The following is a 72,089-nucleotide window of genomic DNA, read 5'->3' on the forward strand; positions in this document are numbered from 1 at the left end:
CCAACAGAAAACAAAGCTATTTTTGAAATGGCAGAGGAGTCATAGTGTAACCCTCCAAGCCTTACATGTATGGTCTTAACTGAAAAGTTCTATTGCTGTATTTTCTGCTGAGCAAATGCCCACGTCTTCCATTCAACTGAATATGTGTTTCTGGTCATGTTGAATGAGTCCATATGAGAAATTAACCAAATTCCACACTTTAACCTAAGAGTATGTTTTCATTACATTGGAAACTCATGTGAGTAAAGGATACAACTCCACATAGCTGCCCAAAGTCATCCTAAACTCTCTTCCAGGATGCTGGTCACTGTCCCTATATAGAAATTAGAGCTCTCCAGGACACGTATTTCTAACGATGCTTATTATAGCACAGCTCTTGTGATTATCATATGTGTAAGAAGGAACCTATGATTTAGTAGAAAGAACTCTCAGAGCCAGGCCATCTGAGCCACAGGACTTGGCTAGCCTTCATCCCTGAGAAGTAGGCACAGAAAACCTGCCCAGAGCAGCAGTGAGAGAATCCAAGGAGAAGATGGGTGATATGTATAAAAAGACTTAGTATTGGTCTCATATGACGCCTTTTTTTTGTTTTGTTTAGAGGAAGATTAGCCCTGCGCTAACATCTGCTGCCAATCCTCCTATTTTTTGCTGAAGAAGACTGGCCCTGAGCTAACATCACACCCAGCTTCCTCTACTTTATTTGTGGACGCCTGCCACAGCATGGCTTGACAAACGGTGTGTAGATCCACACGCAGGATCCGAACCGGCGAACCCCGGGCCCCTGAAGTAGAATGTGCAAACTTAATTACTGTGCCACTGGGCCAGCCCCTGCCAATGCCTTTTCCTCTTGAAAACATCAATGATGTAACGATGTGGGCAAATGATTAAATTTAACTTACATTTATACATACACAGTAATTTATACCTTGAATCAAATGTAAGGTATAATTTTCTTCTAACTATTTCTCCTAAAATAATTCTACAAAAATATAAATGGCAATATCAGTAAAAGATTCAGAAATTACTAAGTCACTATGCTTCAGCTTTTGAAACGGAGCTTGTGGTATCTCCCATCTTCTGTCTCAAGAATTTGACCCATGCTGCAATCACATACACAGACACACACACACACACACACACACACACACACACACACACAGGCTCCTGCAAACACAAGCCAAACTGTACTGCTAGCAAAATACGCAACAGGGAAAGAATGAGGTAATGAAGAGGGGAAATAGAAAGACTAAGATGTTTCCTTATGCTTCTTGTCTCCATTACAGCAGAGCATTCCTTCGTGACACAGGCATTCATTTGGAGGATGCGGCCACGAGAGCCTGAAATGAATATTGGGTCCCATCCTGGACCAGTCCTCTCTGCAGCCAGGGGCGACTCACCTCATCTCTTTGGCTTCTGGTTCTTTGTCTGTAGAAACTGGAAAGGGGAGACTTGCCTCCAAGATCTCCATCCCATCCAGAGCTGGCATCGTCAATTCTACCAGCAGAGTTTTGGGGACCCTCTCTGGGCACTCGTACACACCCCTTCCCTCCCGTCCAGGACCTGCTCCACGATGTCCCTTTTTCTGCAGCATCCCTTGCCTTCCCACAGCAAATGTGCTCCAGGCTGCACGCTTTCTGCGCTTGCCACAGGCACAGCAGCTGCTTCACTGTCAGCCTCGAAGGTGGGTGCTCTTATCTCTGCGCTAAAGGTGAGCAACAGAGGCCCCCGAGACTTTCCTTCCCGGCACCGCCTGGCCCCTGAGATGCCGACCAGGTACTGCCTCCAGGGCCAGGGATTCTAGCTCCTCATCACCAGTCACCACCCAATTTCTCATGGCCTTGGCTCCACACTCCAGGGACAGCTCAGTCCATGGGTCTTGGACGCAGTGACCTCATCAAAGCAGGCACCAAGGGCACACACTGCTTGTCAGCCCTGCAGGAGCGGGGTCTTTGGAGCTGACGTGAGGATCATGCCTTACTCCCCAGAGTCACTGTGTTTGATGCCCCAGTTCAAGCCCGGTTGAGGGTTAATTCCTAGGAGGGGGTCCCTGTTCCCCCTGAAACAGCATGTGGGCCAGGCACCCTGTGAACTCTGCTGGCAGGTGGCCAGAGTGAGTTCACGGGGGCAAAGTTTCCTTGAGAATAATGTGGATATCAAGGTTGTGGCGGAAAGAGACTCACTAGGGGCTATGTGCCTGTACGGCATCCTCAGCACCGAGCATCCATTGCAGCATGTGAGTGACAGGCAGGGAAACAACCCCTGAGAGCCAAGCCTCACAGCTTTGCCCCCAGCTCTGTGTGGGCAAGATTTGGTGGAAAATAATTAAAATTAACCAAGGAGGGAAGGCTTTAAAATTAGGATGCTTTCTGACTTTCTAGAAATAGAAACAAATGTAATTTATTTTCAAAAACTTGGGCAAGGACTAATGTGAATAGCCCCAAGCAAAATGCTCACGACTTCTTTTTTGGTCCCTCAAATCCTTCATCTCAATCAGTGCAAGCCAATAGGCTATTGCATGGCAGGCGATTGGAGACCATTTATGTCAAAGTTGTGGCCTTGAAGGCCTGCTCTAAATATTCAGAAGTTATGGCACCCAGGTGCTGCCAGCTCTGTTAAATGATTTAAAACAAGAGCAAGCCACACCCACAACTCCTAGATAAGGTACGGGGCGGGGGGCGCAAGCATGGTGAAGAGAACGCACCCCCCACATGCAGATACAGCAATGCTGGGGGTAAAGCGCCACCACAAACTTTCTACTCAAAGATGGGAACATAGCTCTATTATCAAAAAGTGTTTGCTCCAAGAAAGCTGCCAGCTTAGAACAAAAACGTTGGTCTAGTCAGCAGACTATACCAGAAACTAAATTCAAAATGACAATGCTATTGCCATACCATCACTCCTGAAGAAACACACCTTTCAATTCATTTTCTCACAGTCCACGTGATGGGTATAAAATAGTGAGGGAGAAAAGATAATCTAGAGAGGAAGAAACATTTTAAAACGTGTACACCATGTCATTAGGATCTAAGTTAAACTTATGAAGGAAAAAAAAAGAATCTGTTGGAACTTTTAGCAAAGAACCATGATTAAATATATAAGCATGGGTAAAGGTATATACTTGTGTGTGTGTGTGTGCGTGTGTGTGTGTGTGGCTGAGGGCTTTTTAAAACAAGTTAATAGTTTTTAAAGACCACTCTGGCCATATGTGGGAATGGATCAAAGGCGGGGTAATCCTGGGATAAGGTGGTCAGTGAGGGACTATTGGCAATTGGGGCACTGAGGTGAAGGATGACAGGTGCATAGCCCAGGATGGAGGTAGTGGGGGTGAGGTAAGACAGAGCGAGTTGAGAGATTCTTAGGAGGAAAATCGACCGGACATGATCACGGCTGGATATGTGATGTCCTGTGTGCCTCTCAAAACTCTGAGTGGAGTATCAGGTGCACGGGATGCTATCATTGATCAGGAAACCACAGGTAAGGACCACATCTTGGGCAGGATGTCATGAGACTGATGATCTAGAGCAGTCTTGGAGAAGTCCAGGTGAGGATATCCAGTGAGCGTTGGCCGGATGTGCCCTCGTGGGGCTCAGAGGAAAGGTGCAGGCTCTGCACACTCACCCAGAAGTCACTGTCTCCTCATGGTAAGTGAAGCTACCAAAGGGAAGGATGGGGGGACACTTCTTGGGGATCTCAAAGTGGGCAGAGATGGATTCAAAGAAGCCCCTGAGAGTTAAAAACAAAGCCAGGAGCATGTGCTGCAATAGGAGGAAGTCCAGCCTTGAGGGGAGCTGGAAGATGCAGTAGGACCACGACCCAAAAATAGCTAATGGACTCCTGAAGTCAGTGATAGATGAAGAGATATTTAAGTGGAGGGAAATAACCACCAGAGTGCAGTAAGGGAAGGTGATGAGTAGAGGAATCTCATTCTAGAACATTCCACATGAAAGGGGACCCAGAAGTCCCCTGGCTTGAGGGAATGTGTATTGGATGAGGGGTTTTAAAATAGAAGAGGTTTGGAGTGCTCAAATCCCAGAGGGAGAGTGAGGTTGGAGATGGAGTAGAAAGACAGGGACAATTGATACCCTATGATCTAGGCCCATACCTCCAGCCCCCCAAGGAGAACCCCCGAAGAGCATATCCTGCAACGAGTCACAAGTGACAATTCGACTTTTGCATGATGAAGCTTGGGCAGGGCTCCCAAATTTAAAGCGTACCTCTGTGAGTGTTAGTGGGCTGAAAATATTAATCACCACTGGATTTCAAAGATAACATAATTTCAAAAAGAAATTATTCCCAAACAGCACTGATTTTTACTGAAACTACAGGAAGCTGTCATCCTGTCTTCAAGTCCCACATTGGTCCAGGCTCAGCTGCCTTCCAGGCTGGGCTCACCCCGCACTTTTGCGTTGGGCTTCACATAAGTAGAAGAAACAATCGACTCAGCCATGGACTCCTTCTTCCTGAGATGCCAACAGACAGCGCGATCATGGTCATCCACTCCTTTCTCTTCAACAACCCCCGACTGAGCACGCGCTGTAAGCCAGGCACTGGTGACGCAAAGTCAGTTAAGATGTGCTGAACCTGGTGCAAAAAGCCACTCTATGCTGATTTTGGGAGGGCCGGGGCCAGAAGGGGTGATAAACTGACCAACCGTGTGACAGAACCATCTGGAGATTCCGCCCAGAGCTAAACAAGGCAACTGAGAGATTTGTTTCCATCCAGAAACAATAAAAATGCATTATTTGCGCTAAGTTTTTGAAATTGCAAAGCCTTGAAACTGAATCTTAGCGTTATCTAATTTCATCAAACGAGGCATTTGAATACCAGATTCACAAATATTCTGTCTGATTTTCAATTTCTTTAGTAAATTTTCCACAGAAAGGCAATGGAGCACAAACATAATTTCTACTGAAAAAGCAAGCAAAGCGTTATGAGAAAAAAGTTACCAAAAAAAAATCTGCAAAGATCACATTTCTTTGCAGATTCAGTTAACTAATTTTTAAAATTAAAGCAGAATGGGGTCGGCCCGGTGGCATAGTGGTTAAGTTCACGCACCCCGGTTTGGCGGCCCGGATTTCCCTGGTTTGCATCCTGGGCGTGGACCTATGCACCACTCATCAAGCCACACTGTGGCAGGCATCCCACATATAAAATAGAGTAAGATGGGCACAGATGTTAGCTCAGGGCCAGTCTCCCTCAGCAAAAAGAGGAGGATTGGTGGCAGATATTACGTCAGGGCTAATCCTCCTCAAAAAAAAAAAAACCACAAAAAACAGAAATTGCTGTCTTTTGACAGAAGTTTTGAAGTATGGAGGAACCATGAGAATGGACATGTATCCATTATTCTGTGAGGAAGACATGTTTTCACATATGTGACTTGGCTTTATAGAAGAAGATACTGAATTAAACTAAGGTGCTATATATAGAATGTTTGCCATCTGGAAGCAGCCTTCCTCTGGGCTCCCACTCTGTCAGCTTTGAGGGTGATTTTCCCTTCCATTCTTCCTACCCAGTGCCTTTGTTGGCACAGACCCCATCCCACGCAGTGCTCTCCCTTCCTTCAAAGCTGTTCTCTTGAAAACACCTCCTTTCCCTTCCATGTTGCATCAAAATTGGGGAGTACTTCATTCAAAACTGCCTCATCTCGACCTACAAAGCTAGCAAATGTCTAACAGATGGGATGTTAGTAAGGGCAGGCAGATTCTGACCAGAACGCCGTGGTGCTGACTTGCTGACAGGAATAAGAGAAAAACATCTTCCCTTTCCACTCACTCTTACCCTCACTGGAAGTTGATTTCTTGTCAGACCTGGTCCTGCTGTTTTGTGCCCCCAGAAGCATCACGCTGCCACGTGCCTGTGAAAAGGGGTCCGTGCAGAAGCATCAACAGCTGTGAGGACATCCTGGCACATCCTTCACTGAGGGGTCCCTTCCAGCTCCAGGGTCTCCTACTTCATAGGTGGCTTTTGCTATGTGTTCCTGACTGCGCGGGTCAGCCCCGGCCTCACTGAAGGGGCAGGTTTATACCAGCAGGACTTGGGCCCTGGCACTAGTAGTGGGAAGGAAGTCGTGCCAGCCTCTGTGTGTGAGCTGGTGTCAAAGCATGATGCACCTGAGAGCCATCCCCCACCCCAAACTCTTTGTCGGCTTTGTCAAGGGCACTAACCCTTTGAGAGAAGCAATTCACTTTCTCTCTCTTTTTTCACCTTCAATCTAAAGCACAATTCTTTATAAATGAACTTTCTTTAAAACCGCAGAGGCTTATTTTAAATCATTTCTTGGAAAAACAGGAACACATTCACAGAAGTGGGTTGTGTGGCTGCGTGCCCTGTGTGTGTTCGTGCCTGTGAACAAGATAGATAGACAGATAGATAGAGACAGATGGATAATAGACAGGAAGATAATAGGCAGATGATAGACAGTCAGCGCTTCAGTGCTGCCCTCCCCAGCCCCAAACCTGGGCCCTTTCCTGCCTCACTTGACAGTCAGTCCAAACACCAGCCATCTTGGTTCCGTGGCCCCAAACACACAGTCCCACAAATAAAGCTGTGCGCTTCCCAAGGTCCAAACTGTTAGTGCTTTCTGTGGTCATCATGTTAAATACACAAAGAGTTTTTAAATGACATAGGAAAATGCTTTTGATATAATGTTAAAAGTTAAAAACAGGATAAAAAACAGATGCAGATATAGAACCAGCTGTAGGTACAGATGCTCGCTTTATTCCAGAGTGAAACTGGTAAAATGTCACTTTTGTCCAGACTCTGCCCTGGGCCCTGGTATCAGGTAGAAGAGCTGAGTCCTCAGGATGGTCTCCCAGCCCCTGACTCCTGACCTCTTTGCTCTCTGCCCGGCTCCCTCGGCTGCCCTGAGCCTCCCTGAGCTCCTCCCCTGCCTGGTGCCCTCCCCCACACCTGCTGGGCTGGCCCCTCACCTCCCAGGTGAGGCCCATGCTGAACACTCTAGGAAACTACACTCTGTTCCCCAGGCACCCAGGCCCTATGGCAGCGCTGCCCCGCCTGTTCTCCTTCTGACCCACATCGTTTACCTGCTCGTCATGTTTAGCGTTATTTTCTCCCCTCAAAAGTTCTAAGTGCAGGGGCTGGCCCCGTGGCCGAGTGGTTGAGTTCGCGTGCTCCGCTGCAGGCGGCCCAGTGTTTCGTTGGTTCGAATCCTGGGCGCGGACATGGCACTGCTCGTCAGACCATGCTGAGGCAGCGTCCCACATGCCACAACTAGAAGAACCCACAACGAAGAATACACAACTATGTACCGGGGGGCTTTGGGGAGAAAAAGGAAAAAATAAAATCTTTAAAAAAAAAAAGTTCTAAGTGCAGGAAGGCAGTGATCTCTGCCTCTCTTGCTCATTGATGGTGTCGGAACACCTAGAACAGAGCCTGGTATCAGGCAGAAATGCCTGCATGCTGAACCTGTGCAAATGCACGGAAGACGTACAATGCCACATGGAAGATGATACTGTCTTAGAAGCTGTTGGCACCAGGATGTTGGTTTCATCGTTGATTTTTTTTCTTTATGTATCACTTGGCTTTATTTTTCCATGTATATAATGTTGAACTTTCATTTATTGATCAAGAAAATAGAATAATAATTGTCTTCTTACCTATCTCATATGCCTTGTTTCATTGAACAAATATACACTATATATGTAATTAAGAGACATAATTTTAAGATTGTCAAAGTTACATGACTATCCATTGACTGTTGGGGAGCGGGCTTGTTGGGACAACTTTAGACAGAGGATTAGGGAAAGAGAATTCAGCGCGAAGACCTGAAGGAATCGTGTCCAGGCAGTGAAAATAACTTGGGCGACAAAGAACCGAAAAGAAGGCTGGGGTGAGGGGATCATGACTCATGCATTGTTCTGAGTGCTTCTCCGATTCCTACAGGAAGCTTGCACCTCCCCGCCTGGTGGTTCTGCACCCAATCTGAGTGTGCGTTGGGTTTCCCCACACTACCAAGGAATTCTCTGACACCAGCTGGGTGTCCTACAATTCATCTCAATTCTGACACTATCTACCTGGAGAGATCAGATTCACAGGTTAAGGGCACCGTCCCACAAGACCGCCTCTTGCCCTCACTTCAAGCTCCAATCTCAAGTTCAAGTTGTCACCTGCTGTTCTGGCCAACTGGCTATAGATGGGAGGTCTCCACCACCCCCTCCTTGGGTTTATTTAATTTGCTAGAGGGGCTCACAGAACTCAGAAACATTTTACTTACTAGGTCACCAGTTTATTATAAAAGGATATAACTCAGGAACAGCCAGATTGTGGAGATGCATAGAGCAAGATATAGGAGAAGGGTGTGGAACTTCCATGCCGTCTTTAGGAGCCACTCTCCCTGAATATCCACGTGTTCACCAACCTGGAAGTTCTCTAAACCTCATCCTTTTGGGTTTTTATGGAGGCTTCATTAGATAGGTGTAATTGATTAAATCATTGGCCATTGATTATTGATTCAACCTCCAGCCCTTCTCCCCTCCCCAGAGGTCAGAGGGGTGGGACTGAAAGTTCCAACTGTCTATTCATGTGGTTGGTTCCCCTGGCACCCAGCCCTCATCTCTAAGTGAGGTCCAAAAGTCATTTCATTAACATAACAAAAGACACATTTTTCACTCTCGTCACAGGATTCTAGGAGCTCTGTGCCAGGAACAGTGAGAAAGACCAAATATACATTTCTTATTATAAATCACAATTTCACATTGCACACGGCCTGTTGCTTGCACGTCCAGGCGGGAGGAGACTTCCCTGCCCTCTGGATGATGGATGGTGGGCGTGGTCATGTGACTGGCATCCCTAGCGGATCAGGCCATGAAAGTTCCATTTGCCATCCCGGCTGAACTATTCAGAGCTACACTGTGCTTCAACCACTCTCTCCTCCCGTGTCTGGGTAAAGCATCTCCTATGTAGGGCCTGCCCCTTTGGCCTGGGTCCTGGAGGAAAGAGGTTCATGGAGCAGAGGCACCACACCCTTGCAAAACTGGCTAACTTGAGCCCAATGAAGATCAGAAGCTTAATGATGCTTTGAAAACTGTCCTGTACTCTACAAATGAAAGTGCTTGTTGAGAATTCCAAACAAAATGCTAGTTGGGATGCCCCCTCCCACATGCCTCTCAGAATGTGCACCCTTGCTTAGACCCCTTCCATGTTGACTCTGGGCTTAGTCAGCAAACTGCTTTGGCCAACGGGCCATGAACATCCGTGATGTCAGCAGAGGCTTCAAGGACCTTGGACATTGGGGCTCATCTCCTCTCTTGCTGATTTTTGAAGTCAGCCTCCATGAGAAGAAGACCAGGCCAATCTGCAGAGATCCGTAGTCCAGGGGACAGCCAGCACCAACCAACAGACACAGGACAGAGGTCATCTTAAACCACGTAGCCCCAGGCAAGATTCTAAGTCATTCTGTTCAGTAAGACTCCCTGTGGTGACTGAATTGTTCTATAATTGTGCTTTGTTACACGGGTCTTGTAGCTAGTGAGCATTCGAAATGTGTGTAGCGTAGCTTAGGATGTGAAATTTTATTTTTTAAATAATTCAAATTTAAATCTAAATAGCCACATGTGGCCAGTGGCTACTGTACTGGGCAGCAGAGTTCCAGATGACTGTAGCTGCTCAAGTGACCCCATGCAAGACTAGCAAAGAGACACCTGGCAGAGCACAGTCCACACTCCTGACCTACAGGACAAAGTGAATGGCTGTCGTTTTAAGCCACAGAATTTTGGAGTCATTTGTTACACGTTACCTGATGACTGATCCACTGTCCCCAAGTATGTAACTAAAAAATCTTAACTCATCGTTTTCCGTAAAAGTAGAGCCAAACTTATGTCTGGAAATCATGTTATTTCAATATAGAAATCTCCACTTATTTCGTTTTTAGGTTCCACTTTGAAATAGTACAAATTCATATGTAAAGAAATTTATTCTCTATCTTCCCGAAGCTTCATATGCTTTCCGGAAAGTTAATGGCATCCATTCTTTGGCCAAACAAAATATATTTGGATCCAGAAACCAACAATGCAACCTAGACTAGAAATTATGACTAGCGCCTATCGGTTACTAAGAATACATTCAGACAGTGCAGTCAGATCCCCAAACCTATGTCCAGTAGCTTCACCTTTCAAGTTTAACGTCTTGGAGTTAAGGACTCAAGTGAAAATCAAGTGAATACAGCTGTGAAACAAGATCATAAACAAGATAAAGATTTAAACATACAATTCAAGTTGAAGACCACCCAGAAGCTTCCCTTAGGACTAAGGCAGCAGTCACATGTCCCCATCGGGGTAACTGAACAGGCTTGTCTGCGATCTTGGCTGTCCCTTCATGGATCCCAATAGGGCTGAATATATTGATGTTAACCAAGAGACCCTTTCAAGCTTGAACCCATTCTTCCAACAGAACTCTCTCTAGGCACCACACGACAAATGGGATAAAGCTGATCGCTCTTGCAGGCACCATTAAGAAGGGTTGACACAACATCTCTCCAGAACATTCTCCTTCCCATCCACCCATCCACCTGAGAGGAGTGGGCATGTCAGGGCTGAGAGCCACAGGGGTTGGGAGGTACCTAGGGTTTCCGGTGAGGTTACGTGCTCTGAGCCTCAGTTTCTTCACTGGTAAGATGGGAGGAAGGCCCATGCTGAGTTCAACCTCAGGCTGGCTTTGGGTTTGAAAAGAGAAAATGAGCAAATTCTTGAAAGTATAGTGAAACATCTAAGATTATTATTAATGGCACTTCTAACTAAATTATCTGAGCCAATTCAGAATTTTCTCAAATTTCTACTACATATACTATAAATGTATAGTCATAATGGCCATGACTGTGCTGCATATGTCGCTTTAAAAGAAACAGTAACAACAATCCAGCAATCACACTCCTTGGTATTTACCCAAAGGAGTGAGAAACATGTCCACACAAAACCTGCACATGGATGTTTCTAGCAACTTTATTCATAATTGCCAAAATGTGGAAGCAACCAAGATGCCCTTCAGTAGGTGGGTAGATAAATAAACTATGGACATCCAGATAATGGACTATTATTCAGCACTGAAAAGAAATGAGCTCTCAAGCCATGAGGAGACATGGGGGAAACTCCAGTGCATACCACTAAGTGAAAGAAGTCAATCTGAAAAGGTTACATCCTGTGTGATTTCAACTCTATGACATTCTGGAAAAGGCAAAACTACGGAGACAGTAAGGTCAGTGGTTGCCAAGGGTGGAGTGGGGGAAGAGATGAATCAGTGGAACACAGAGGATTTTTAGGACAGGAAATCTATTCTTTATGACACTATAATGATAGATACGTGTCATTATACATTTGTCTAAACCCAGAGAATGAGCAACACCAAGAGTGAACCCTAGTGTAAACTACGGACTTTAGGTGATTATGACGTGTCAATTATAACGATGCACCACTCTGTGAAGGCGGGAGATGTTGATAATGGGGGAGCCATGTGGGGGGGCAGGGAGTGTATGGGAAATCTCTGTACCTTCTGCATAATTTTTTTGCCATCCTATAATTGCTCTAAAAAAATTAAAGTCTTGGGGCCAGCCGGGTGGTATAGTGGTTAAGTTTGCATGCTCTGCTTCAGAAGCTTGGAGTTCATGGGTTTGGATCCGGAACACAGACCTACATACCACTCATCAAGCCATGCTGTAGTGGCATCCCATATACAAAATAGAGGAAGATTGCCACAGATATTAGCTCAGGGCCAATCTTCCCCACCAAAAGAAAAAAAAGAAAAAGAAAAAGTAAAGCCTTAAGTTTAAAAAGCAAAAATAAATCAATTAGTTAATTAAATAAAAATAGTCCCAGACAGAAACAAGCCTTGTACTTACATGGCAGCAGTTTTCCATTTGACGTCAACAGTGAGTGATTTTCCCAGGCACAAAAGAAAAAGAGCCTCCCTAGGCTTCCTCATTCCCAGTCTCCCTTCACGGAATTTTTGCCTGTGGGTCCAAGTACCGCTCAGAATGGTAGACTGAGGCAGAGGCCTGGCGGCCCTCCACATCAGGCACATTGAACAAGCAGCACAAGAAGCCTAGGGAGACCATGGAACCCGGAGCTAACAGACGAACCACGGGCATGGGCATTCCTGCTGGTTCACAGGGCAAGGAGCCACAGCCACAGGCCAGGGAGGGTATGAATGTGATTGTGTGAGTGTGAGTGTGTGCACGCACAACACCAGCTCTGCAGACGCCCAGGGAACACTAGGCCTTTCCCCAGGAAGCCCCCATCTCTGCCCCACAGGAGCACAGGGGGAGGACCCAGAGTGGGAAGAAGCAGCCGGGGCCCCTGCCCTGTCTCTGGGTGACTCAGCTCTCTTCTGTCCTCTACTTCTGCACCCATAAATGAGGGTGAGCACTCTAGTTTCCTCAGTCATTTCTGTTTCCTCAAAAGTGTCAGTATTAAGACACATGAGTCTTTTAACTGCTTTCTAGAGACCAGACAAGAAAAGGCCAGGACCAACAGACCTGATGCATGCTCCCCCACCCCCCCACAGGTTCTCCATGTAACATGTTGTCCATTTCCTGCCGAATATATTAGAAACCCTTTTCCCCGCTTCTGAGCAAACTCAGGCAGGAGAGCAGGGGGTTCCCATAGCAGGAATTGAGGATGAAGAGACAAGAAGATGAAATGTGTTTTCCCAAATCAGCAACAGCCAAGAGCAGCACCTGACACCCTTTCTGGGCTGTGCTGGGCTTTTTCCCTCTGTGTCCCAGAGGAGGAAAGGAGGCAGCACTGGCATTTGCCCTGATGTCACCCATGGCTGGCATTGTCCATTGTCTCGACCGCGTGGCCAGGAGATCATGGAGGGGGGCCAGTGATGCTGCTTCCCTGCCTCCAAGAGCGAGCCACCAGAGGGCAGCCCTCCTGGCAGTTGCCAGGCCCAGACTTGACGTCCAGGACATTTGACCCTTCCTTCACGCCTCACCCTTCTACAACTCTTGCAGCTTTGGTTGGTCCCACTGATCGCTCCTTGCTTCTGGAAACCCTCCCACTCTGGCACTCCCAATACATTTCTCTCCAGACACTCCTTGGGCAATGCTTCCTCTTGCCCAGCCCCTCTGTATGGGGACTCACCCAATTCAATCCTCAACCCTTTTTCATCCACTCTCAACACTATCTTCCTGGCCAAGCTCATCCAGACCCACAGCTTTAACTGTCGGGCACTAATGGTCCACAAACTCTAAACACCAGGATGCTAAGACGCTGCCCTGGGGACCTCTTCCCTTGAGCGATCTGCAAGCTCAGCACATCTAACACCTGGCTAGCCAGTGCCTGCTGCTCCTGGTCTTCCTCCTTTCATCTCCTTCTCCTCCAATATCATCAGGGTAGCCTTAGAAAATACCCCAACCCGCTGAGCCATCCTTAACTCCTTCCTCTCCGCTTGACATATATCCAAGCTGTCACCTGGTTCCCATGCCTGCAAAGCCAAACCCTCGTTCAACTCTGCGCAGCAGCCCCTCCTTTCAATTCTCACTCTAGGTCACCCTCTGTCTTGCCAAGATTGTTACCATGTCACCTGCTTTGGGGTCTTACTTCTCTTGATGCTCCTACCTCCATTTAGCTCTGCCCAAATATTCAGACCAATCTTCCTCACCTGCACACCAGGTCAAAACCGAGATCTCCTTATAAAATTGTGTTAAAGGTCCTTTCAAGTGAGAGAGGGTGGCCTTGTTTGTCCTCTCACCTTTGTATGATCTGCCCCATGGGATGGCCACTGTCCCTCCTATCTGCTGCCCTCCCTACCTGCAATGTCTCCACAGACTCCATGTCACATCCCTTCGAGGCCCAGCAGACACTGCTCCTCATGAAGCTTTAGGCAATAACGGCGTGTGGCTGTCACATCCTAGTAACAGAAGCATGGGTCATTCAGACATTACAGCAACATTCAGAATCCTCCCCCAAATGTTAATCCAGTGTTCTTGGAAATGGGCTGAAATTATGTTTAAGAAAAACAACAAAACTCCAGGGATGATATTGATGGACTTTCAGAAGTAAAACACAGAGACGATGATTGGGAAAAAGGAGTTTCTTGTCGTATATATCAGAGGTCAAATTTAATACTGTTGGCAAAGGATACACCACAATTTCCGTGGGAGTATGTCCTCGTGGACTCTTTCTCATCCAGTTCAATCCTCTGGGGAGATATAAAAATGAGCGTACTTTATTAAATAAACATAAAACACTAATATTTCATAATAGTATAGCACTTTAATGTTAACCTTTGTCCTCTGTGACCTAATTCAAATTTTCATTGTCTTTTAGAAAAGCTCGCCTGTGGTTATAACCAGTATTTCTCAGTATTTTCTAATAGGACTTATTTATCGTGTGTCATGTTTCTTCTGTTTCGCGCACTGTCGCCGATGTTGAAGGGGTGCATGCCCTGCGCGGTGGGGAAACTACCTACACCTGCCGAGAGACACAAGGACTCTGAGGTCCAGAGAAGTGGCACTAGCTCCCCGAGGCACACAGGAGTCCTTCTGGGCTTACTTGTCCCTGGCCATATCTTCTCCCTCTTGTCCATGCACTCTTTTCTCTTTTTATCTCTAAGAACAAAAATTGTCTTATTCTACAAAGTGTTTACTTTGACAATCCATGACACATCTCTCAGTGAGCGTGCTAAGTGCAGAGCCATTGACTTCTGGAGAGCAGGCTTGTGGGGACAACATTAGACAGAGGATTAGAGAAAGAGAATTCAGCACAAAGATCCAAAGGAATCGTGCCCCAGGCGGAGAAAAAGAACCTAGGTGGCAAAAGAACCGAAAAGAAGGCTGGGGCAAGGGGAACCTCACTCACTCATTCTGAGAGATCTCCCTCTTCCTGCGGGAAGGCTGAGCCTCCGGGCCACAGTGTGTTGCTTGCAGAGCCCCCAAAGGAGGAGGTGTCCCAGTTGAACATTTCTGTGGCCACAGCAATCCAATTCACTTCTCAGAATCATGCTGCCTCCTCAAGAACCAAGAATTTTGTATTTCAGTAATTCTCCACATCTTGGCAGGAAATAAAACCCTGCCATATGGGTAATATGATCTCACAGAAAATGTCTTCTCCATTCTTAAATGGTCGTGTAGTACATACTCACCTATAGCTTCAGAACAAACTGACATTCCTTCAGAACATTAAAGAGTGTGGACATCAGATCGTGGCAGTGAGGACACCCCTGTGTGGTCTGAGTGGACTTCTCATAGCCCTGCAGAAACAGGATGGCAGTAGGTCGAAACCCAAGACGCAGTTATGGAGAAACTCTGAGCGGTTCCCGTTGGCCCATTCTCTACCATGACTGTCAATATTGAGAAGCTCATAGATCAAATGGATTCCCGTTTTATAAACTCTGCCAACTACACCAGACACCCTCTTGTAAGGGCACACAGAACTTTCAAAGGTTATGGGCTAGATTTGGACTTCAAGTAAACCAAGTTGGGAGTGCTAAAAGTTTGTAACCTCGATCATTTTAGGTCCATGCACCTAAAAGTATTCTTGAGCAAAATATTATACCTAGAGACAAAAGAGACATTAAAATATTTGCAAGGCTGAATCAAGGCGCTCAGTCTAGACTTGGTGGCCCTGTAGCAGGTGCCTCCAGTGCACTCAGATCCCTTCTTGAGCTCTGAGCACCGTCCCTGGCTTCCACGGGTGCTGCTTCTAGTGCCACCTGGGCTTTCTTCAGCAGACTGCCCTCGGGCTGGATGGAGTGTCCCACTGGAAGCAGAGAGGGGACATGTCTGGGAGTTGATGTCCTCAGATGGCCCTGCCAATGTCTGACTCCAGCAGGAGAAGGAGAGCCCAGCTCCTTGCTTCAGTGGTAAACTCCTCTCAGCTCCTGGATCTTTGTCTGAATCTTGCTTGGTTCCTTCCCTTACATCCACCCCTCCCCAACTCCTTTACCAATTTCTTCTTAGAGCAGCTCCTTAATAGATCTCTTGCACAGCAAACCTTGGCTCAGCACATCTGCTTTGGGAGAACCTGACCCAAGACAAGGCCCACAGGGAAGGACCAGGACCAATGTGAGGGAGCTGTAAGAAAGTACAGTGTGTTTTACTCAATGTGATGAACTATCTTTCTCATGGACACATTGATGAAAGGACTAGATTTTTCTCTATCACTGGAGGCATTTAAAAACACTACTAAGGGACCATCCAGTCTACTATGATTGGATCAAACATAGAATAGTTAGTTCAGAGGATTTCTAACTTGACCATGGGCAGTGCCTTGGGTGACTTCAATTGTTGGGGGTAACTGGTCTCTAACTCAGGTGTAAACGTATTCTTGACAGACTTCTCAGCTTTTATAAGAGAATACCAACCAGAGACATCAAATAAGGCTCTCGCATCTGAAAGGGTTGCATTAGATGTCCTCAGGGTCTCCCTGTCTCCAGGGGACAAGCTTGCATGATCTCCAGCCTTGTGAAGATTAACGTGTCACCCTGACTCACAAATTCACCTTCAGAGGAGGATTCTGATTACACGTGGAGAACCCACCGGCAGGTGTTCTTGATCCTCCCAGCAGTGCTGAGCTATGAGAAATGACAGCTTTTCTAATGTTCTCAGATAGCATATCTTTCTTGGCATTTACCCCTGCATAGGTGTATGGAAAGGAGCTCTGGGATCCCCAGCACCTGCCGAGGCCTGAGCCAGGCTGGGCTTGCCAACTGTGCCTGCGGCTAATACATGGATGGCTCAGAGCAGTAAGTAATAGCTGTGTGTCATAGCTAATTGAGGCCAGGATAGAACTCACAAGTTCTGACAACAGAGCCATGCAAATTGGAAAATACCCCTGGCTCACCGATTAACTCTCCTCTATTCTCTCCATCTCATGGAACGTGGGATGCTAAAACTCCATATGATCACCCAATCACAGCACTGAAGGAGATTGCCCAGATTGAAGTTGGCCAAAATCTGAACTGCTCTATGTAGCGCTAGCTGTGTGTGAGCGACTCATTCAGCAAGAGCTGCCCAGGGAGGTTTCAGAACGAAGCCTCTCCTCAGGATAGATGGTGTAAAACTTCAGGGCCGAATTTCCTGCAATAATTAAAGATGTAGTAGCTCCATTTACCATTACTTAGATTATCAAAGACCTCCTTGCTTCACCTTTTTAGAGTCAAAGATGCAAGAAACCACAATGCAGAAAAAGTTTCCTCTGCTCATGCAGTGTTTTTTCTCGTGACAACACTTTGTGTAAGCCTATTCTGAGCAAAAGTTCTTCCAGAAAAGACTTCAGAAATGTTTGCAGAAATTCTCTGATTGAGTTGGGAGGCAATGAAAAAACTTGTACCATTTTTGGTGGAGATGATACAAATTCACATTTGGTGGATGTTTGCATAAAGGTGCAATGCTTATCCAAAGTTGAAGGAAAGCGTGAAAGATTTCACGGAAGGGGTCGCTGTCCTGCCTGGATTCTGCCTAATGCTGCTCGGACAGCATCTGACGTTCTTTCTGCTGACATCAAAATTACTGTCACAGAATCAATCTCTGACTTCAGCATTTATACTGCTGGAACTGACCAATTAAAGGACATTATGATTTTGTTGGCATTTAGTGTCCAGTTCTCTCTCACTCAAAACCCTTTGGATCTCGTCAACAAATTCAGTGGAGAGAATCTTCAGTTTATTTGAAGCAGTGAAATCATCCTTTAATTCTGAAAAAAAGCCCCAAAATTCACGGTCATTTTTTAAAATAATCCATTGGGTAGAGCTTTCTCCTGTCTTGTTAATAGTTTTCAAGATCTCTTCAGCAACAGGACTAGGCAAATCGAAAGAAAAATAAGCAACTTTGTTATACTTAAAGGGAACCTGTTGAATGCATTAAAGATATAATTGAACAAAAGCACATCCCTCTAAGTGTCAAGGTTATTCTTAAAAGGGACAACATTACTTAGAAAAAGAAGTCCCGACACGAAGTAGATCACTCTTAGGGCACTTGCCATGACAATATTTGAAATGGATTTCACCCCTTCAAGGATTCTCCTCTTTCACATGAATGTTACTAAATACCCCTCCTATACAGGGAGAAATAGAGCATCATTGTAGTGCCGAAGAGGAGGGAATAAAAACGGACCATAACGCTATTTTGTGTGTGTGTCAGTGAACAACATTTTAAAGTCATTGAGCAAGAGATGCAATGGAATCTGGCGGAACGGAAAAGCCAGCGACACCGGAGAAGGCGGTTTATGCGCCTCCAGAAATCCAATCCCCCTGGGCAGTTCTCAGAGCTGCCCACTCTTTGCCCGGATGTGGTCAGTAGAACCAACTCATGACGCTAATGCTGAGCGTGTGTTATCAATGCCTGGTCAGCGGGCACAAGGATGAAGTAGGGGCCTGTGGCCACTGTACAAGATGCATTCCAACAGAAATGAAAGATGGCTGTGACTACAAGGAGTTTTATAGTCATAAAAACAAAGGACAGCTATGAAGAGCCAAGTCATCGGGGAAATAGAATTAAAGTATGAAACTGAGACATGTATCATTTATTTTAGGTAAATAAAAAGTAATTTTCCATATAAGTATGTTCCATGCAATATTTTCCTTTTATTTCGATGTACACATGCATAGGTAATTAGAAATCATGTAAGCACGTGGAATTGGAGGGCGAGGGCTCAGCCCCCGGTCCAGCCTCTCACAAGCTGGGAGCCCTTTGGCAGAGCTCTCGTGGTCTCTGATTTCCTTCTTCATTTAAAGACTAGGGGCAGACATACATTTAATAGGACTGTCATGTTGATTAAATGAGAATGCTTATGAGAACATTGTGTAGAAACAAAACTACAGGTAAACATGCACCGAAGTGTGAATGTAAAAGCGAGTTACTTACTTGCCTTCCTCCTCATTTCTGTGGGCCTCACAAGTCCACTATTCTCTAACACATTCCTAATGTCTCGACTTACTCGCCTAAATGTTCAGCTCCGTCATTGTCTACTTCACAATCATCTTTTAAATTTATTCTTCATATTTTCCTCATATTCCGTTTTGAATCCATTGAGTGAATTTCCCAGGGAACCATCTTCATAAGTACCCCCTCATCCAGGTAACCCTTGGCATTTCAGATCTTCCTCAGGCTCCTGAATGGAGAGGCTGCCTCCCTGGGGTGGGGGTGCCCTGGCCCCACAGTGGTACTCACTGAGGAAGCCACACGTGCCCTGAGCTACAGCCCTCAGTGGGGTTGGGGCTGGACCCCACCCTTCCCCAGGCATCTTGCCCCATTGTTGGGGAGGTGTCTGGGAGTCACCTGCTCCCCGGGGGGCCTTATCCAGGCTCAGAAGGCCTGCACTCTCAGGTAGGGCTTCTCCCCTCTCATCAGGGATAAGAGGGGGCCCCAGAAGCTGCCTCCTACCCCGAGCCCCTCACATCTGGGATTTGCTGAGGCTCACGTCTGTACCACGGTCCGTCTTGCAAAAGGCCCCAAACTCAGCTCCCAGCTCGCCCCTCTGCATGCCTGTCCCCTAGCCCTCCCCACCTCCCCAGGCCCTGCACTGTCTCCCCGGAGCACTTCTGCGGTAGCCTTGTACAGACTCCTACTTTGTTTGGGTCTATTCCCCACAGAGTGGCCCAGTGCCATTTCCCCAGGAGCTGGGTGGGTGGCCACTCCTCTTGCAATGCACCTGCTGTAGGCTCCAGCCTCAGCCCCACAGTGCCTGCCACCATGGCTGTGGCCTCCTCATGCTCCTCATGCTCACCTGAGGCTCTTTCTGGTCTGTCTGCCTGGGATCCCCGTCCCATAGTGCTTTCCACCCACCTGGCTCCCTCTGTCACCTCCTGCAAGTATCTGCCCCCAAACTGGTATTCTTAGGAGAATCAGTCGGGCCACCGTCCAGCAATTACACCTCACACACCCCACCTCCCCGGCTCACACTCCTGTTCCGTTCAGTTTCCTTTTCACCACAGTGCTCAGCACCTGCCAACTTCTTTGTGATTCACTCATGTATCATGTCTGTGGTTTTTGGGTTTTCTTTCCCTGCTAGAATCTAATCTCTGTAAAAGCGGGGGTCTCTTCTTCAACAATGCGTCCTAAGTCCACCAACAGAGGCCTCAGTAAGAATGTGTTGAAAGGATCAGTCTACACCACAGGAGGGATGTGAGTGTGAGCTCTGAGGATGCTGTGAACTCAGCCCTGGTGGATGGTTGGACTTGGCATGTGGAAAGCAGCCCCACAGTCCAGACTCTGCAGCTGTGCCTCTGGAGATGCTTCGTGTTGCAAACCTGGGGAGATATTGACAATAGCGATGCTGGGCTTCCGGGTCACTCTGCTGCCCCGTGAAGGTGAACACGGCGCTGGACACTCGTGTGCCAAACGCGCAAGCAGCCACCCAGCATCTCCTTCTCATAAATGTGCCCTTTTGACCTTTGTCTCTCTCCTTCCCCCGTTTTCTGAAATATCTAAGTGTTTTAGGGTAACAATTGAAAAATATATCGGGAGTAAAAAATATCCCTTTCCTCTAACTGCTCACAAATCCACTTCCCAGGGGAGGGAATACGTACATTTTCAGAGTATTGGCTTTGTTAGCAATGAATAATTGATAAATTAAATCACAAAGAATTCTCATTTGCCCATGTCAAGAAACAAATCTGAATTATAACAATTTTTTTCAAATTTTACAGAAACGTTACTTTAAAAAAATTAAATAAAATCTGGTTTCTGGCCAAGACAGGAAACGGAAATGTCAAACCTCCCCAAGAAAAGAATATTTGGCTATAACTTGGTGTAGTAGAGCCAGAAATTCCATGAGAAAGCCTGTTTTCATGGGCCCCCCAGCTTGGTCCAGACTGAAAACAGCCTGATTGTGAATTTACATCTGGGTGACGTACACCCCAGCTGAATCCCTAGCCATTGGCGTGCTGCACTCTGTGCTGGCCCCTCTTTTCATGCATCCATGAGGGAGATGCCAGGAGCATCCGTCAGACAGCCATGTAGGCAGGCATAATCACCCTGAGTGTCATAATAACGTATGAATTAATTCCAAGGGTAAAACATGGTTAGGCTGACATGCCTTTGAACTAACTGTGGAAATGGAGACCATGGAAAACAAGATAGGTTATTATTGCCCAAGAAAATACTGTCTTTCCCTTTCAACCTCCATGTTCTAAGAGCTCCGAGAAGAAGTCCACAGCTATGCTGGGTAAAGAGATCAGAACGATGCCCAAGCAGGGAGGCACAGATGCAAGATGAGATTTGGTAATGGGGAAATACACCCTGAGATCCAGTCAAAGCAAACCGGTCTCTCTGCAGAGGTTCAGGTAGGCTCCAGCCAGGGGGAAGAAGGGGCAAGAGACAGACTGTTGGCAGGAAGAAGATGGCGGCAGATCCCAGGTGAAGGATCTTGACCCAATGGGCAGGCTGAGCAGGGAAAGGCTCTTGCTGAGCCCAGCAGCCTGGGGGAGCCTGGGGGAGCAGAATCACTCAAGGTTATGGCTGGTTAGCAGCGCTGGACACCACCGACTCTGCTTTCATCAACTCCACTGACGAAGCGTGGGCCATTCCCCTTGTGAACACGTTGTGAACCCATCCACGTCTTTCATACCCTGGTCTAGGTTCTCCTGTTCTCTTGTCTGAACAATTAACCTCTGAATGGGTCCTCCTGACTTCAGATGCCCCCTCCCAGCTTCCAATCCTCCCTACACTCAGCTGTGAGTTCAGGAGTTCTCAGAATCACCTGCATTGAGTCACAGGAGGACTGGCCAAAACCCAGATTGCTGGGAGCACCTCCAGAGTTTCAGATTCCAGGCCTGGAGAGGAGCCCAAGAATTTGTATTTCCAAAATGTTCCCAGGTGAAGCTGCTGCTGGTCTGAAGACCACACTTTTAGGACCGGTGAAGAAAGGCTAAGATGCCAGAGCATTGGGCCCTTGGAAAGCCAAACAATCAGCACAGAACACAGAGAAAATAGCTCAAGGTCTTCAGGATGCATGTACACAAAGCACCTTGTGGAGCAAAGAGCCCAGCAATGCCTGCTGAGAGTTCGTGTGATGGAGCATAATGGGACTGATCAAAATAGAGACAGCCCCAAACAAACCCACTGATGAGGAAGTGGTGAGGGAGGTGGCTATGAAATGGATTGGTTGTAAGGAAATGTGATCACTCAACCTATCCCTGGCTTTCAAGGGAGAGAGCAGGTGGGGGATGCATTGGAGAGGAAGGTTTGGTGCGGTGGCCCAGGCTCCACGAAGACTCAGCTCACGCCACCCAGCCTGTGGGCCCCCCTCCCTCCAGCCTGAACTCTGTACTTAGTCTTCACCGTGATTTGTCCTTGTCTCCCTCCCTTCTCAGACTTTGAGCCTTTGAGAGAAGAGACCACGTTGTATTCAGCTGAAATCTCTGGTCCTTCATCACAGAAGAGGAAGACGATGTAAAAGCAGATGGACACAATCTATGAGGCGGCCACGTGATTGTGGTACCGGAGCTTATGAGCTGGAGTTCTTCATTTGATCAAGAAATACTTATTGTGCTTCTACAAAATTCCTGCTGTCTTATCCTAAGTGCTGGGAAACAATGGTGAACGAATCAGTGGAGGCTCAGGGCCAAGTAGACTTTGATGAAAAAGAGGTCACTGAAAGGCCACATGTTTGAAATGATGGCGGTAAATGCTAGAAGGGGCACAGGATGTGAGCATCAGGGCCAGCAGATGGAGGTGAAAGGAGAAAACCATGGATGTGTGTGAAAGCCAAGAATAAAGAGGCAATCCCCAGGGCACGGGAGGAAGGAGTGAGACAGGACTCCAATGCTCTGACTGCAGGAAGGGCAACTGTGAGACTGAAACAGAAAGAAAGCTGAGTGTGTTGGCCACAAAAACACAAAGAAAGGAAGAAAGTGCCTGCGAGGACGCAAGGAGATGACGACCTCTCCCCTGCTGGTCTGCGGGGCTGGAGGAACCCCTGGATCCCACTGGGAATTAACTAGGATGCAGCATCGCTCAGCTGGCAGAGACACTAAGAGACAGAGTCTACTGCCGGGCCACCGTCACCCCCAAGCCCACAGAAAATTGGATCCCAGTGGAGATAAGGATGCTGTACTCTGACCCTAGTGGGAAGAGACAGACAAAGGCAGACAAAAGAGTCTTTGTGAGCGGAATTCCTGCTCTTGGCACCTGTCCTTAGAGTTATTTCTAAGCTGAGCCACTTCCTACCAGGTGCAGAACTGGGGATTCCCCTTAAACAGGATGCTAAGTGCACTCTCCTAAGCCATTCTAAGTCATGAATGCATTTCTCTAAGCCAGAGCTTCCTCAGAAGCCCCAGGATTAACAGCTGGGACTTCAGGGTAATTGGACATTTTGGTTCTGGGTTTAAATGCGAGCAGCCCAGCATCACGTCCAAGCCTTTGGTGGTCCTGCCCGGGCCCAGCTCTTGCCTCAGCCTCCCCTCGCTCCCCAGCGTGACTGATCCATTCTCTACTCCAGGAGACAAGACTTTCAGTATTTTTCTTGTTACACCTGCCTGTGCATTTGCACATTTCTCTCTCTCTTTTTATTTTGTCCCTTGTGCCTGACCTTGTCTGGCATGAAGTAGCTCTTCAAAAAAGATTTAAGGAAAAGAAAGGGAGCGAGGGAGGGCAAGTTCACCAGCACCAAAGACTTTAAAACAAAGTCAAGAGGAGCACTTGGTGGGGAGTAGTGTGAGGACTCCAGTATTGGATAGAAGAGTTACTTACAAGACACGTTAAGTTGCTTCCAGCCTAATTTTTCATATCTTTGATTTTAAGCCCTAACTGGGGCTTGAACATTTTTCTGGGACCTTTCATGGGGAATTGCCTGCAGACTTGGTAGCAAGTAAGATCCAGCCAAGTGACACACCCAGGGCTTTGCCAGGAGCTGGTTGTCACCTTGCTCAGCCCTCCCAGTAGCCCTAGAGGTTTGATGTCCGCACTGTGACAATGAAGAAATGAGGCTCTGAGATTTAGGCAACGGTGCCCAGTGTCACAGCTGAGAGCAGAACCAGAATTGGGCATGCTCCACACCTCCAGGTCTGGGACTCCTTCAGTGCCTGTGATGTGCCAGGGGTCGCCTTTGGAGACTGGACTCAACTTTGTAAAAACAGTCAATTGGATGCAGAACAAACTGAAGGAAAATAAAATTAAATTGTCCCGGTTACATGATAGCTTCCCCTTGGTGTGTATTCACCTTGATCTTGACTTAAACCAATTCCCAGGACCAAGATCCTGACTCCGGGACCTTCACCCCCTGTCTGGCTTCCCTGCGGCCCCTCTAACTCCAGGTCTGTGCCATCAAACCATGGCCGTGCTCCTGGCCAAAGGCTTCCTCCCGCAGGGCCTCCTGGGTCAGTGGGAGCCAGCGGGCAGGGGGGAGGCTTCTCGTGAGAGATGAGTCATTGGCACGCAAGGGCTGCTCCCGGCCCCCTGGCCAAGGCACAAGCTGGGGCAGGACTGGATTGTGCTTGTCTCATTAATCGTGATCTCAGAGGAAAAGTCTTTAGATGGCTATTTCAGCACACCACAGATTAACCGAAATTTGATGAAATGAGCCCAGTTTCAGATAGTGAGGAAGGCAAACTTGAAGAAGTAGAGTAACCACTTTGCAGTATGTTGCCATCTTTCACAGACACCAGATGCCGAAGAAGGGACAGACCTAAACCTGGTCTATTGTTCTAATCCTTCATTCTAGTTCACAGCTTGAACAGCCAATGGTTCTTGTCACTGCCTTGATTCCAACTCCAGGCCGGTGTGCCCTCCTCCTCAGTCCTTCCAGGTAGTATTTTAGCTGTCTCAGTGGAAACTAAACTTAGTTTTGTATTGTGTTATTGCCACACAAAATTGGGGGTTTCTGCCCAAGGTGCATAAACAAGCCAATTATTATGGCACCAGCCTTTGAGGGCAGAAGTCCACTTTTATTCCACGAGATCAACCTGCAGGCAGATGGGAGCGTGTGCCCGCAGATCTGTCTCCCCAATTCGGGATTTGGGACAAAATTTAGGAGGTTAGGGAGATCAGGTTGACACACGGAAATGCTGGTGGGACAGGTTTTCATAGGCATTTATGGTAAGGCTTTAAACATTTATGATGAGGTTCTAAACATTTATGATGGGGTTCTAAACATTTTTGCATGAGATGGGGAAAGAATTTTAACACCAGATTTTCCTGAATGAGGGACCCCTCGCTTCTGATAAGAGTCCGGCTTTCAAGTTCTGGTTGTGTCCCGTCCTTGGGTTCCGAGGGAGGACTCTGGTTCCGCAGTCATTTCAGGTCACGATTTCTTCCTTTTCGCACGCATGCCCTGGCTACGTGACTTTGCAGTTTTTTCTGAAAGACAATCCTTAATCACTTTGTTGATAAGAGATGGAGGTCTGTTCGAACTGGCTCTAAATGGGCCCTTGGTTACAGTGTCTCCAGTTGTTTTCACTCGATTCTTGGCAACCAACCTCTACCCTGTTCCTCAGGGGAAAGGGATGGCAGAACCTTTTTTTTAAAAACTTCAATATTGTAGTCCTTCTGACACTAACCTCATAGCATGAGTGCAATGGGACAGCACGGGTTTCAAGATCAGTGTTAACAGTTGTGCTGATAAGGGAGCCCTGACACTTGGTGAATTGAGTTCATGTCTGATGCGCCAGGTCAGTCCGCAGAGAGGTGGAGAAACCCCTGCACAGGTCACAGGAGTGTCATCAGTGATTTGCTGCCGAGTCAAGGCCAAATGCAGATGAAATCATAGTGAACCAGGAGTCAAAGATTTGGCTTCCTCACCAGTGCGGTCACCAATTCCCCTGTGACTTTCCTGTCTGTAAATTGAGGGCCTGGAATCCCCAACCACGGCTGGCAATCCATGGTAGTTATTTAGTCAGCATCTGTGTGGTGTTCTGTATGGCATTCTATGTAGTGTTCTGTGTAGCTGTGATATTGTGATTTATAATGAGAAATATATGTTTGGACTTTGTCCCAATTTCTATCACAGAGGCCCTAAAACCCTTGGAATTTCCAAAGTGATGAGAGCCATAAAAGTGTCTTTTGATACGTGAATGTTGTGGCTTTTGGAAGTATCTAAGCATGGAGGCTGGTTGTCAGGGGAACCAACCATGTGATTAGAGGGTTGGAGCTTTCGGTTCCACCTTACCCCCCATCTCTGACCTCCAGAGAGGGGAGAGGAGCTGGAGGTTCAATCAGCCATCAGTGACCAATGATTCAATTAGTCATTCCTATGTAATGAAGACTCCAGAAAACTCCCAAAAGACAGGGTTTGGACATCTCTCAGGTTGGTGAACGCGTGGAGGTTTGGGGAGAGTGGTGCCTGGAGAGGGCATGGATGCTCCTCACCCTTTCACCGTACCTTGCCCTATGCATCTCTTCCATCTGGCCTTTCTGAGTTATGTCCTTTTATAATAAACTGGTAATCTAGTAAGTAAAATGTCTCTCTGAGTTCTGTTAGCCGCTCTAGCAAATTAGTCAGCCCCAAGGAGGGGGTCATAGGAACCTCTGATCTACAGAGGGAAGGCCAGAGGCATAAGTGACAAGTGACTTGAGATTGGCATCTGAAGTTGGGAGGGAGATGGTCTTGTGGGATAGAGTCCTTAACCTGTGGAATCTGATGCTATCTCCTGGTAGATAGTGTCAGAATTGAATCATAGGACATCCAGCTGGAGTCGGAGAATCTCTTGGACACATGGGGAAACCCCCTCCCACCACACGTAGGAATTGGATGCAGAACTTTTTGGTATCATTCTGTGTGGCGTTCACTGTAGTGTTCTGGATGGTGTTCTGTGCTTTGGAGAAAAACGCTGACGTGTGTTCAACACCTTTGAGAGCAATAACAGCATTTTCCTACTTCCAAATAAGGAAACTAAGGCACAGAGTGACACAGTGACCACTGTCCCCTCTGGCTAGTGCACTGTTCTCCAGTATAACGGGGGGATGGTCAAAGCTTGGACTGTAGGAAAGAGCAGTGCTGTTGGAAAAATACCAGCTAACTGGAAGTTAGCTGTGATGATTAATTTCATGTGTCAGCATGGCTGGACCACAGATATGCAATCAAACAGGACTCTGGATGTTTCTGTGAGGGTATTTTTGGATGAAATGAAGATTTAAATCAATAAACGTAGTAAGGCAGATCCCCCTCCCTATGTGAGTGAGCCTCATCTAATCCTTCAAAGGCCTGAATAGAACAAAAACTGACAGCCCCCAAGCAAGAGGGAATTCTTCAGCAGACGGCCTTCAGACTTGAACTGCAACATCCGCCCTCCTGGGTCTTCAGCCTGCTGGCCAACCATGCAGATTTTGGACTTCCTAGCCTCCACAATCAAGTGAGCTAATTCCTTAAAATAAACCACTCTGACTAATATGCCCAGCCAGCAATCCAGCCATCTCAGACCTGATTGAATGCACAGAGACTCTACCAGCAAGTTTACCCGACAACATATTGACCAATAAAAAAGGCAGAAATAGCCAGTGATGCTCCAGGCTTGAACCTGCCTCCTCGGGGTATGAATGGTCCCCAAGATCCCTTGCCGAAGGCAAGCACCGAGTTAAAGACAGTGACATTCCTTGGTTACTTATCTGCTGACATGGAAGCCCTGTCCTCGTACCACAATTGAAGGAGCTGACCCTCCTACTGTAGTCCCACGTGATGGAGCTAGGACTGAAGCCAAAAGTGAGCTCATCAACCAGGAGTGAGGGAAGCAGGACAGATGCCAGCCTGTCCCACTTATGTCCCTGACGGGCATCAAGTTCAAGGAAGGAAGGGCAGCGTCACCGTGAGGACGAGGCCTCAGCGCAGGCGCCTCAGACAAGGAGTCTCTCCTTCATTGTGGTTCAGCAAAATCTGACGCCAATTCCCCCGAGTGTTTGATTCAAACCTGGCAAAGTGCTTTTAAATACGCAGTGGAGGAGATAAAGGAAATAATCAGCAACCATGTATTAAACATCTTACAGTGTTCACGGCACTGTGCGATATCCAAGGGATAACACCATCACTAACCTTCATGTCGAGTTCTCGTGTGGTTTATACTCAGTAAGAACAACAGCGCTCTGAGAATCAAGGATAGAATCACATTTTATAGATATTTTCACTGAGTTTTAAATGTTCAGAAAGCTGGAACTCGAATCCAAGTGATCTTTCCATCCTACCCCTGAAATTTTTCGAGTGTGAATTTGTCTCAGATGGAGGAGCATCACAGACTTCCTCTGCATATTCATGAACTCAAGTTCATCCTCGTGGGATCCCAAGATGCCTCCAGCCTCTTTGTTGGCCTGCAGCTTAGGAAATGTTTTCACGTTACCTACTTGGAGAAAAAGTCTGCAAGCAAGTTTACTTTTGTAAAAAGGTACATTGTCCTTATAATCCATAAGAAATATATCAGTCAGGAGAAAAAGACAGAAAAAAAAGCCCGTTAGTAACCATTGGTCTTCCCAAGTGGCGAACCACAGCGCAGATTAAGTCTGGTCTCCCTTCACTGCGGCACTTCATAACCTGTGACATGCACTCTCTGCACAGCTGTCTTCTCCATCAGCTAAGCTCCTCGGGTCCTGTGAGGGTGCGTAGGCAAGACTGACACATCGAAATGCAGCCAGACATCTCAGTTGTTCCTTTGGAGCATCCCCGGGTCAGGTCCCACGTGTGGCAGCATTCCTGAGTGACCACTGTGTGCTGGCCATGCCCCAGGTACTGGGACAGGACCACCACAGGAACAGAACAGGGGCCTGGTCAGGCAGCGCTCTCTTTTTGTTGGGAAAGATAGGTAATAAGCAAATAAACAAGACACTCTCAGGTCGTTGTGACTGCAGTCTCAGGCGATCACTAAGGGCTCCTTTGGATGAGGGGAAGAGAGGCCCATTGAAGAGATGGCATTTGAGCTGAGATCTGAATGTAAGAACCAACCAACAGACCTCTGTGCAAACACACCAGGAAGAGCATGGGGTACAAGCGATGGCAGTGCAAAGGCCCTGAGGCACTGACACCTGCACAGAGGATCAGAGTGAGGCCAGCACAGCTAGGATGCCATGATCACCCAGGAGGGCCTGAGAGGCAGCAGAGTGGACCGCGGGAGGCCAGGCTGCAGAAGGAGCTGCTGTCCTGCTTTCAGCAGAATGGGCTGGATTCTGAGGAGGGGCCTGATCTGCCTCATGTGGCTGCTGTGTGGAGAACTGACTGCGAAAGGGCAAAGTGGAAGTAGGGAGAAGTCTTCAGGGTTGACACTGAATTTACTTTGCAGTCATTCAGAAAACATTGGCTCGTTTCTTACTACCCATCAGACATATGACATGAATATACCCCCAAGCGTGTTGGGAGCTCGAATTTGAAAGTCAGAGAAGCCTGCCTGGGAGACTTGACCCCAGGACTCCAGTAGAATGAGTAAGGAATGAAAGAAAAGGACACGCATTCCAGAGAGAGGGAATGGCAAGTGCCAGGGGCACAGTGCAGGTAGGGAGGAGGATGAGAAATGAGGCTCCTTAAGAAAGCAGGTGCCAGGGGCCGGCCCCATGGCTGAGTGGGCAAGTTCGTGCGCTCCGCTTCGGTGGCCCAGGGTTTCACAGTTCGGATCCTGGGCACGGACATGGCAATGCTCATCAGGCCATGCTGAGGCAGTGTCCCACATGCCACAACTAGAAGGGCCCACAACTGAAATATACAACTATGTACTGGGGGGATTTGGGGAGGAAAAAAGCAGGAAAACAAAAGAAGATTGGCAACAGTTAGCTCAGGTGCCAATCTTTAAAAAAAAACAAAGAAAGAAAGAAAGTAGGTGCCAGCCTGAGATGACGTAAAGACCTTGCCTGGCACAGTGTAGGATGTGGAGTTCATCCCCCAATTTGTCAGCAGCGTAAAATGGTTTTCAGATTGCATTCTAGAAAGGTCATTCAGGTAGTAAGGTGACATTTATGCCAGCTACATGCCAGCACTGTGCCAAGCAGTCAAAACACAGAACTGAATAAGGCTGATTTTTCCCTGAGTGAATTCAGAGTCCAGTGACTAGATGCAAACACACACGTCACCCGCAGAGCGTGGCTGTCCACCTAGCAGAGACCCCATGATAGCGGAACCACGCTTCCGACCTGAAGGTCTTAGCAGAGTTGTAGAGAAAGTGGAATTCAGGTCCTACTATGAAGTCTGGGCGGCAGGGGGAGACCCAGAGGAGGCAGCCAATCAGGGTGAAAAAGGCCCCAAGGTGAGAATGCAGTGCATGGCCAGGGGCCAGAAGTTCCAGGTGACTTTAGACAGGAAGTCAAGCAGGAGAAGAGATGCTGCTCCTCTGAGCTCTGTTTATCTATCGGAGTTGCTCATCCATCCATCCTCCATCCATCCACCCATCCATTTATTCAATTCTTATCTCTTCTTTGTCAACCACATACCAGGCCCTGGGGATTCTTAGGGGAAGAAGACAGACCAGACCACGAACCTCACAGTGGGTACCGTGCGGAGACCACCCTATGCAGGAACTGGCCATTGTGGACCCTGCCAGACCAGCTCCTTAGGAAGCATCTTCTCTGTCATTTTTAAGTTCTCAGTGTTGAGCACAGTTTTATTCTATAAATAATGCTAAGTCCATTTATTTGATAAATTATTCCCTCGATTCTTTTTATTATGTTTTTCCTCCTTCACAGAAAATTCTTTTGAGCCTTAAAATTTTTAAATGTTTGATTATGGAAGCAAGAAATAGACTTCCAATGATTATCTCTGAATTGTTAGCCAGGCCTGGCCTTTCTGTCTTACTTCAAACATTGACCCCTCAGATGACATAGCTCAAAATGCCAACAGCCACTTACAAGGGGACTTTGGAAGCAGTCTGTTCCAGTCTAATGCAAGACAAAGACAGACTCAGAACAGTGCACCATTTTTCCAAACACGTGTACAGGTTGGCTTGCTTTATTTGTGGTTTTTACCTGTTTAATAAAGTAGAAAGTACATGATCCCTTTTATAACTAAAAAATATTAAAGTAATACAATATATCTTAATCTGGTAAGAAGATGGTACGGGTCAGAGTAGAGAGAGTATCAGTTTCTACCACGTGGAAACTATGTGCTTTTTGAAATTTCCAAGTTCAAAAAAATACTTTGCAGATTTTGTGGAAAAAGGAGCAAATGTCATATTAATAGCAAAAATATTCAAGAAAGTCTAGAAAACACAGATGCATTTTAGGACTTTCAGGAATCATTTAAAGATATATAAAACATATGTCTCCACATGCCAGTCAAGGTAAACCACTAATCAAGTTGATTATTCACTTGGTTATAATAATTTTCATTTTACTCTAATCCTAAAAAATACTAACATAAAAGTCCAAAGCTCAGGCTGGCCCAGTGGCGCAGTGATTGGGTTCACACGCTCTGCTTCAGGGGCCTGGGGTTCACCGGTTTGGATCCTGGGTGTGGACCTCTGCACCATTTGGCACGCCATGCTGTGGCAGGTGTCCCACATATAAAGCAGAGGAAGATGGGCACAGATGTTAGCTCAGAGCCAGTCTTCCTCAGCAAAAAGAAGAGGATTGGCAGCAGATGATAGCTCAGGGCTAATCTTTCTCAAAAAAAAGAAAAAAATCCAAAACTCCTTCAAGACCATCAAACATAACTTTCTAGAGAATTGAAATGCCATGAATATTCAAAAGTGATAAGCAACACATGATTATCAAGGATCATCACTTCAGATGCATTTAAGACTTTATTTTTTTTAGACTAGTTTTAGGTTTAAGACAAAATTAAGGGAGAGGGACATAGATTTTCCATATGCTCCTTCCATACGCCCCACATGTGCAGAGCCTCTCCCATTATCAACATCCCCCACCAGAGCAGTACACCTTTTACCACGGATGAAGCTACAGTGACACGTCATAATCACCCAAAGTTCATAGTCTACCTGCGAGTTCACTCTTGGTGTCGTACCTTCCAAGAGTTTGGACAAATGTATAAATGACATGTATCTATCATTATAATATCATACAGAGTAGTTCCACTACCCTAAAAATCATCTGTATTCTATCTATTCACCCCTCTCTCCCTCCAACCCCTGGCAACCATTGGTCTTTTATTGTCTCCACAGTTTTGCCTTTTCCAGAATATCATTTAGTTGGAATCACACAGTATATAGCCTCTTCAGACTGGCTTCTTTCACTTAGTAATATGCATTTAAGTTTCCTCCACACCTTTTCATGGCTTAGTAGCCTATTGCTTTTTAGCACCGAGTAATACTCCATTGTCTGGATATACAATAGTTTATCCATTCACCTACTGAGGGACACCTTGGTTGTTTCCAGGTTTTGGCTGCTACAAACATCCATCTGCAGATTTCTATGTGGATGTAAGTTTTCAACTCTTTTGGGTAAATACCAAGAAGTACAATTGTTGGATCATATGGTAAGAATATGTTTAGTTTTATTAGAAACTGTCAAACTAGTTTCCAAAGTGATCGTATCATTTTGCATTCCCACCAGCAGTGTACGAGAGTTCCTGTGCTCCACATCCTCACCAGCATTTGGTGTTGTCAGTGGTCCAGATTTTGGCCATTCTGTTGGGTGCAAAGTGGTATCTCATTGCTGTTTTAATTTGCATTTCCCTGACGACATGATGTGGAGCATCTTCTCATATGCGTATCTGTTATCTGTAAATCTTCTTTGGTGAGGTGTCTGTTAAGGTCTTTGGCTCATTTTTAATTGAGTTGTTTGTTTTCTTATTGTTCAGTTTTAAGAGATCTTTTTATATTTTGAATAACAGTCCGTTATCAGATGTGTCTCTTGCAAATATTTTCTCCCAGTCTGTAGCATGTCTTCCAATTCTCTTAACATTGTCTTTCACAGAGCAAAGTTTTTAATTTTATCAAGTCTGGCTTATCAATTATTTCTTTCCTATTGTCTAATAGATGACTGGTGTGGTTGTACACCCGGGACCCAGGCCTGGGCCACTGAAGCGGAGCACGCCAAACTTTAACCAGTAGGCCATCAGGGCTGGCTCCCATTGTTCTCGGCCTTAATGGGAAACTTTCTAGTTTCTCACCATTAAGTATGATGTTAGCTGTAGGCTTTTTGTGGATAGTTTTGATCAAGTTGAGAAAGTTCCCCTCTATTCTTAGTTTACAGAGAGTTTTTATCATGAGTAGGTGTTGGGTTTTGTCAAATACTTTTTCTGCATCTATATCTAGGATCATGTGATTTTTCTTTTTTGGTCTGTTGATGTGATAGATTACATCAACTGATTTTCTCATGTTTTACCAAACTTGCGTACCTGAGATAAATCCTACTTGGTCATAGTATATAATTCTTTTTATACTTTTTTGCATTCAATTTACTAATATTCTATTCAAGATTTTTGCGTCCCGCTTCAGGAGAGATATTGGTCTGTAGTTTTCTTTTCTTGTAATGACTTTGCCTGGTTTTGGTGTCAAAGTAATGCTGGCCTCATAGAATGAATTAGGAAGTATTCCCTCTGTTTCTCTCTTCTGAAAGAGATTGTAGAGAATTGGTATAATTTCTTTCTTAAATGTTTGGTAGAATTCACCAGTGAACCCATCTGGAACTAGTGCTTTCTGTTTTGAAGGTTATTAATTATTGATTCAATTTCTTTAACAAATATAGATATCTATTACTCTTGTATGAGTTTTGGCAGATTGCATTTTTCAAGGAATGATAATCATTTCATCTAGGTTATCAAACCATTTCAATCATTTCATCTAGGCTATCAAATTTGTAAGCATAATGTCCATAGAATGTAGAAAGGGACGTCCTCTCATTTCTGATATTGGCGATTTGAGTCCTCTTCTTTCTTCTTAGTTAGTCTGGCTAGAGAGTTTTTGACTTTATTGATCTTTTAAAAGAAAGAGCTTTTGATTTTGTTTATTTTCTCTATTGATTTCCTGTTTTCAATTTCATTAACTTCTGCTCTAATTCTTATTATTTCTAGTTTCCTAAGATGGAAATTTACATGATTGATTTTAGATTTTTCTTCTTCTCTGATATATGCATTCAATGCTATGAATTTCCCTCTAAGCACCCTTTTTGCTGCATCCCACAAATTTGATAACTTGTTTTCATTTTCATTTATTTCAAAATATTTGCTAATGTCTCTTGAAATTTCTTCTCTGACTCACATGTTATTTAGAAGTGTGTTGCTCAATCTCCACATATTTTTGGATTTTCCAATTGTCTTTCTGTTATTGATTTCTATATAATTCTGTTGTGGCCTAAAAGTAGACATTGCATGATTTGTATACTTTTAAATTTGTTAAAGTATGTTTTATAGCCCACAATATGGTCTATCTTGGTGAATGTTCAACATGATCTTGGGAAAAATGTGACTTTTTCTGTTGTTGGATGAAGTAATCTATAGATGTCAATTAGATCCAGTTGATTGATGATGTTATTGGGTTCAACTGTGTCCATACTGATTTTCTGCCTGCTGGATCTGTCTATTTCTGAGAAAGGGGTGTTAAACCTTCCAGCTATATTAGTTGATTCATCTATTTCTCCTTGAAATTCTATCAGTTTTCGCTTCAATTTTTTTTTTTTAGGAAGATTGGCCCTGAGCTAACATCTGTGCCTATCTTTCTTTATTTTGTGTGTAGGACGCTGCCTCAGCATGGCTTGATGAGTGGTGTATAGGTCTGTGCCCAGATTCTGAACCTGAGAAAAAGTTGAGGCTTGTTTTTTGATTCACTCTGACAATTTATTTTTTAATTGGTGCATTTAGACCATTCACATTCAAAGTAATTATTGACATAGTTGGATCAGATGAAACTTCCTTAAAATGAAGTTTGTTTTTTTTTAAACTGAGGATAAAACCATGGAAAGGTCTGTGAACCCTCAAAAGTGTTTTTGAAAAATATACACTGTCATTGAGGGAGCAAGTTCAAGCATTTGTCACATTATCAAAGGGTTCCAAAACTTAAAGATTTGGGGGAAACCCCTTCACTAGAGCTGACACTATGAACTTGTTCTCCATTTATGGTAAATCTGCAGTGCCAGACAGGGCAAAGAATGTTCTATAAGAATCCCTTTCTTTAATAGTTATGACAACCCTGTGAGGTAGGAATTCTTTTCCCTATTTAATAAATGAGGAATCTGCATCCCTGCAGGGCTGAGTAACCTTGACAAGGTGAGACAGCAAGTGATTTATAGATCCAGAATTAAGTCCAACCTCCTACTCAGAGGGAGACTAGAAAGCTGTTATCACCATTACTCGTGGGCTCCGATGCAGACATTAAGATCTCCACTGCATCGCTGATTTATTCTAAACACATGTACCCACTGAAGTGTTTCCTAACCAATGTGATCCTCTTTTCAACTGGCTTGTAAGATCCAAGCTAAATAAGGGATGGCTTATCTTCCCTTTTGACATTCCTCATAGCTCTAGCACAGTTCTGGGAGTTGCAGGGTCCAGGGGGAAATAACTGTTTTACGCCCAAAAGATCTGAGTTTGGGGGGCCAGCCCCGGGGCCACGTGATTAAGTTCACATGCTCCACTTCAGCATCCTGGGGCTCGCTGGTTCGGGTCCTGGGCTGCTGTGGTGACATCCCACATAGAAGAACTAGAATGACTTACAACTACGATATACAACTATGTACTGTGGCTTTGGGGAGAAAAAAAGAAAAAATAAATAAAATAAAAGATCTGAGTTTGCATCCCAGCTCCTCTCTATACCTTCAGTTGGTGTTCGATGAACCCTACATTCTCGATGTCTTCTGTGTTACATGGGATGATTGTATTGCTTGCTTGCCAATCTCTTAGGGTTTGGGAAGGAACAAATGAGACAGCTAAAGTGAGAGCTCTGTACACTGTAAGCATTCTATGTTTGTTTATGCTGGTGGGAACTTACCAAATAATTACTAAGTTGATAACTCAATAAATTAATGGAACTGATGGAATTATTAAAGAAAGTTATGTCTACAAAACATAAGTAATGTATTTTGCACAATATTTTTAAATTAGACTTTTGTACTCTTTTTTATTTATAGCAAGGTAAAATATAGGCTAAGACAAAAGCATTAAAATATATCTTTGTCAACTAACTTAAACCTGGTAAGAGATAATATGACTGAGCAAATTGTTCCTGTGCCATTTATGAGTGAACACACACAGGGGACCATGACCCAGCTCCACTTTACTTATTCTGATCAAAATAGCCGATGGCAGCCCAACATTTGAACGAGTGAATTCTTCAAGATTTTCCCTGATGAAAATTATTTTCTTCTAAAAAATTGCTTTTATCCATGAGTTGTAGTCTCTCCTACGTAACCCTATTTTAAAAGTTGATGAATATAGCAGAAATTCTCATCAAGACACAGCCAATCTTTCTATCTTCCTAACGAAGTCATGAGAATGGAGCCACCTGCTCGCTATTTGTCAGAACCGTGACCATCGGCAACAGCTGCTCAGGCTGAGTGAGTCCAGTGAGCCATGAGATTTTGCCCCACCTGTTTTGAGTTTTCTTATAAACTGCACACGCTTCTGCCCATAAATTTCAGGAATCCCACATTGCCTCTCAGACTTCCTGCAAGGGGGGTTTTAATGAAGTTATACAATTTAGTGATCTGACAAAAGCTTTGTCCGCACAGCTGCGAAGCTCAGGCAATCATCTGTTCCGACAGAATGCCAAGCTCATGGGCCCAGGAGTGCAGTTTCCATGACCACGAAAGGCCCCATCACTAGCGTCTAGTTACATATTTAGAAAAGCAATCTCTTCAACTTTGAATATGAACATTTCAGATAGATTGTGCTAGTTGATACAGACCGCATTTCTGTACTCTGAACCTAGGAGGAAAAATAAGCAAACTTTTAGACAAATCAAAGAAATATTCATAAGTAGATAAATGTAATTGTTTTAAAGCAATACCCAGAATCTACGTTTCTGAGAGGGTATATGTTCAGATGACATATTTAAACTATGGGTCTTTTCCTCTTCGCTGGGGAGGAACACTGTGATTTTGGGAAGATTTTGGCAAGAATATAGTCTCCCTTGAATATTTTGGGAACAATCTTCATTATTTTTCTACTCAGTCTAGAAATTGTGTGTGTGTGTGTGTGTCTTAAGGAGCAATGTTATGTTGTGCAGAATTCAAGACAAGAAAGAATGATAATTCTCAGAAAATTATCCCTGAAACATTATATATTAAAATTTTCATTACATTGTATTCATGATTCCTAGAACTTTCAAACTGAAAGGTGTTCATGTTTCATTTACTTGATCAGGACAGGGAGTCAAGACACCCCTCAATGACACCCATAAGTCACTCTTGCAGCAGCCCCCTGACTGTACCAACAGTGGAGAAATATCTGTCCCTCGGACTTAATTCCCAGTGAATCCCAAGCCACACCCAATCAGAGGCTGGAGGACCAGGGGGCCCAGTGATGGCATCTGTAGAGTCAGCCAGGTTGGGGACACGTCTGGAGGGGCTGATGGAAAGCATCCAGCACAAACCAAATGTCCCCACAGTCGTAGGATGTTAAGGATTAGACAGTTCCTGGAATTCTGGTTCAGAACTCATTCTCACGTAAATGGACGGAGACCTCGGGGCCAGAGGTCTCTTCCCCAGGAAAGGCAGCCACAGGCTAGGAAGGCAGTCCTGAAACTCCTGGGATAATACTCCTTTTGTGCTCTAAGTGGCATCCTATGGCTTTCTCTTACGATAAGGAAGATAGCCTGTTGTCATAGCAGAGAACAGTGAAGTGTCCCCAGATGGAGCCGACCCTGAACCTTGGCCTTAAAAATCTTGTGAATCATCCCATTGAGCTGAACAGTCACAGACTGCCTTCCCATCTCTAAAGGCAAGCTGTCTTGATCTGAGGGACAAAAAGACAATCAGTGCTCTAAAAACACTCTTAACTCCTTTTACGGGGGCCAAGGTTTAAATATTTTCAATTCTTCTTCATTTGGAAATTGAAAAAATACAGTGAAGAAAATGAGAACTCCATTGGCAAACCACATGTTTACGAAAACAGAATACAAAAATTCAATTTAAAATATTGTGTAAAATGTATTAGTTATGTTTTATAGACATAAATTCAAAGATTCATCCACTTAGTAATTACTTCTAAGTGCCCACCCAAGTAAACAACAGAATGTTTTACAGTTTACAAACCCGTCACTTTGAAAATACCTAAGGGCTTAAAGTGGAAGCCCCAAAGCCTGAGAGACACGAGGTGAGAAAACAGAGAAAACAGATCACCCTTAGAAGTGGGTGTGGCAGAAAGGGAAATAGACGCAAATTTTCAGAAAAGCCACTTCTCCACGTCCTGAGAAATGCAGCTAAAATTAAATGGAAATGAACAGAGTTAAAGCAATCAAAGATAAAACGTTAGGAAGGGAAAACTTACAAAGGAGTTCACAAACCTGTGACTTGCACAGCTGTCGAAGCAGACTCCAGACGTGGAGTGGGAGAGAGTGAAGACATAGTTCAAGAAAAGTTTCCAGAAATAAAATGTGACGAATCTAGTCATTAAAAGGACGCTCCGAGGCTCAGGAAAAGCCTACACAGGGCAAACACCTATAAATGTGTTAATAAACTGACTGGACTTCAAAGATAAGAATGACTACATGGGGCATGGAAGCCTAACAATCAAATCGCTCATACGGGCGCAAGATAATGAAGTGCAACCACCATCGCAGTGAGATGAACATGCATTGAAACAACAATAAAATGTCATTGCGTACAAAAATTAGACATGTGTAGATTTCTTTGTCCAGGAATTTCTTGTCTAAAAATTTACCCAACACCCACAGGGCCACATGTGAGAAGTCAGGCATCTCCCCTGGGACCATGACAGCCGCCTCTTTTTTGCAGTCCCAAAAGATGGGAGACGACCTAAATGTCCATCAAAGGGAAATAATTAAATCAATTATAATCAGTTTATGGAAAGGAATTCTATGAAAGGGAAAGAAGTGTGTTTATTATTTTTGTGTTATCCACATACATTCTTGGCACATGGGAGCATAAGTGTTACCACACAAAGAAAAGCTCGATATGAGTCCACGGAATGATTCTGGGATGATACACAGGAAGCTGATAAAGGTGACTGTCCCCAGAAAGAGATGGAGTGGCAGGGACAATGGTGAAAGCAGACATACGCTCCATCTTTTGAATTCCGCACCATGCACATGTGTGGCAGACAGTGACCCAGAAACACAGTGCCTTAAGGAGACTGAAATCTCATTCGTTTATAAAAATGAAACATCTTGAGTAGAATGACCCTAGGAAGAGTGGGAGAGCGGTGATCTGGTGACTACAGCTCTAGGACGCCAGTGCCACAGAGCTGACATCCACCCTGGCCTCACCCTCCCCTCGGTGAATCCAGGACCCACTGATCTCAAGGTGCAGGCCACCTCCAGGCACAAGCCTCTGCTGGCTGCTCGACACCATAGGTAAAACGCTGTTCGCTTTGCAGAAATTCTTTCCCGGGAGTCCCAGTCGATTTGCCCTCAGGATCTTACTTACTTTGTCTTAGTCAAGGGTGATATCACCAGGGAAGGTGGGGCTGGAGCCAGGCATTTTCTCTTGTCTCCATTTGGAAATCTCCCTCACAAGCCTTACTAAAGCCAGCCCCGCCTCACTGGTGAAATCCCACTAATCCCTTCCCCAGGGCGCTGCAGCTCCGAGGACAGGTGAGGCTGGGAGCCAGAGCAGGTTTCTGTGTAGTTTAGTTGCCTTGGTTGTGACAGCACAACAGGTGATCCCGGGAGGTCGCAGGATCCCTGAAATGCTGCAGGCTTCCAGTCTCTGTTCTGGGACTGATCCTCAGCGCCGCGGGAGGGGAGGCCGCGTCTCCCAGGCCCCGAGCACGGTTGGAATAGCAATTCACTCCAGGGAGCGCTTTCAACTCCACGACCAGCCCAAACTGCCTTTCAGATGCCTTAGAAAGGCCACCCTGCCTCCTGACAGGGAACTGCTGAGGTCAGGAGGGCACAACCGGAAGGGAGCCCCTGCATGTGGTGCCCAGAGAGGTCGGAGGGCAGAGACAGGACGCGGAGCTGCAGTTTCAGGAACGGCAAACGTTGTGCCTCGCCTCGCACTACCTGAAATGGATTAGCTTTAATTCCCTGGGGTAAAATTAGAAGTGAGAAAGGAAAAATGAACCAACACCATGGCCAGCTGATAAGGGCCAAACGTAGGCGAAATGCCAATGTTGCAGGAGAGCCATTTAATGTGCTAGAGACAAACAGCCCTCGTTTATAGTTAAGGGACTGATGAAGGTGTGAATCGGCAAAAGAAAAGGATGCTGGTAGCTTAAGTCTCTAGTGTGACACATACCTGTTGGCTGCTAGGTCTAACATTTGCTAGGACAACGCAACTTGGATAAAGACAGAATCCTCCAGAAATGGATGCTACGTGGACTGTGAATAAAATGTCACTAACACAAATAGCCAGAGATAAAATTCTAATGTATACCGTCATTTGTTGTTAGAAAAGCACAAAAGCCACGAAATGCCTCCTAGAGTAGCTAAAATTCACAGCACTTGCTGTTATCAAGCGTTGGTGAAGGTCTGGCAGGAACATGAAATGCACGACCCCTTTGGACAAGTTCAGCAATCTTTAGTAAACACATACTTTCCATGTGCCCTAGCAATTCTACTCTTGATTATTTATCCAAGTGACATGAAAAAGATGTTCTCAGAAACTCTTGCACACAAACCTTAGAAATAAACTTCTTCAAAATAGTAAAGGACGGAACCGAAAGCCCTACCCTGCCTGCAGGGGTCCTTCGGAAGGTCTTACTTGCGAATGTCCTGAAGTCTCTCTTCCCCGTAGCATAGCCAGATACCCATGAGTGCCTGCCTTCCTTTTAAATTTTCATGTGGCTTTTAGAGTCAAGCGTATGCAAGCTAAATACGGAGTACACAAGAAGAATCTGTCTATTTATCACGAAAATGACAGTTTTGCCCAAACATCAAGATGCAAGAGAAAGCAAATTCCAAAAGTAGACCACCACGAAAATTTTCCAGGCAAAGTTCAAAACTGCTTTTTCAACACAGATACCCATTCACACATGCACATGAATATTTATATATATTGAATCTTTCTTATTAGATTTAAACATTTTAAAAACTGGCAACAACCCTAAAAGTGTGTAAACAAGCAAGTGGATAAACAGTTTGTTGTATATCTCTATAATTCAATGCTGCTTAGCAACAGGAAACAAGGTAGGCTGCGTGTGTTAACATGGGTGAGTCTCTGAAACGTTAGGCTGAGTGAGAGAAGCTGTTGAGTTTGTACATATTTATTTATTGGTTGGTTTGGTTGGTTGGATGGTTAGATGGTTTGCCTGATGTGGTTTCTAGATCAGAGACAGATTTGATTACTCACAGAACACCTTGTGTAATTCTCCAGGCCCCAGCCCCCTACGGGCTGATGCCATGAGGGCAGGTGACACCTGTGCATGGAGTGGGGTTTGTACTGCAGGAGAGGAACTCCAACATTATAACTCTGGGCGCTTACGTGGGTCAGCAGGCACAGCTGCCCATTTTCCCCTCTAGAGAAGGAGAGAGAGAGAAAGCTCTCTTTCTGACGTGGCCAAGTCCTCTCTTGGGAAGGAAGGGGAAGGCCCTGAGGTCCATTTCCCTCTGGAATGTAAGCTATGGCTCCGGGGGAGATAAACTGCAAAAGTGTCTGGAGCAGCTCACTGTCTCTGACTTTCCAGGCATGGAGACTGTCGGTCTTGCTTTCTCCCTTGGCAGGACATTTTCCTCAAAAGCCCTGACCGTGTGAAAACTTGAAAATACTCATGGAGCGTTATTTCCCGACAGAAGCCAAACATAAGAGACTCCGTATGGCATCATTCCATTTTTATGAAATTTAAAACATCGAAGTTAATGTACAGTAACAGAATCCAGGCAGTGGTTGTCTGGGGCTGGGACCAGCTGGATGACAGGACACAAAAGGCACAGGGTAAATTTTTGAGGTGATAGAAATGTTCTATATCTTGATTTTAGTGATAGTTTCACCACCACAATATTTGTCAAAACTCATCAAACTGAACACTTAAAAGGTGGAGCATTTATATTCACACTGGAATCCTCATTAGCGTTGCTGCTAGCCCGGCTTGGACGGAGCCCAGCTGAGCTGTTTCCATGGAGACATCCCTGCGGAGACTCTACTCTTTCTCGTCCTTCTGTTCACACATATATGATCTGTGTGTTCAGTTGTGCGGTGTATACATGAGGTGCTGCTATAGCGCAGGCACCAACAACGAGAGGCTCCCCTTCTCCATTTCTTACGCTCTCAAGTCTCCTCTATAGAATTTCACCTGTTCTTTGCAGCAGTGATGAGCGTCATCTCTCATTTGCTGAGCACGCCATCACTGAGGGATGCTCCACCATTCTAGTCACAGACATGGAAGTACCTCATGCTTAGAGAAGCTACGACTGCAGAGTGGTCTCACCACATCTAAGGGTTTCTTAGCTCTTCCCTTCCATCTGTGTGTAGAATACTCGAAAGTAATAAAATGTCTTGCTCTTTGGTTAAAATTTAACTTTTGCCGCATGACCCTAAAATTGATAGCAAAGTGCAGCTTCTCTAGATTTGCACCTTGGCGCTGTGGAGGAATGTTTGAGCACACGGCTCTGTCCATCAATGGCGATGGCCAGTGGTGCTAAACAGTGACATTACTCCAATCCTCCAGTGGTGGACTGATGCATCAGAGGAAAATATCTTTCAAATAAATATTTTCTTTATATTATAAAAATACTATATTGTCGTTTAGGAACATTTAGAAGATATAGATAAAGAAGAGGGGAGAAAAATGTCAGCTATAGCCTATACTCAAGCTTTCAGAAATCCATTTATGGAGCTGGCCCGGGTGTGCAGCCATTACGTTCACACGTTCCACTTCAAGGCCCAGGGTTTGAGGGTTCGGATCCCAGGTGTGGACCTACGCACTGCTTGGCAAGCCATGCTGTGGCAGGGGTCCCACATATAAAGTAGAGGAAGATAGGCACAGATGTTAGCTCAGGGCCAGTCTTCCTCAGCAAAAAAAGAGGAGGATTGGCAGCAGATGTTAGCTCAGGGCTAATCTTCCTCAAAAAAAAAAGAAAAAAGAAATCGGTTTCTGCTAAAGGAACCATGATTTTTCTATTGGCTTCTCCTTCACACTTGACTTATCCAAGGATTGTTTCATTTTTCTGCTCGGCAGACTCCTCTGCCTCACGAGCCCAGGAAGTCATCTTTCTTTGTGCCAGCGATCAACGTCATTTAAGGCTTTCACAGGGTGAAAAGGATTGTTGACTTAGAGCCTTGTCATCTCATATTTCACGTGGAAGCGACATGTGACCTAGACATAATCCACCTCACTCATTTCCTGTCATTCTTTAGTCTGGAAACACCTTCTTCACGCCAGCTGCCTCCCACACCTGTTCATACCCATCATCCCAGGCTTTTCTTATTAACAGAACTCCAAAGTTCGGGCGTATTTATCCCTCCACAAGTGCAGAGCTCCTTCTAAAAATGGTCCTATGGAAATAGGGAAGAATCAGATACAAATCCTGTCCACCTGCAGAACACAGGCACAGAAACACTGACATGAGGCAGAAAAAATTGAGAGCTTAAAACGTGGCTGGAAAGAACAACTCTGAAACCACTATACACATACACTAGGTTTGAACAGTCAGAAAAATGGACAGCAGATGATGGGAGCCGGGTTTCTCACTGTCAGAGTAGGAGATTCAGACAAGCAAGGGAGAAGACTAGGATGATCCAGGTGAAATGGATTACAGCGGAGACAAGAGTTTAGCTTAATATGGATATAGATGCATATAGAAATATTTATAGAAAAGTGTGCACACACAGGTTGATGTGCATATGTATTTTGTTGCTCTGTGAGCTCAGGGGCCTAGAAGCAACAAGCACACACACTCAGCACCCAGATCTTGGTTTCTAACACAACTCTCTAATAAAAGGAACCAAGGCTCCTCAGAGAAATGGCTGGTTCCAGAACTGAGGTAGGAAATATTCAAGATGAGCCGGGAGTGTCTTATAGTGCCAGAAAGTATGGAAGCGCTGAAAAAAAAACCATAAAAAACAAACACAATGATGGTGTCCATCAAAGGGGTGCAGAAATCAGCTGAAAAAGCTCCCACTGGCCAATGCTGAAACAATTTGAGCAACAAAATGAAGTAGCATTGGATTGTAACCCAAATATGAAAAAGTAAATGTGAGCTCACACTGATAAAAATAAAATATTGAATAAGTAAGTAGATAAGTGAGGGAGAAGAGACACATCTCCTCTGCAGAAGCATTCAAAGTATTTTATGTAGGTATCCTGCCTCAAGGAGGAGAAGCCTAACCCCCACTTCTTAAGGGTGACTTCCAGCAAAGAGTAGAGTGTAGAAAGCAGGGGAAAAGAGTAACTTTACAGTGGACATCTGACAAACGTGACCTCAGCCAGGTGATCAAGGCCAATGTCAACAGCAATCAGTCATGTTGGGAGCGTGCGCCCTTGACATGTTGCAAAGAGGAGGGTACTTAACCTCTGTGGTCTTCCTCTCAAACATCCATCACCCCAGTCTCATCCTGAGGAAAACACCAGACAAATCTCAGTTGAGGGACATTTCGTGAAACACCTGACTAGTCCCCCTCAAAACTGTCAAAGTCATGACAAACTAGGAAAGTCTGAAAAACTGGCACGGCCACGAAGAGCCTAAGGAGTCGTACAAGTAAATGTCACGTGGTGTCCTGGATGGGGTCCTGGGAGACAGAAAGGACAGTAGGTAACAGCCAAGGAAATCTGAATAAAGTGTGGACTTTGGTTAATAATATTGTATCAACATTAGTTCATTAATTGTGCCAAATGTATCAAATTAATGTAAGATGTTCATAATAGGGCAAAAAGGTAGGTGGGAAGTCTGTACTATTTCACTGTTATCCTTTAAATCTAAAACCCTAAAATAAAAAGTTTTGTCTAAAAACAAGTGAATGAAAAGAGCTATGGAGATTCAGAGAAGAGAGAGGTTAAATCTCATTTTTACATGTGTCACTGCATTTGATCTTCAGGACAAAAGTGATGTTCCTGTGTTAACTGTGAAGAAACTCAGTGAAACTCAGCTACTTGTCCAGGATCGCAGAGCAAATCCCGGTGATGTATGTATACGGCAGCTTATTCTATGGTATTTGCTATACTTTTCTATCTTTGAATATTCTTACCAATACAGACAATCATTGCTGAGTCAAAAAATGCAGTAACCAATGCCTGTCATCTGCCTGGCACATAAGGGCTTGCATGATGTGTGCACCAACGCCTCCGGCTACATGAGAGCCTGTCAATGCTCAGAGTAGACTTTCTTCCCCTACTTGGCAGAGCTAGACCTGGGCACCAGAGAGAGGAGCCACGTGCCAATCAGAGCATGAGAAAGGCATTGATATTTGGGGAACCTTTCTTCTCCTTCTACATGTAATTTTGGAGTGGGGCTGTCAGGTAAGAATCTTGACCTCCTGCCCCCACAGAAACTGGTCCCTGGGATCTGGGGTCCCTCGGGGTCCATTTGGGAACCCTGGGGAAGACAGAGCATTCCTCTCCTTCCAGGATCATAACACAGTCTGAAGTCCTAATGGTGTGGACACCTGATCTCCACCCAGGGAGAGGTCAGGCAGGAGACTGGTGCGAACCTCCAGGAGAAAAGGTGTGCCGGGCATAGGAAAGCACCTGCAGCGCCCTGCCTGGCCCGCACCACCTTGATCATTCGCCACATGAGCAAACCGATCCCACTCTTTGCTTACACTATTTTATTCAGTTATATGTCTTTATTTTTCCAGATCATTTCACACATCTGTGAGCCAGAGGAGGTTCTTGTCAAAAAGACCTGAGTGTCTTTCAAGTGCTGAACACTGACAATGCTGACCGGGCATCAAAAAGAATGACCCATTGTCATTCGTCTGTTTTTAGAATACAGTGTAAGGGCTGTGGCAGGTGTGTATTCACATTTTAGTGCGTGTGTGTGTGTGTGCATATAACTTAAAACCTTATTTGTGTATAACCTAAATACCTGTTGAATTAATAAATAAAGGAACAAGTTAATAAGAAATAAAAGTCATCAAAGTGGCAAGCCCACTCTCTTGGCCCCGAGGACTCCACAGGCACATCTGGGCCTGGGGCAGACCCACACACTTCGCTGTCGGCTCCTCTGATGATGTGTTACCCTCCAGACTCCATGTGGAAGATTATCTGTCCTGAAGATGGGTGAATTAGAGTCTTTCTTCCCCACATCCTCTCCTTGCAATCCTCCAAAAGGCCCTGAGGCTCTTTCTGTCCAATGCTTTTCTTCTAAGTTGTTTTGGGGGAATAAATGGGATAAATTACATACATCAAAACTGTTTCCCCATATTTTGACATCTTCTCTTGCAGGTGCCCCATGGGAGGTTCTGCATGAAGGCCCTTTGCACATTCTGGAAACCGATGACAACTGGGAGTCATGAGTTTGGTTTTCCCTTTTTCTTTCCCTGAATTTTATTTATTGTACAAATATTATTGAGGAATGAAAATTTTAAAAACCCCTGACATCCCACAACCTAATTTGTAAGCATTTCGACTTCTGCCTGTGCTGAAGGAAGGGTTGAGGCTGATGAAAATTTTCTATATCTTGGTTACACAACTATATTCATTTGTCAAAACTCATCAAAATGTGTACATAAAACTGTGAATTTTACTAAACATAAAGTATATATCAATAAACCCAACCAAAACATGTTTTTAACTAAAGGTGTGCCTGTGCCCTGTCTTGCAGACATAACTTTGTAGCATTATAATCACAGTGTGTATATGATTTTCTCAGGACTCTATTCCCACCTGATGTATTTTTACGAACCTCTCCAAATTGCCACATTGTCCTGATGCAGCGATTCTGAGAAGCTGCTGTCCACAATGGTCAGGTCTCTAACCACTGCACAGACACAATGGCCGATCCAGTGAGGTCACACCTGGTAAGATCGGCATCTTTAAGAGGCTTCTTGGTGTTAGGAAAATAATTCACTATAAAATTAAGTTAGAAGTGCCACCAATCCCAAATTCCTGATTGACCACCAAGGAATCTCGAGGATTATGAGACTTTAGAGAGCATTATTGCATCGTAGGCGTGGAGGAACTGATGCCCTCTGAGCAGGTCAGCATCAATTCCTCCTCCGTTGTTTCTCACACTCCCAGCATTGAAGTCAACAAGTCCACTCCACGTATACTTTCAGAGGGAAAAAGCACCAGCTATTTCGCTCTTTGTACCTATAAGTTTCAGAGGACACTGAAGTTAAACATCTAGATAAGAATAAAAAAGGAACTCAAACAGATGAACTATGATCTTTTCCAATTGATTTAAAGACATAATATTTTTGTTAGCAATACCTGCTCATCACTTCACATTCTTTTCACAGATTATTTCCTTGGTCTATCGGATAATCATGCAGGACATTCTTAATGGGGAATAAAACCTATGGAGCAATAAAAACTCCCAAGGCTTAGATCCCACAGTGAGCCTTGCCCCTGGCCCACCAAATGGCCCTCCTTCAATACCAAAAGCAACCATTGGATGCTTTCTATGATTACCTCTTCCCAAGGGCCTTGCATTCCTCCCATTTCTCCAATTTCAATGACCAATCTCATTGTAATGTCACAATCTTCTAAAACTCTCAATGCTCTGCAGACCCTTCCAACTCCAGAAACCCCAGAGGCAGGGCTATGGGCCAAAGCAGATAGTCTAAATGGCAAATGGTGCCATTTCCTTCCTACAGGATAAAAAGAGAGTCATCAAACAGAGTCTTTAATGCAAGAAGTTAGAAAGGAGTTGAGAAAGCGATAATCACTTCTGCAAGGCAGGAAGAATATCACTGAAGACATGGTCAGGAGGCCAGTGGAGCCCAGATACCTCTGGAGAGTCATCAATGGAGTCAAGAATACAGGGAGTCTTGGTTCATGCTAAGAGGGGCAACCCACCCCCACCCCCACCCCCCCCCCAGGGAAGAAAGGTCTTAAGGAAAACAGACTGTTAGGGCAGGTGAAGAAGTGGTCATTTCAACTGAGGGGAGCAGCATGAAGGAGGCCTATACGGAGGAAGGTGCGCTGCAGGTGAAGAGGATGGGAGACGGTCACAGGTCAGGAAGGGGTAGACAAGACGGGGCCATGGGGCTTACCTGCAGACAGCCCTGGGCCCTGGGCAGCTTCCTTCCTAGTGTGTTTTTGCTGAAGCTAAGGAAACTGAAACCTGTGCCCACTCGAAGGCCAGCCCCCACACCTGACACTCAGAGGGGTTCTCCCAGTGGGAGCTCTGGTGCTGAACCTGGGTGATTCTCTGACTGAACGTGTCTCCACACTACTGGCATCCACGAGGCTCTCCATAGTGCGGGTTCTCTGCTCTATGACAAAGCTGAAGCCACAACTGAGCATTTTCCAACATTCATTACATTTGTAGGGTTTTTCTTTTTCCAGCATGGAGTCTCTCACACTGAATAATACCCAACTTCTCACAGAAGGTCTTTCACACTCTACTTTCTCTGATGCCAAATAAGTTATTAGTTGTATTTGCAACCAGTTGGTTTAGTTGATTTTTCCCACAGTCAGAGGGCTGCTCTCCACGGTGAAGTTTCTGGTGCTGGAGAAGGTGGGGACTTTGATGGAGGCTTGCCCACAATCTTGATATAAGGAGGGTATCCTCCCCAGTGTGGATTTTTGATGCAGTGACAGTTTTGAGCTATGCCTGCAGGCTTGTCCTCATTCTTTACTCTCTATGGCTTCTCCTCAGTGTCGACCTCCGGTACTGGTGAAAGTCTGAATCTTAACTGAAATATCTGCCACAATCACATGTATAAAATATCTGTTTTCCAGAAACGCTCTGAACTGCAATGAGATGTGTGCTGTTGTTACTGCTTTTCCCCAGCATATTGGCTGTCTCTCCTTTTAACAGGGGAGGATTATGACCCTGGGCTGTCGATTCTGAAACCTCTGTTCTTTACTTTGTTTTTTTTCCCTATAGCACACAGCTAGGCTTCTCTAAACTGTCCTTTAAGTCAGGGTAATGGGAACATCCATCAATACCACTGCTCTCAATATCAGTTTGTGGGATCCAGATTCTTCAGAAACTTCCAGCTTTGGAGTTGGTTTCTCGTTCTCAGTCTTGGTTTCAACACCTGCGCGGGCACCTATCACAACTTCTCCCTCCACAGGAGCCGAAGGGTCTGAGCCCCCAGGTGCTTCCCCTCATTCGAGCTGGGCTATCAGCCTAAGTTTTTCCTTCATATTCCTTGAGCATCATATCAGTTAGTGCTATAATTTTTGTTTCAATTTTTCCATATGATTTAAGAAATTCATGAGGAGAAGTCTATTCTGTTTATATAGTCTAACATCTTTATATTGTCTTTATTCCCACTTTCCCACTCAATTGTTCTTTCCTTTTTCGAAGTTCCAAGTCCTCTTCTGTTATCAGTTCCTTTTGTTTGGAGAATTTCCTTTAGCCATTCTTTCAGAGCAGGTCAGCTAGCAATGCATTCTCTTATTTTCCTTTATTGGAAAATGTCTTTATTTCCTCTCTATTCCTGCAGTATACTTTTACCATGTATAAACATTCATGGTTTGATGATTCTTTCCTTTCAGCACTTGAAAAATGTGTTGTCACAGCCTTCTGCCCTCCATGCCTTCAGATGAGAAATCTGCTCTCATTTGAGTAATACATGCTTTCTTCTGGCTGTTGTTTTTTCTTCATCTTTAGTTTTCAGAAGTCCAATTATGATGTGTTTTGGTTTGCATTTACTTGAGTTTATCCTGTTCGGAGTTCACTCAGCTTCTTAAATCTGTAGGCTTATGTCCTTTGTCAAATTTGGGAAGTTTCGAGCCATTATTTCTTCAATTACTTTTTCAAACTCACTTTTTTTCCCTCTCTTTCTGGAACTCTAATGATACAAATGTTAGCTCTTATATTACTGTCTCATGGACAATTTTCTCACCATCATTCAGATTGGATAATTCTGTCACTCTACCTTCAAGTTCACTGATTCTTTCTTCTTTCATATTCATCCTGCTGACAAACCTATCCAGTAAGTTTTAATGTCAATCATTGTAGTACTTTTCACTTCTATCATTTCCTTTCAGTTCTCTTTCATATCTTCTATTTCTTTGGTGAGATTTTCCATTTTTTCATTTGTTTAAAGAGTATTTGTAATGGTTTGTGGCAGCATTTTTATAGCAGCTGCTTTAAAAACCTTGTCAGACAATTCCAACATCGGATTGTTGTCAGTATTAGCATCTGTTGTCTTTCGTCATTCAAGTTGTGATTTTCCTGGTTCTTAGTATGAGTGAATTTCCATTGTATCTGGGAAATTTAGCATATTATATCAGGAGACTCTGGCTATACCTAAGTATTCTATTTTAGTAGGCAGTAACTCTGTTTGGATTTAGTATGGAATCCTTGGCCACATTTGTGAGCTGTAATTTTAATAGCAATTTAATTTTCAGATACCTGGCAGTAGTATCCTTTTCTGCCTCACCCACATAGAGCTGTGGGGGTTCTACTCAGATTCTACTTGCACTGTCTGCAGGGGCAGACTGTGTTTCCCTGGGCCTGATATGCCTAGGTGGGAGGTACAGTCACTGGGCCAAATGCACATGAAGTTCTTCTCCAGATTGCCTGGTACCACTAAGTGCGTGCGCATGGGATGGAGAGTGTTTCCACTCTATACACATAGTTCCGATGGGCCCCTCAGACTGTCCATGCTGGTACCACACATGTGGGTGAAAGTTCCCTCCCCATGGCATGAGGTGCTGCTAGGTGAAAAGAGAACAATGCTAGCCCAGGAATCTGAGACCATTTTCCCAGGCCCACTATCTGAGCCACCTAGTGTCTGCATGATTCTGCTCCAGTTTGCTGTGCTACCAGGAGTGGGAAGAGCCTACCTGGGTCATCTTCTGCCACTGTGAGGGCTGGGGGCAGGAGACCACTGTGTGTGTTTCTATTTTGTTCTTCAAGTCCCAGGGTAACTACCCAGTCTAACATCCTCTTTATACCCTTCGGAGTTTTTTTATGACTGTCTACTATGTTATTTCTAGGTATTTTAGTTGAATTTAGTGGAGAGGAGCAGGGAGCGATGCGTCTATGCCATCTTGTCCCAAACCCATGATTACCTGTTTTTGGAAACCAAGTTTTATTGGAATACAGCCACATCATTTATTTACATAATGTCTATGATTGCTCCTCACTATAATAACTGAATTAAGTACACAGAATTGCAAAACAGTCCATCTGGCCCCAAAAACCTAAAATATTTACTATTGGCCCTTTACAGAAAGTTACTGTTTTAGATATAGTCTTAAAATCAGTAAGAGATTAAAAAACCTCGAAAACTGGAATTTTCATATGGTTGTATTAAATCTCTAGGTGGCTTTGGGTAATATGGACATTTTAAGAATATTCATTCTTCCAATCCATGAACAAGAAATATCTTTCCATTTGTTTGTGTCTTCTTCATTTCTTTCATCAAATTCTTATAGTTTTCAGTATACAGATCTTTCACGTCTTTGATTAAACTTGTTCTTAAGTATTTTATTCTTTGTTATTCTATTGTAAATGATATTGTTTTCTTAACTTCTCTTTCTATAGTTCATTGTTGGTGCATAAAAATGCAAATGATTTTTATATATTGATTTTGTATCCTGCAATTTTACTGAATTCATTTCTTATTTTAAGCTAAAGTTTTTTATTTTAAAATTTCTTTAAAAGATAATATCTTTATCTAGGCAAATCATTAACAGTAAATTTTGGGGTTTATAACAAAAGAGGAAGTCAAACTTATGCCAAAAATAGCACAAATGTAAAGAGAGAACTAACAGCAGTATATTGTTGTTAGGGTCTTATACCACACAGAAAGTGGTTTAATATTATTTGGAGGTAGGTTGTGATGCATTAAAGATGTGTACTTCATTGAGGTATAATATACTGTGTGTATATACACACACACACAATAAAATGTACCTATTTTAATCATGCATTTCGATGTGTTTAAATGAATTAATAGCCCTGTGTAATCACCACCACAAATAAGATTGAAAAAAACATTTTTAAGATCCCAAAAGCTTCCTTTGCCCCTTCTCAATGAATACTCCACAATTTCCAGCACCAGGAAACTACTGATACACTTTCTGCCATATAAGATTTCGTCCTCTACAGTTTCAGTAAAAATAGAATCTTACAGCATGCATATTTTGTGTTAGGCTTATTTTTCCTTGACATGATGTTTTTGAGATTTATTAATATTGTTGTATGTGTTCTAGCATTACATTCTTTTTACAGCTGAGTAATGTCCTGCTATATGACCATAACCACAGTTTGTTTAGCCATTCACTTATTGTTGAACATTTGGGGGAGTTTTCTGTTTAGAGCCATTATGAACAAAGTTGCTATGAACATTTGTATATACATTTTATCTGGATAGATGTTTTCATTTCTCCTGACAAAATACTTAGGAGTTGAGCTTTAAGATTCTATAGTAAGTGAATGTTTAACTTTAAAAGAAACAACAAAATTGTTTTGCAAAATGTTATACCATTTTATATTCTCAAAGGAGATATATGCCAATACTTCATATTGCGAGTCTTTTAAATTTTAGTCATTCTAGTGAGGGTTTAGTGGCTTCTGATTGTGGGGAAAATTTGCATTTCCCTATGACTAATGACACTGAGAATCTTTTGAAAAATTCTGTGATGATAATGGAATAGGAAGAACTGAAAATCTGTCTTTCTACCCATACAACAATCGCACTGGCAGAATCTCTCTGTTAGGTTAACTTTGGAACTCTGGAGTCTACTGAAGGCTTGCAACTACCAGGGGAAGGCATGGACTATAAACTGTAGTTAATTCATCTCTTAGCACAGTAGCACCAACCTACCCCTCATCCCAAGCTTTGTGCAGGCAGCTGTGCATGTGTTCCTGGAGAGGCTTGCATAAACTAGGGGGGGCAAAAAGGACCTTGTTCTCCAAGTATTGGCAATCCATGCTCTGACTTCTGATCACTACTTCTGATCAGAGGTCCAAAGAAAGATGGAGCAGCCATTGTTGTTGCAACTTTCCTAATTGTTGCAAGCCCTTCCTCCTCCTCTGGATAAAGTAATTTCCAGGGGATTTAAAAGGCCAGCAATTTTTTTTCCCTTCCATATTTCTCATTTTCCCCTTTTTATAGCCAGACATTGAAGATAAACACTTTCAAAAGTAACTACATGTATGATGGAAATTAGAAAGACACCATGCATGCCCAGGGGGAGGTGTGGGCTCAGAGAAGAACTGAAGTTTACAACTCAGGTTGATTATTGGCACAAAGATGGCCTACAAAAACCCAAATAAAATTAACGAATCAATAACAAAACCTAGCAAACCCTGAGTAAGAGGGTGAATCTGATTTCCAGAGTTGTCACAGTATTAGATTCAATTATTCAGTTTTCAACAAAAAAAAATCACAAAGTACACAAAGAAGCAGAAAAATATGGCCCATCCAAAAGAAAAAATAAACCAACAGAAGTTGTGCTTGAAAAGACATGACTGTGGATCCACTAGAAAAAGACTTTTTGAAATGATTGGCTTAAAGATGCTCAAAGAACTAAAGGAATAAAGTCAACAAATGATGTATGAACAAAATGGAAATATCAACAAAGAGACAGAAAATCAAGAAAAAGCCAAAAAGAAAATTCTTGAGCTGAAAATACAATAACTGAAATAACATTTTCCCTAGAGGAATTCAAAGGCAGATTTGAGAAGGAAAAAGTAAGAATCAGTGAATTTGAAGACAGGACAATAGAAATTATCAAGTCTGAGGGACAGAAAGAAGAAAACTGAAGAAAAGTGAACCGAGACTAAGGGACCTGTGGGATACCATCAAGCAGACCAACATACACGTTGTGGGAGTGCCAGAAGGAGAAAGAGAGAAAGGGGCAGAGAGGATATTTGAAGAAATAATGGCAGAAAACTTCCCAAATTTAATGAAAGACATGAATATATACATCTAAGAAGCTTAATGAACTCCAATCAGATGAGTTCAAAGAGATCCACACCAAGACATTATAATCAGACTGTTAAAAGCTAGATATAGAGAGAATTTTGAAAACAGCAAGAAAGAAGCGACCCATCACATACAAGGAATCCTCCATAAAATTATCAGCAGGTTTTCATCAGAAATTTTGCAGGCCGGGAAGCAGTGGGCTGATATATTGCAAGAGCTAAAAGGAAAAAACTGTCAAACAAGAATTCTATATTCAGCAAAACTGTCCTTCAAAAGTGAGGGAGAAATTAAGATACTCCCAGAGAAATAAAAGCTGAGAGCCTGTTATTACTAGACCTGCCCTGCAAGCTGAAATGAAAGAACATTAGACAACTCGAAGATATATGACTCTATAAAGGTCTCAGTAAAGGTAGATACATGGGTAATTATAAAAGATAGTATTATTGAAAAAATAGTGTGCAGCTACTCTTTGTTTTTCACATAATTTAAGAAACTAATACTTTTTTAAAGTTATTGATCTAAAAGGTAGTATTATTGTAACTTTGGTTAGTAATTCCACATTCTTTTCTACATAATTAAAAGACTAATACAGGGGCTGACCCTGTGGCACAGTGATTAAGTTCAGCATGCTCTGCTTTGGTGGCCCAGGGTTTGCAGGTTCGGATCCCAGGTGCAGAACTACACCACTCATCAGCCATGCTGTAGCAGCAACCCACATGCAAAGTGGAAGAAGACTGGCACAGATGTTAGCTCAAGGCTAATCCTCCTCCTCAGAAAAAAAAAAAGACTACTACATTAAAACGCATATTAGTCTAGATTTTTGGACACAATGAATAAAGATGTAATTCTGTGACATCAACAACTGAAAAGAGGATGGACAGAGCTGTAAAGGAGCAGAATTTTTGTATATTATTGAAGGTAAGCTAGAATAAACTCAAATTACAGTGTTATAACTTTAGGATGTTAAATGTAATCTCTATGGTAAGCACAAAGAAAACAGCTAAAGAATATATACAAAAGGAAATGAGAAAAGAAGTTTGATATATAATTACAACAAAAAAACTAAACAGAAAATAAGAGAGTAATGAAGTCAATAAGGGACAAAAAATACCTGTAATGTACATAGAAAACAAACAGAAAATGACAGAAGTAAGTTTATCCTTATCAATAATCACTTTAAAATAACTGGATTAAACTTTCCAATCAGAAGACAGAAATTGGCAGAAAGGATCAAAAACATGATCCACCTACATGCTATCTATAAGAGGCACACTTTAGATCCAAAGACACAAATAGGTTGAAAGTAAAAGCATGAAAAAAGATGTTCCATGCAAATAGTAACCAAAAAAGAGCAAGAGTGGATATACTAATAACAGACAAAATAAACTTTAAATCAAAAATGTTTACAAGAGATAAAGAAGGACATTATAAATTAATAGAAATTTCAATACAGCAAGAAAATATAACTATTATAAACATTTATACACCTAATGACAGACCATCAAATTACATGAAGCAAAAGTTGACAGAATTGAAGGAAGACAGGCAGTTCTATAATAATAGTTGGAGACTTCAAGCCTTCACTCTCAATTTTGGGTAGAAAAACCAGACATAAAATGAATATGGAAATAGAGAACTTGAGAAACACAATAAATCAACTAGATCTAGCAGACGTATACAGAACACTCCACCCAACAACCACAGAATACACATTTTTCTCAAATGCACATGGGAGATTTTCCAAGATGGACCATATGTAAGGCCTTGAACTAAGTCTCAATAGATTTAAAAAGAAAGACATCATACAAAGTATCTTCTCCCACCATAACAGAATGAAGTTAAAAATCAATGTCAGTGCGAAACTGAAAAACTCAAAAATTTGCAAAAGTTAAACAGCACACTTTTAAACAACCAATGGATCAAAGAATAAGTCACAAAAGATATTAGAAAATACTTAGAGACAAAGGAAAACAATAACACAACATACCAAAACTTATGGGACACAGTCAAATCAGTGCTAAGGGAGAAATTTATAGCTATAAACACTTACATTAAAAAACAAAAGAGATTGCAAATCAACAAGTTAACTTTAAAACTTCAGAAAGTAGAAAAATAAGAACTAGACCCAAAGCTTGTAGAAGGAAGGAAATATAAATATTAGAGGAAAGATAAATGAAATAGAGAGGCGAAAAACAATAGAGAAAAACAATGAAACCAAAAGTTGATTATTCGAAAAGATCAATAAAATTGACAAAGCTTTAGCTAGATAGACTGAGAAAAAAAGAGAGAAGACTCAAATTAAGAAAATCATAACAGAAAGTTGGAATGTTCTACCAATTCTACAGAAATAAAAAGGATTATAAGAGAGTACTATGAGCAATTTTATCTCAAGAAATTGGATAACATAAATGAAATGGACAAACTCCTAAAACACAAAAGTTACCAAGACTAAATCAGAAAAAAACATAGAAAATCTGAGTAGATCTATAACTAGTAAAGAGATTGAATTGGTAATCAAAAATATCTGACAAAGAGGGGCCAGCCCCGTGGGCGAGTGGTTTTGTTTGTGTGCTCTGCTGTGGTGGCCCAGGGTTTCACTGATTTGGATCCTGGGCACAGACGTGGCACCGCTCATCGGGCCATGCTGGGACGGCATCCCACATGCCACAACTAGAAGGATGCACAACTAGAAAAGTATGCAACTATGTACTGGGGGGCTTTGGGGAGAAAAAGGAAAAATAAAATCTTTAAAAAAAAATATCTGACAAAGAAAAGCCCTAGACCTGATGGCTTGACAGGTGAATTCTGCCAAATATTTAAAGAAAAATTAACACCAATTCTTCTCAAACTTTTTCAAAAAATTGGATAGGAGGGAACATACCCTAATACATTCTATAAAGCCAGCATTACCCTGATAACAAAGCCAGACAAAGACACTATGAGACAAGAAAACTATAGACCAAATTCCCATGTGAACATTGGTACAAAAGTCCTCAACAAAATACTAGAAAACTGAACTCAGTCTCATATTAAAAGGATTATACACCATGACCAAGTGGGATTTATTCCAAGAATGCAAGGATGGTTCAACATACAAAAATTGGCCAATGTATATTACACCACAATTAACAAAATGAAAGAGAAAAAACACATGATCATCCCAATTGATGCAGAAAAAGCATTTAAAAAAATTCAACACATTATCATGCTTAAAATTCTAAACAAACTAGTAATAGAGGGAAACTATCTCAACATACTAAAAGCTATGTGTTAAAAATCCACAGTGAACATCATACTCAATAGTAAAATACTGAAGAGTTTTCCTCTAAGATAAGGAATAAGGCAAAGAAGCCTGTTTTTGCATTTCTATTCAACACAGTACTTGAAGTCCTAGCCAGAGCAATCGAGTAAGAAAAAGAATTAAAAAGCATTCGAATTGGAAAGGAAGAAGTAAAAAAAATTATCTTGGTTTACAGCCGAGAAGATCATACCTGTATAAAATTCTAAAGATTCCCCAAAACCCTCTTAAAATTAATAAATTCAGCAAAGTAGCATGATACAAAGTCAACACATAAAAACAAGATTAATTGCATTTCGATACCTTAAAAATGAATAATCCAAAAGTGAAATTAAGACAACAATTCAACTTACAATAGCATTGAAAATAATACAGTACTTCGGAATTAACCAAGGAGGTGAAAGACTTGTACAATGAAAACTATAAAACATTTCTGAAATAAATTAAAGAATACATAAATAAATGGAAAAGCATCCCAAGTTCACGTATTGAAAGACAATTTTGTTAAGATGGCAATAATACCCAGAGATCTAAAAATACAATGCAATCCCTATCAAAATCTCAATGGCACTTTTTTCAGCAATTGAAAAAGCATTAACAATCTTGAAAAATAATAATTTTGGAGGATTAATACTTCCTGGTTTCAAAAATTACTACAAAGCTACAGTACATGTGATACAGTAAGTATGATACTCCAATGTGATAGTGGCATAAGGTCAGACACAGTGACCAATGGCATAGAATAGAGAATCCACAAATAAACCCACACATATACATTCAAAAGATTTTTGACAAGGATGCCAAGATCATGAAATGAGAAAAGACAGTATTTTCAACTAATGGTGCTGGGAAAACTGAAAACCAACATGCAAAAGAATGAAGTTGGACCCTTACCTAACACCATATACAAAAATAAGTCAAAATGGATCCATGACCTTAATGTAAGACCCAGGTCTATAAAACTCTTGGAAGAAAACAGGTCTTCATGAAAAACTTTCAAAAATTTTGTGCATCAAAAGACACCATCGACAGAGTAAAAAGGCAACTGACAGAATGGGAGAAAATATTTGCAAATCATATAGCAGATAAAGTATTAACATCCAGAATATATAAAGAACTCCTAAAACTCAACAACAAAAAGCAAACAACCTGATTCAAAAATGGGCAAAAGAGTTGAATAGACATTTCTCCAAAGAAAATATGCAAAAGACCAATAATCATGTGAAAAGATGCTCAACATCATTAATCATTAGGGAAATGCAAATCCAAACTACAATGAAGGTATCACTTCACACTCATTAGAACGGCTGCTTTTAAAAAAAGAGATAAGTGTTGGTGACAATGTGGAAAAACTGGTACCCTTGTGCACTGTTGGTGAGAATGTAAAATGGCATAGCCACTTTACTGTGGAAAACAGTATGGCAGCTCCTCAAAAAATTAAAAATAGATTTACATATGATCCAGCAATTCCACTTCTGGGTATATACTCAAATAAACTGGAAGTGGAGTCTTGAAGAGATAGTTGCACAGCCATGTTCACAGCAGCACTATTCACAATAGCTAAAACGGGGAGGCAACCCAAGAGTCCACCAACAGATTAGGGATAAACAGAGTGTGGTATGTACATCCAATGGGATATTATTCAGCCTTAAAAAGTAAGGAAATTCTGACACATGCTACAACGTGGATGAACCTTGAGTACACCATGCTAAGTGAAATAATCCAGTCAAAAATGACAAATACTGTATGATTTCATTTATATGAGGTATGTAGATCAGTTGAAATCATAAAGACAGAAAGTAGAATGGTGGTTTTCAGAGGCTACAGGGGAGAATAGAATAGGGAGTTACTGTTTAACGGATATAGAGTTTCAGTTTTGCAAGATGAAGAGTCCCGGAGATGGATGCTGTGATGGTTGCACAATATGGCTGGTACAGGAAGGAGCTGGCTGGTACAGGATGGAGCTGGCTGGTACAGGAAGGAGCTGGCTAGTATAGAATAGAATTGGCTGGTTAGAGCTGGGCCAGAGCCTGGCTGCCACCACTGGTTCTTGTCTCCCAGTTTTGGGTAAGTCTTACTGGGGGACCTCCCTCCTTCCTTGTGCAGGTGAATCTATTTCAAAATAGAGAGGTGAAAGAAAAAGATTACAAATATAGAGGCAGACATGTGGATGGATAGGGAAACCAAATAAGAAAACTGCTCCAGAGAGAAGAGAAACCCAAGAGGTAGGATAGAAACTGTTAATTTTGATGGAGTTCTCCTACTCTGCACAGCCATTCCCCTTACTGCTGTGACACTGGCCTGTCCTCTGGGACACGGGGCTGGTCCTCTCCCATTGCAAATGAAGGGATTCATCGCCCTGAGCATCCTCACTAAGGCGACTCGGCCTGTCAACTGACAAGAGGGTAGAGTGCAGGCCCTTGAAGGAGGAACATCTGTGGTTGGAGCCATGCTATTTTCCTTGCAGGGTTGCATCCCCACAGCTCACATGGAGGCTTGGGAGGATGTTTTAGATGTGAGTCCAGCTTGGGGACTCAGTCACTGGATGGGAATAATTCACAGCAGCTGGAGATGTCTGAGTTACAAGTCCCAGAGACTGCCAGCCAGGGACTAAGGAAGCAAGAATCGTCCCAGCTCTCCTGAACACCTCAGCATGGAGAGTTGGGACTGACCTGCTGTGTAGCTGATGCTGCAGACAACACAGACCAAGGTGCTATCACGGATGAGCTGCTCACAAAAACACTGACCTTCTGAAATCATAGACAGCAGAAGGAGGATGCAGGGGGCAAGGCGGGAGGCATCTTCCTCACAGAACCTCCCTCTCTGTTTTGCTCATTTGTTGTGATTCTCACCGTAGCTGTGGTACCAGGAAGCTGGGACCAGCTGTGATATCCACACTGTTTTAAGTCTGCCCAAAATAAAAAGATGAATGGCAGTCCACACAGTTTTCAAACCAAGCTGCAGTAGTCACATTGGGAGCCAGAACACTAACTTTGAAGGAGTCTCCAAAACGTTCAACAAGCCCGAATGGAAAATCCATTTTCTTCCCCAGCAGAGGCTCTCTGCCACAGCCATCCTGCGTGTAAACCCCATTACCACAGCATTTTTGTGGCGTAGAGACTGAAAAAATGACCAGTCTGCTCTTTCTTGTGGTATTCGAGCTGACAAGGAGCAAGCCTTCCCAGCAGGGTGACTCTTGAGGAAGGGAAATTTAAGACACAGCTCGTGTCAAACCATCAGACAGAGGGGGAGGCTGCAGCATGGTGGAAGAGAGAAAACAATTCAAAGTTGTTCGGAAAATATCTATTTGCTGCGCTGAACATTCTAATGCTATTTTTTCAGGAGTACATGAAGGCATATTGTGTTATCAAATCATTTTGTAAAAGCATTTTCCTTTCTCAGAGAATACTGATACACTAGCTGACAAATATCACAGAGCAGTCACAATACGCTCAAAAGTTTGCCTCCCTTCAGAGTTTGATCTGGCCAGAGGAAGACTACTTCAAACATCTTTCACAGTCTTTCTTCCGTGTTTCAATTTGTTTGTATCTACTTGGAACGCATCCTAGAATGATGTGCTCCCATCGTACAAAGATTGTGGGAAACATCCCCAGTCACGCCACCCACACGCTGCCTTCATGCCCCGAACCTGCCGGGTGTCACTGAGAACTGCCACCTCAGGCGTTCCCTCCGTTCCTCACACTGCACCCAGAGGATGGTCCAAAAATACAAATCTGCCCACAGAAATCTCTGGTTGGAAAACTTCGTTCCTCAGACAAGGTTCAACATCCTTTAGCTGGCCTCCAGGTCCCGGACATGTCGCTGGCAGTCCTCCCCGGGCCACCAGGAGCCCCTCTCTCTGCTGTTTTCCACACTGTCTGCACGCCGGGCTCCACCCTGCTCAGGTTCATGGGCAGAATGGACTCTGCCAGGACAAGCTTCCCTCCTTCCTTGTCCATCAACTTCTGGGCATCCTGCAGGGATAAGGGACGTCTTCTGCATCAGGACTGCTACATGGGCACCAAATCCATTTCTTCTTCCTTCTTGGAACACACAGCTCACCCACAGGTGCCAGTAGCTCAGAATGGCCTGCAACGGAGTTCTAAGGAGCGCAGTGCAAGGAGCAGTATGGTGACACTCCTCACCTGCCTCACACAAATCTCTCGGGTTCTCCTCTTGAGAGATGACAATACCCACGACAGCAGGCAAGCCACATGTTGGACATGAGAAAGCAGCTGCCAGCCTGGCCTGTGAGTGACCACGTGGAGCAGAATGGCTGCCGACCGGAACATTAGCCCTGGAGTGTTACACAAGAGAGAAACACAATTCCTGGGTTTCAAGTACTAAAACGTGGGGCTTATTTGTTCCCAGCACTACCTCATAGCTACCCCTTCTCTGACTCCCCCAGACTAAGTCAGGTAGCCTTACTTGTCTCTCCAGACACTATACTTGTATTCATTGCACATTCTAAAAGTGTGGTAAAATGATTATTTGTGGAATTATGTTTTTCTATATTGGTGTTCCTCTTGGAAGCATAAGCTCTAAGGGAGATTTTTAACCTAGCACAAAATAAGTGTTCAATAAATATTTGTTGAATGAGTGGACGAACAGAAAGAACTTATATTTGTACTTCCCATAGAATTGGTTTAGTGGCCCAGAGCAGTGGTCGTCATTACTCTCCTTCTTACAGTTGAGTAGGCAAGATGAGTCATACAACTGGCTGAGGTCCCGTGGAATTAACAATGTTAGTGCTGAGATTTGAACCCAGGGCCTTCAATCAACTCTGGTACCTGGGATCACAGCAGGGACATAGATCTTAATCAGACATCACCTCCGCTCTCCAGGCCCTCACTCTAGTGACACAGACCTAGGCACAGCAGAGAAGGCAGGTGGCATTCATCCAGACTTAGAAAATGGATAGTACCTTTTGGGCAGGAGGAGGAAGGGCATGGAAAAGCATTACAGAAGCCCAGAGGGGAAAAACAGGCAGGGTTCAGTCAGAAAGAGGTGAGGAGCTGCAATGTGGGTTCCCAGACGGTCACAGGTGAGGATGTGGAGAGGTTGACTCAGCGCTTGGCCTGAAGGTCTGTGTTCTCAGGCCAAGGGTTTCAGACATCACGCTGCAGGCTAGGTGGCTGAGGAGGAGACCTGGGGGAGAATCTGAGGGGTTTAAGCATGACAGGGGACGATGAGCAGGCTGCATCTACAGGCAGGAAGAATAGCCGGAAAGTCGATGAGATGGTCCGGGACCCACCAGCAGCTCATCTGCCATTAGGAAGAGCAAAGACAGAAGAGGGAGTGGTCCCTCAGGTGGAACCAATAGGACATAGTGGCCGTGGAGAAGGGTAGGCTACACGAGGAGGAAGAGGAGCTGATGGCATGGGGAGGGGTTGAGTGGGCTTTTCTATGAGATCTGGGTCTGGGTCATCAGGGCAAATGAAAGCCGCTGAGTCCAAGCTTAACTCAGAGCTGTGGCCTCAGTCTTCAGAGTCTTCTATACCAGTGGATAAATGAGGTGTCCATCCTCTCACTGTGCAGGGTAATGCATCATGCTTGCTGGTTTGCTTTTGGAAAATACTTTACGAGCAATTTAAGACAGTCAAAGCCTAACCTAAGAGGTGAAAAATTTATGTGACTGTGTCCCAACCAAATAAAGCATTTGGTTAAATATGCAATTAACTACTCTAAATCATTTTTTGAAAGAGTCAACCTCTGGATGCAATGAATCATACAGAGAGAACAAAGATGCAAGCAAGGGTCACATGGAACATGATGCCATTTATATAAAGCTCAGCATCACGCAAGTCAAATAATGTTTTGCTTAGAGAGAGATATATATGCGACAAAACTAAACAGTAGGGAAAGAGATGGAAACTGTAGGGGGTAGTTGGAGAGGACTGGAGAGGGGGCCACAAAAGTTCTGCTAGGCTCCCCTTCTGAGGTTAAGCATTGGGTCTATTGGTTTTCATTTTATGATTATTCCTTGAATGGTACAATAGGTTTTATAAATGTTCATGCATATTTCACAAAAAATAAAACAAAAGAAAAGGATTCAATAGGAGCTCACCCCCTCCAGGATGAAGGCAGAGCTCCTCAGCATGGTCCAAGGCACTTCTGATGACTGCACATCCTGGTCAGTCACATCTGTGAAACTTGTCTTTCTTGGAACATCCTTGCTCTGGACTCAGCAACCTTGTCATTCCTACTTCACCTGGAGCACGCCTCCTTCTCTCAGGGACTTGGTTAACACTAAGCATACTCTGGCGCCACTCCACGACTCAGTGTGCCTGGAAATGTGCAGACCCTGTGGTTGCTCCCCAGCAGCAGGCCCCTGTGCTCATCGAGGTCACAGCACTGGGCTCCCTTCACCCAGTCTCTCACTGCTCCTGCCACCCAGCTGGGACCTCAGAGCACCAGGCCTGCTCTTGGCCATTTCTACAATGAAGACACCTGACCAGGGATGGGCAAGTGAGCATTCCTCAGTGAAGCTTTAAGGGAAGAGAACCAAAGAGGGAAAGAAAACAAAAAAGAGAAAGAGTGGAGAGATAGAGGGAGAAAAGGAGGGAGGGAGGAAGGGAGAAGATGGAAAAAATAGATACACGTCAAATACTGGGAACGCTCTTTCCCAGAAATATGCCTCTGTTCAATTTCTCTGTGAACCGTGAGAGTGAATATGCTGTTTAGTGCTTTGTTTCCACATCCCTCTTCTTACCTATTGAGCCACTAATTACTGGAGCATCTGGCAATTAGCTCCACACTTGCATCAGCTGGTGGTTCTTCAAAGTAACTGGTACACAGTTATGTTGGCCAGCACCCGAATTTGAAATTGAGGCAGACATCTGCAGAAGTTCTGGTGCCAGAAGGGGATGCAATTGAATTAATGTGATCACTTTCACCCAGTTTCAAAGGGGCATTATTGACTACCAATTTCTTCTGTGGTTTTTAAAGTTCAAGTCTGCTTAAAAGGAGAGCACTTGATGAAATGCAGGACTGCCTTAATTGGGATATTAAATGAAGTATGAAACAACAGAGAAGAGTTAATAAAAATCAAAGAGGAGGGTGGGCTCTGGGCTAAATCCACTAATCTATTGTCTGTTTTGCATAAGAGAAGCCAGACCTAGAAATAACTCCTGTGTCACCGAGTTCCTCTCTGCTGGAGTGAGGACCACTTCTTTCCTGAGTCACAGTTGGATGCCAATTCCTCTCCACCCTCCACCATGCTACCTCAAGTGACAATGCTGCAAAGAATAAAAATAACAAGCACAGGGGCCAGCCCCGTGGCTGAGTGGTTAAGTTCGAGCGCTCTGCTTCAGAGGCCCAGAGTTTTGCTGGTTCAGATCCTGGGTGCAGATACGGCACCACTCATCAGGCCACGCTGAGGCGGTGCCCCACGTGCCACAACTAGAAGGACCCACGAATAAAAATACACAACTATGTACTGGGGAGATTTGGGAAGAAAAAGCAGAAAACGAAAAAGAAGATTGGCAACAGTTGTTAGCTCAGGTGCCAATCTTTAAAAAGAAAAAAGAGGGAAAAAAATAACGAGCACGAATCAATGGGGGGTGCCAGATGCTGCTTTTAGCATTTTGTACACTTGAACTCAGGGAACTCTGCAGCTGGTTTGGGATGGAACACGGTCATGATGTCCATTTCACGGAAGAGGACACTGAGGTACGGGGTACTCCAGCACGTCGCTCTAGGACCTACCACCATGTGAGGGACAGCTGGAACTGGACTTGCAACTCATGCCTATATGTTTAAAACACATCTCTTAAAGAACAGCACATCCTTGGTTTTTTTTGCTTTTCTCAGCCGGTATGACAACCTCTGCCCTTTACTTGGAGTGTTTAATCTATCATTTGCTTTGAAGGGCATTTTTTTGTAACAGAAGCTCTCTATAGTCGGAAAGATCACGAAGCTACACTTTCCACAGGGCGCTACATGGTCAAGGCACAGGCACTGAGGGCGCCCTCTGTGCATATTCTGAGTGCCTTTGGCTCACCGAACAAGCTGCACACACTTGGAAGTTACTTGAAAGCATAGCACCACCATCACTTCAAAATACTTTTGCCCAATTGCATCTAAGTTATCCCATTTACAATATATGTATCTACCATGGAGGCTTAGAAACAGTTACCAGTACATGCTTGCAACAGTTTTCCAGTGAAGGATTGAGAAAGATGTGAATAAACTGTTGATAATATTATGAGTTAGCATCCATTTCCTTCCTTTAAGATTCCAAGAGAATCATTGCCATATACGTTACAAATTATAAGATGGAAAACCTTATAAATTCTAATAGTCATAGGAAAATCGGAAATGCCAGAACTTTATCCCAGTCCCCTGTTTGTAAACAGAAGAAATAATAGAAATATATGCTGATAATGCATAGTTTTGGAACCAGGCAGGGAACATCTGGATCACAGCTTCCTGAAGGACCAGGAGTGCCCCGGGAGTAGCTAAGAATTACTAGAGTATTCTGGGTAGGGCATGGAGGGCACTATTTGGGCATTGAAAGGAAGGAATGGGAAAGAAGGAGGAGAACAAAGCAGAGGGAGAAAGAGTGAGGCAGGAGCAGCAGAGACTGTGACAACAAACCTCAGGAGGGCAGGGCACACAAGCCCACGTGGCTCCAAACTCACCCTAAAAGGTGGTTGAGGAGGATGCAAGAGAATAACAGAAAAGAGAGATTGGGGTTTCAGTTGTTTTCTGTGAAGCATGAGATGAATTACTGATCCATGACAACCCAGAACCTCAGTAAAATCTGGTATTTTTGTTAATAACTCCTTTTCATACAGAGTGCAGTGACTGTCACATCAGGTTGATATGCATAGTGCAGGCACAGGAACTGGAGGAAGAGAGGTGGTGGGAGCAGAAAGGCCTAGAAATAAATTAGACTCAGTGAGAGGAAAGCTTGGGACTTCAACATACCATGGGATTCAAGTTCTAGAGGTCTTACTGAACTCTCCAAGGCCAGAAGACCAGAGCTGTCATCTCAATTATACCTGAATATTATTGTAGGTGTTACAAAACACTTTCTGGTATGGTTTCTCAGTTGATTCTCATAAAAATTCTAGGCGAGCTAGGCTGAGAAAACATTTTCACTCACAGGAGCGGATGGAGCCCGAGATAGCACCATCAGACCATGGTGTTTGGTTTTCAACAAAAATTACAAGTCATGCTAAAGGGCCAGGAAAGCAAGCATCAGAACCAGCCTCAGATATGGCAGATTTGGGAATAAACAGGTGGGGAATTTAACTATGATACGTATACTACAGGCTAAAATAGAATAATTAGATGTTATGCAAGATAGGAGGGGTAACATGAGCAGAAAGATGGAAACTCTAAGAAAGAAGCAGAAGGAAATGCTGCAAATCAGAAAACAGTGTAACAGAAACGAAGAACTCATTTGATGGGTTCATCAGTAGACTGGGGACAGCTAAGGAAAGAATCAGTGGAATTGAAGATTGTCAGTAGAAACTTCTCAAACTGAACTGAAAAGAGAAAAAAGACTGAGAAAAAAGAAAAACAGAACAAAACATCCAAGAACTGTGCAAAATTTTCAAAAGGTGTAACATGTACCTAGTTGGAATACCAGAAGGAGAAGAAAGAGAGAGAGAGAAAGAGAAGAAATATTTGAAGAAATAATGGCTGAGAATTGTTCAAAATTAACGACAGGCACAAAACCAGAAATCCAGGAAGCTCAGAGAAACTGACCAAGATAAATACCGAAAAAATCTGCACTGAGCATATCATATTCAAACTGTGCAAAACCAAAGGCAAAGAGAAAATCTTGAAAGAAGCCAGAGAAAAATAATTTTCATCTATAGAGGGACAAGGATAAGAATTACATTAACTTTTTGTCAGAAAGCATGCAGCAAAAACAAAGTGGAGTAATATTTAAAGTGTCCAAAGGAAAAAAAAAACCCAACTTAGAATTCTGTATCCAGTAAAATTCTCCCCAAAAAGTGAATGAGAAATAAATAGAGGCTCAGATAGAAACTGAAGCAATTTATTTCCAGCAGATCTGCCCTGCAAGGAATGTTAAAAGAAGTTCCTCAGAAAGAAGGAAAATTATACAGGTGAGAACTTCAGATTGACATAAATAAAGGAAGATCAGAGGAGGAGTAGATGAAGGTAATGAAAATCTTTATTTGTTCCTACTTGATCTACAGGATAACTCCTTACAGAATTAGGAGAAGCAATGGTTGGGTGATTCTAGCTTATGGATAAGTGGAATTAATGAAAGCAATATAAGGACTAGGAAGGAGGAATGGGAGATTCTTATAAGGTACCCGCACTACATGTGAAACAGTCTGGTATTAATTGATGGTGGACTTAGAATATTGAAAATGTAGACTTCAAACTTTATGGCAATTACTAATTTTTTTTAAAGAGGTTTAATTGCTACTCAAGGTGAGGAGATAAAATAGAATCATATAAATGCTCAACTAAACCAGAGAAGGCAATAAGAAACAAACAGCAAGTATAATGAAGAGAAAATAGCTACAAGCATGGTAGGTATTAATCCATGTATGTCAATAATCACTTTAAATGTGAATGTTATAAGTACACCAATTAAAATACAGAGAGTCAGAATGGACAAAAGAAAATGAGACCTAATTATATGTTGTCTATAACAAACCCACTTTAATTATAAAGGCTCAGATAGATTAAAAATAAAGGAAGTGGGGGAGCTGGCCCAGTGGCACGGCAGTTAAGTGCACACATTCCACTTCGGCAGCCTAGGGTTCAGATCCCGGGTGCTGACATGGCACCACTTGACAAGCCATGCTGTGGTAGGTGCCCCACATATAAAATAGAGGAAAATGGGCACGGATGTTAGCTCAGAGCCAGGCTTCCTCAGCAAAAAGAGGAGGATTGGCAGTAGTTAGCTCAGGGCTAATCTTCCTCAAAAACAAAAAAAAAAAATAAAGAAAGGGAAGATAGACCAAGCTAACAGGAATCAAAGAGCTAGAGTAGCTATATTATTTCAGAAACAAAACAGACATAAGAACAAGAAAAATTATCAGGGATAAAGAGGGAAATTACGTAACATTAAAGGGACCACTTCTCCAAGAAGATATAACAATCTTTAATGTATATGCGCCTAAAAGTACAGCTTCAATATATTTAAGATAAACATTCATAGAAATGAAACGAGAAATGGCCAAGTCGACTATCATTGATGGATATTTAGACACACTCCTGTCAGTAATTGCTGTATAAAGCAAGCAGAAAATCAGTAATGATGTAGTTGACGTGAACATAACTATCAATCAATCTACCTGAGCTAATCAACATTTACAGATTACTCCATCTGATAATAGCAGGATAAGCATTCTTCTTAAATTCACGTGGAATATTCAGAAGGTAGATCAAATTCAGTGCCATAAGATGCACCTGAACGAATGTGAAAGAATAGAAATCAAAGTATGTTCTCAGACAAAATGGAATTAAACTAGAGATAAATAACACAAATACAGCTAAAAAGTCTGAAAATATTACAAGAGCATCAGAACAGGGAAAATTATCAGGAATAAAGAGGGGGATTGCATGTCATCAAAGGGACCAATTATTGTTTGAAAACAGAAAAACAATAGAGAAAAATCAACAAAACCAAAGCTGTTTATTTGAAAGGATCAATTAAATTGATAAACCACTAGCCAAGCTAACGAAGGAAAAAAGGGAGAAAACACAAATTACCAACATCAGAAGTGAAAGAAAGGTCATCATTAATGAGCCCATAGACTTTAAATGGATAACGAAGGAATACGATGAACCACACTATACCACAAATTAGATCAGAATAAGTGAGCCACTTCCTTGAAAGACACTGACTATCCAACTCATACAACAATAGACTGATAATCTAAATAGGCCTATATCCATTAAAAAAAACTGAATTGAAAATTTAAAGCTTTCCGAAAAGGAAAGCATCGAGTACAAAAAGGTTTCACTAGTGAATTCTACCAAAGAAGAAATAATACCAATTCTCCACAGTCTCTTCCAGAAAATAGAAACAGAGGGAATGCTTCCTAGCTCGTTCAACGAGGCCAGCGTTACCCTGATACCAAAACCAGATAAAGACATTATAAGCAAAAGGAAAACTACAGACCAATATCACTCATGAACAAAAATGCAAAAATTCTAAACACAATATTTGCAAATTAAACCCAGCAATGTTTGAAAAGAATTACACACCACTGCCTGGTGGGATCTGCTCCAAGTGTGCAAGACTGGCTCAACATTCAAAAAATATTAATATGATAGATCACATAACACTAAAGAAAAAAATTTTATGATCATATCCATTGATGCAGAAAAAGCACTTGACAAAATCCAGCTTCCATTCATGATAAAAACTCTCAAAAAACCCCAGGAATAGAGAGGAAAATCACAAAAGAAAAAGCTTCAGCTAACATACTCAATGGTGAGAAACTGGGACACTTTCCACTTAAGATCAGGAAGAAGGTAAGGATGACTTCTCTCACCACTCCTATTCAACATCATCCGAAAGCACATGCTAAAGCAAGGAGAACAGGGAAGGCAATGAAGGCGATACAGGTGGAAAGCAAGAAATAAAATGGTCTTTTTTGTAGATGACCTGACTGTCCACGCAGAATACCTCCAAGAATCAGATCAACAACAAAACTCCTGAAACTAATAAGTGATAAGAGATTATAGCAGAGGATGCAAGGGTAACATACAAAAGCCAATTGCTTTCCTGTTTACAAGTAGTGAACAACTAGAATTTGAAATGAAAAAAAAATACCACTCATAATTATCACCCCAAAACCGAAACACTTAGGTATAAATCTAACAAAATATAACAGGATCTATATGTAGGAAACTGCAAAACTCTAATGAAAGAAATCAAGGAAGATTTAATTAGTTCATCTTCAGGGATTGGAAGACAATACATTATGATGTCAAGTCTCTTCAATTTGATCTATAGATTCAACCCAATCCCAATAACATTTCTACCAAGATATTTTGCAGACAATGACAATCTGCTTCTAAAGTTTATAAGCAACAACAACAAAACGATGAGGGCTCATTAAAGGGACACAGGACAACTGAAAGAGCTCTCAATGGCCAAATCTGCAACGATTTGAGCAACAAAACAAATAAAGAGGTATTTGATTATAACCTAAACTTTAAAATAAATATCCATGAATCCGTACTGAGATAGACAAATGATTGAATGAATAAATGGAAAAAAAATAGAAAAATCTAACGTTCAAAAGAATTCCAAATAATTTACATAGTTATTCCACCTTCAAGGAGATAGAGCCTAACGGCTACTCCTCAAGTAGGAGCTGTACATCATGACTTCCTTCCAAACTGCACAGCATGGGAAGGAGGAAAGTAACTTCACTGTGGAAAGACTTGATAATCATGACCTCAGCCATGTGATCAAGGTCAACATCAACACTGATAAGTCATGTTGATGGCACCGTGATATGACATGATGAAAATGGCTACTTACCTCTGTGTTTTCCTCTCAATAACCCATCACCCCATCTAATTATAAGAAAAATATCAGACAAATCCAAACAGAGGGGCACCTTACAAGACAGCTGACCAGTCCTCCTCACACTGCCAAGATCACCAAAAACAAAGAAAGACTGAGAAATCATCACAGCCCAGAGAAGCCTAAAGAGACACGATGACAAAAGGTAACGTAGTGTCCCGGATGGGATCCTGGGACAGAAAAAAGACAGTGGATAAAAACTAAGGAAATCAGCATAAAGTGGAATCTTTAGTTAAAAATACATCAATATTGTCTCATTAATTGTGACAAATGTACCATACTAATGTAAAATGGGCATAAAAGGGGAAACTGGGTGAGAGAACTCTCTAAACTAGCTTCACAATTTACTGTAAATCCAAAACTGTCTAAAAAGATTAATTCATTTAAAAAAAAACCCCACAGCTAACGTCATAATTAACAGTGAAAGACTGAATGCTTCCCCCTAAAAGCAGCCGACATTCAAGCATATCCACTCTCACATTCTTACTCAACATCAGACTAGAAGTCCCAGCAACAGGGAAAGAAAGGAAATGGAAGTTCCTCATATAGTTTGTATATTGACCCCTTATCAGATATACAGTTTGCATGTAATTTCTCCTGTTCCATAGTAGGCTGCTTTTTCGCTCTGTTGATTGTTTTCTTTGCTGTGGAGAAGCCTTTTAGTTTGACGTAGTCCCATTTGTCTATTTTTGCTTTTGTTGTCCGCGCTTTGGCGTCACAGCCAAGAAACCATTTCCTAGACCAATATCAAGAACCTTCAGGGTGGCTATTATCAAAAAGTAAAAGGATATCAAGTGTTGGTGAGAATGTGGAGAAAAAGGAGAAAAAGATGCACTGATTGTGGTAACGTACATTGGTGCAGCCACTGTGGAAAACAGCATGGAATTTCCTCAAAAAATTAAAAATAGAACTGCCATATGCTTCAGCAATTCCACTTCTTGGTATTTATCCAGAGGAAAAGGAATCACTACCTCGAGAGATAGCTGCACCCTCATGTTCACTGCAGCATTATTCACAGTAGCCAAGGTATGGAAACAACCTAAGTGTCCATTGATGGATGAATGGATAAAGAAAACGTAATTATATATACACACACATGCACACACAATGAAATATTATTTAGCCTGGAAATCCTACCATTTATAACAATATGAATGGACCTGGGAGACATTGTGCCATGTGAAAGAAGCCAGACAAAGATAAATATTGCATAATCTCACTTATATGTGGAATCGTAAAAAAATGTCAAACTCATAGAAACAGAAAGCAGAATGATGGTGACCAGAGGCTGGGGGTAGAGGAAACGAGGAGCTGTTGGTCAAATGGTACAAATCTTCAGTTATAAGGTGAGTAAGTTCTGGAGACCTAATGGACAGCATGGTGGCTATAGT

Source organism: Equus asinus, chromosome 1, assembly GCF_041296235.1.
Source record: "Equus asinus isolate D_3611 breed Donkey chromosome 1, EquAss-T2T_v2, whole genome shotgun sequence".
NCBI classification, from domain to species: Eukaryota; Metazoa; Chordata; class Mammalia; order Perissodactyla; family Equidae; genus Equus; species Equus asinus.